At 40.2% G+C, this 72,089-nt stretch overlaps 3 protein-coding genes across 3 annotated transcripts in view; 2 read left to right on the top strand and 1 right to left on the bottom strand.

Annotated features, from left to right (window-relative positions):
- The first annotated feature begins 4,832 nt into the window (after positions 1–4,832).
- Positions 4,833–7,910, top strand: LOC112166836 (wall-associated receptor kinase 2). The gene is made up of 3 exons (XM_024303761.2): positions 4,833–5,806; positions 5,928–6,095; positions 6,519–7,910. The coding sequence occupies exons 1-3, from the start codon at positions 4,915–4,917 to the stop codon at positions 7,712–7,714; spliced, it is 2,256 nt and encodes a 751-aa protein (XP_024159529.1). The 5' UTR covers positions 4,833–4,914; the 3' UTR covers positions 7,715–7,910.
- A 16,571-nt stretch (positions 7,911–24,481) lies between these two features.
- Positions 24,482–34,561, top strand: LOC112202318. Its single transcript, XM_024343266.2, has 4 exons — positions 24,482–24,876; positions 25,017–25,057; positions 26,814–26,949; positions 34,017–34,561. Exons 1-3 carry the CDS (start codon positions 24,548–24,550, stop codon positions 26,924–26,926), a joined length of 483 nt encoding a protein of 160 aa, XP_024199034.1. The 5' UTR covers positions 24,482–24,547; the 3' UTR covers positions 26,927–26,949; positions 34,017–34,561.
- Positions 34,562–69,572: 35,011 nt separating this feature from the next.
- Positions 69,573–72,089, bottom strand: part of LOC112201661 (TMV resistance protein N-like) — a 7,453-nt gene continuing 4,936 nt past the window's right edge. Inside the window, exons 6-7 of the mRNA XM_040505380.1 lie at positions 70,879–72,074; positions 69,573–70,527 (exon numbers count right to left, since the gene is read on the bottom strand). The gene's annotated coding sequence lies outside the window, so the exon portion shown is untranslated. The remainder of the gene's footprint in view (positions 70,528–70,878; positions 72,075–72,089) is intronic.

The raw sequence follows: 72,089 nt of genomic DNA, 5'->3' as shown, positions 1-72,089 counted from the left end.
CACCTTGATTTATAGCTCCAATTGGAGATTAATTTATTCGCTGGGCCAGTGAGTGGCCCTAGTTGATAATTAATGAGTCATTATTCCATCTTGAGAATCGCATCTAAGGCGACAGTGAAGATACTTCTCCATTACACCTTGATTTATAGCTCAGATATTTTTGGAGATTAATTTATTATCTGGGCCAGTGAGTGGCCCTAGTTGATAATTAATGAGTCATTATTCCATCTTGAGAATCGCATCTAAGGCGACAGTGAAGATATTCCACCTTTTCCTACCACCGCAGGGCCAGCATAGTGGCCTGATGTTTTTTTTTAAATAAAACATGATTAAAACCGATGTAGTTTTAGATGCTAAAGTTGCAGCAAATATGGTTGTTTCACTTGGTCGCACGTCATGATGTCGATAGCCATGATCCAATCATCCTCTTCGGCATAAGACTAGCGAAGGATTAAATGACAGTAAACAGTTTGCTATTTTGCATCTTATTTCGCCAAGTACTATAGGCCTTGATCTAGCCAGGAAAGTGGCTCCAACACCTATATTTGAGAAAATCAACAGAGAGCCAGCGAACAAGGCAGATACTTGTTGCTATACACATGGCGAAGATACCACCAAGGAAGAGAAGGATCCTCATTCATGATCAAAAGCAGTCTCATTCACATGGGGGGGGGGGGGGGAGGGCATGCTAAAGTTTTGATCTCCTACAACCTGCCCAAGTTTCACCAATTCACTGCATACCAGACATCAGATCCATGGGGGGGGGGGGGGGGGGCGGGGGGGCAATAAAGTTAGCAAAGAAAGCATCAGTTCATAACAAAGGCAATTCAGATTATGGCATTCAAGCTTTATGGCCTATTTAGAGGCCTATATAGAAACAGTCAAGCCAATACAAGTGGCTTTGGAGCAACAACATTATAAGAGTAGTGCTGATTCAAGACCTCTTCAGTCAAGACGAAGACCTTTGACTTCGAGGTCTGGGGGGCAATGTTTGGACCCAAAATGAGCATTTTGGCCTGACAAGGCACGTCTTGGAGAAATTGAGCCAATGTCAGTAGCTCAAGCTATATATTGTCGACAAGTTCGAAATATATATTTAGAGGCTAAATAAAGCCTACTATGGAGCATGGAAGCATGAAAGAATGAAAAGTCAACTTTAGCACATTTTCTTACTTCAGCTAGGAGAAACCGAGCTAAACAAGGAAGGAGGGGCGGCAGACTAACCAAATGAAATCCAAATGAGTTAAAACTGTCCAGATTAAATCTAGAAAGCCCAAGGATCATTTCTTATGAAGAGTTCCAGAGCTATTTTTGAGTGGAAGGCCTTCAAACAATCAGTCCAATTTTCTGCAGAAGCAAAACTGGAAAACTAGACCTGTAAGAGGTCCAGCAGCGTTTTCGGCCCAACCACTATACCAAAAGCTCTGAAAAGTTATCAGGATGATCTACACTCATAGTGGAACATTTGTTATGAAGAAGTCACGGTCAAAATAGGAATTCTTGATGGAGATATAATTGAAGGAATAAAGAGCCGAAAGTGCTTCCTTATCTCCAAAATTCATCATTCCTTATCTCCAATTATGCTTCCTTATCTCCTTAATTATCTCCGAAATTCATCATTCTTTATCTCCAATTATGCTTCGTTATCTCCAAAACTCATCATTCCTTATCTCTACTATCATTTGTTTAAGAATAAACACTTTGGCATGGTAGCCTATAAATAGAGGTTACAATGAAACACTTAGACACACAATTCACTCATCAATACATCTCTAAGATGATCTAAGTCTCTCTAGAGCAAACCTCTCTAAGAGCAACTCCTCTCCTTCTCTTTCTCTTACCGGTGACCACACTCCTAGTACTAATCTTCTCAGAAGCCGACTTTCAGTGCCACCAAACCCTCTGTCAACATACTTCGGTCCTAGTCTCCTCGGGAGCCGATTGTAGTACCACGACCACAATAGTGACGGAACCAGCCAAGTAAGGGTAACGCCCTCACAAACCAGCCAAGCTAAAGTAACACTTTAGCAAGTTCTCTCTACTTCCCAGTGGTTCTCGCTCTGCTCGATCTACAACATCGAGTATCGATTGTGATTTTCAAGAAGATTAGCAAAAGTCCTCATCACGAGGCATAAAGAATCCCATGATGAGGTTGGTGCTCTCCTTGTCTACAATCGCTTGAAAGAAGTCAGGTCAAGGGACACCCCCAACGACCGCACCCGAACGGTGCTGGCACGCCCACGCAGAAAAGAGACTATTGACCAGCTGCAACAAAACTGGAGCCAAACAGAATGTATGAGTTGTAATTTAATTAGTTATGTGAAATCTTTTCTTTTATGAAATGAAGCTAGCCGGCTAGGTTACTTGTAAGTTATTTTGCCTATCTTTCAAGGCAGAACTCAATTTACTTAACTTGTTTACATATATATGTCTTTTTTTCTTTAATAATGGTTTTTGTTGGTCTTCGTTTTCTCAAGTCAATAGCATGAAAAAGAAAGGAAAAAAAAAAAAAAATCTTGCTTGGCTTGCTGACTAATCTGTTGTCGATACAATTGGTTATATCACCATCTGCTTGACTTCACACAGCAAATAAATTATTAAAGACGTAGTCGTCCTTTCGTTTAATTTTCAGCATTACCACTTGGTATTCCAATTGCAGAAAACAAATATGTTTCACATTTGCCACACTTCGCACGGCATTGACTAGTAATGCTTCATGACTGTATCATAGCTATCTTTATTAAGACATTTGAAAGAAAGGTTGTGTATTATACACTGGGCTAGGTGTTCATGTCCATGAGTAAACACGTATCAATGGCACGTTTGATATGATGTCGGATACAAAATAGTTTTCAATTGTAGTTTATAATCTATGTGATTTAATTAATTTGTATATGATCATGACAACTAACCGAGTTAATGTCGATCGATCTAGTCGAAAAAAAAAACAACTGAGTTAATGTCGAGCTGATGAGAATATATTAGATATATACAAGAGAGAAGAATTACGATTTACCAAGTATTCGGCACTAAAAAAACAAATTTATCTAGGCCAAAATACATTAAGACATATATGGCATGTTGTTAGCTTTCAAGTTAAAGAGACGATTATGTATCATAGTTAAAGACTAACCTTAGCAATTGGTATCATAATCTCTAAGATCAGAATTCTTCACTTCTTTTCAGTTTATCTAACATAATTTATTGTTAACAAAAAAAGAAAAAGAAAATATTATTTTTGCAATTTAGATGCAGTAAAAAGTTATTAATTTGACTGATCTATAAATGAGACGATTATTCCACGAATTTATATAACGCGCATATATATATATATATTTATATATATAAACTAGTAATAGTGTAACGCTAACTAGTAATATGGTTTATATTCTTCACACTTGTGGCCAGAAGTCATGCGTGGCTAATGGTCCGTCGTAAGGTACTTCCAACATGGTGATAGTTGATAGTCAATGCATGACAATCACCATCCCGCATGACTATACATTTCCATGTCTGTTTGTGTTTTATTAATTTTCAGGAAATAACCTGGGACGACCCAGTCTGGAATAGCATAGAATGAAGTTAATCCAGAAACTTCCCATGCCATCACTACAAAGGGCCGACTCGAGAATACTGCTTTACTCAACATCAACAATTCAACTATTTGATGCCAATACTCCTTAATTACATTCCACAAACAAGCTAGTGCTGCATGCCATGTCGATCTAAGAGTATATGATTGAACTATGAATGTTGTAGCTTGTTTAGTCAATCTTAATCTTGTAGCTTGTTTAGTCTTTCTGCATTATGTATTCCTCTGTTTTATTATATTATTCTTAAAAATAAATAAAAGGAAGAGACAATAAATTAAGAAATTAGAAATAAAAAATAATATAAATTGGCAAAATTGGCAATTTGGAGCGGAGAATTCACCGATCTGCATGCCACACATATATATATCCTGGTCCTGGCTAGCATGGTGAAGAATAAGATATGTCAGGGTTGGATGTCATAACGTATTTCATAAACTAGCACATAAAATAAATATGAAATGGTTTTTCTAACAAAGTGCTTCACGCGTACGCAGGGGCGGATCCACATAGAGCCTAGGTTGGGCACTTGCCTAGACTGGATTTTTGATTTTACATTGATTTGGTGTAGGCTGGGGATGTGAAAATGGCAAAAATAGGGCAAAACAAGGTGAATTAGGGAAGAAAATGGTAGAAATTAGGCAAAATCTTCACAATTGCCTCCAAAATCTGCAGCTTCTCTCTAATTTTCCTCCCTTCCCCTCCTGCCATTGACTTGCCTTACCTGAAAAAAGTTTCTGGATCCGCCCCTGCGCGTACGTGGTGGCCGGTACCTATTTACAGGACAACCAAGTAGGGACACAGGAACATGCATGTTCGTCTGGTGGAGATGCTTGCTATTAATTCATGGAAATAATTAAAGGAACGACCTCAACGAGGACTTCAACCAGTTCCAGACTTCCAGTTTAGCACGTACACCTGAATTTCTAAGCGGGAACGGAACACCGTATTTGCGGCAACCAAAATTAATGCAGCACAATTTAGCTAACTAACTTTCACTCAAGAATGACTGAAAGGACATATTGCACTGTCCTACTATAGATAGTCATAGCAGAAATTAAATCCATGACTAATTGATTGAAGGTACATCACGCGGCGTAATTATTGAATCGACGACCAAAGAGACACTATGACAGAGGAAGATGCATGGTAATTGCACTCACTCATTGATATAAAAAGGGACAACGACCTCAATCAACCTGCATGGAGTACTTGAACCAGTTACACTCAATTTAAGTTACAATCACTTTAGTACACCTGAATTTCTAAATTCCAACCCGAGCTCCGGCCCTAGCCTGCTTGATTTGGGGTCGTCGATCAGAACATGGCGTTGCGACTCTCATTGGTGGCAGTCCTACTGCTGTTATCGGCGGCTAGTACTACTACGACAACAGCAGCTCCTGCTCTAGCCAAGTCTGGCTGCCCAGACAAGTGCGGCAATCTCACAATTCCATACCCATTTGGCATGGAGGAGGGTTGTTACCTGCGAAAAGAATTCTCTATCAATTGTAGCAATACCACCCAACCACCAACAGCATATTTTGCGAAAGACAGCAATATCGTTGTTACTAACATTTCCCTTGATGAAGGTGAGGTGCGAATATTAAACTTCATAGCTTCAGATTGCTATGAAGCCCCCGGCAATACGACATCCGGGTTTTTCTCTGAGATCACCCTGAATCTTCCTTATACGATATCTGATACCAAAAACAGATTCATTGTCGTTGGTTGTGACACTTACGCATTTCTTCGAGGCTACCGAGTGGAAGAAGGTGATCAGTTCTCAACTGGATGCATGTCCATATGCAACAGCCTCGACAGCGTTGATAAGAACTCTTGCTCCGGTGTTGGGTGTTGCCAGACTAACACCCCCAGCGGGCTGTACAATACGAGGGTGACTGTGAATAGCTTCTACAACTATTCGGATGTATGGAAGTTTAACCCCTGCAGCTACGCCTTCATTGCGGAACAAGGCCAGTTCAATTTCTCCCCTGCGAGTTTTGAACAACTGAATGGCACTGACCAGGTTCCAATAGTTCTTAATTGGGCTATTGGGAATGACAATGACCCTTGTGATGAAGCTCAAAAGAGGGAGGATTTCGCTTGCAAGGCTCATAGCAAGTGCGTCAACAGGCCTATCAATGGGTCTATAGGTTACTTGTGCCAGTGCTTGCCTGGTTACGAAGGAAATCCCTACCATCCAGATGGTTGCCAAGGTGATCTTTAATTGTTAGTACACATACTCAGGCGTTCAGATAATATATATGCAACATTGGAATTTTACCAAATTAATTGATTTGTGATATATGGCTTTTCCTTTCCTATCTTCCATTTCAGATATTGATGAGTGCGAGGTTCCAAACCTCTGCCAGCATGGAAAGTGCTTAAATTCACAAGGAAATTACTCTTGTTCATGTCACAAAGGATACAAACATGACGGCATGAATGACAAGATCTGCATCAAAAAAGTCTCGAAGATGGAAGTCCTGCTTATAGTTTCATTGGGTATGTATACTTCCATATTATCTGCCCTAATATTCTAACTCAAAATTGTATTAAACAGTAATCTCGGACACAAATTTACCTTTAGCTACTTTTGGTTCTAAATTTAAACTAACCCGACTTTCTCAAGCTTTTTCTTCAAAAAAATTAAAAGAGAGAGAATAGATAAGAGGCTCTGGCTCAGTTTAATTAAGAAGCCTTTCTGCTCAAATAGAAGCACTTTTATTTTTGAGAAGATATAGCATAAGAAAAGGAGAAACAACAAATTAAGGGGGAGAAGCATCAAAACCTAAAAAACATGCTCCATAAACAATGGGATTTCCCAACAAGAAAACGAAACAACCATCCTGTACCTCTAAATTAACAATATAAGATAAAACATACAAAAGCAATTTATTGAATATATAAATTTTCAAATATTTGCAGGTGTAAGTGTAGGCTTCTTGGTTTCATTCATTGGAATTGCATGGTTATGGTGGGCAAATAAGAAAAGACAATTCATCAAACTGAAAAAAAAGTACTTCAAAGAAAATGGAGGCTTATTGTTACAACAACAACTTGCCAGTCATGGAGGTACTATAGACACAACAAAAATTTTTAGTGCAGAAGAACTTCAGAAGGCTACAAACAATTACCATGAAAGTAGGGTTCTTGGCAAAGGAGGCTATGGAATAGTATACAAAGGTATACTACCAGATAACCAAGTGATTGCCATAAAGAAGTCAAAAGTTTGTGCCGGCAGTCAGAGTGAGCAATTTGTCAATGAGGTAATCATTCTTTCTCAAATCAACCACAGAAATGTTGTGAAGCTTTTGGGTTGTTGTTTAGAAACAGAAGTGCCTATACTTGTATACGAGTTCATCAGCCATGGCACTCTTCATGAGCACATTCATAAGAAAAGATCATCACTCGCATTTGAATTACGAATGAAGATAGCAGCTGAAGCAGCAGGAGCACTAGCCCATTTACACTCCTCAATTTCCACGCCAATCATACATCGAGATGTCAAAGCAGCGAATATTCTGTTAGATAATAAGTATACGGCAAAAGTGTCAGACTTTGGAGCTTCACGATTGGTTTCTTCAGGTGAAGCTGGAATACAAACTGTAGTGCTCGGGACAATAGGATACCTGGACCCTGAATATCTGCATTCAAACCAACTAACAGAAAAGAGTGACGTTTACAGCTTTGGGGTTCTCTTGGCTGAGCTTTTAACAAGCAAAGTGGCAGTTTCTAAAGATAAATTCTTAGCAAGCATCTTTGTTGCTTCCATGGAAACAGATTGCTTAAATCAAGTGCTTGATGATGAGATAGTGAATGAAGGAAATATTGAGATGGTGAAATATGTGGCCAAACTTGCAAGAAGATGTTTGAGGGTAAAAGGGGAGGAAAGGCCTACCATGAGAGAAGTAGCCATGGAGCTAGGAGGAATGATCATGACAAAGCATCCATGGGGTTCTGCAGATCATTACTTTCCAGAAGAGACAGAGCACTTGCTCGGATCACCTAATACTTCCAAGGATTACTTTGTGAATATTGATGGTGGTGGTGGTCCTGGTACTGCCACTGGGTCTAGCATGCAAATAGACATGTCAATGTCTTCATATGCTGATGGGCGATAGTCATTTGACTCGTTAACATTGATGCAGTGTTTTAATGAAATTCTAGCTAGATACCAGTATGCTGAAACAATATTTATCGGTCTTCAAAGGCATGGCCAATAGGCCTTTTAGGCCATGCTGAGATCATTTCTGCAGTAGAAGTGTGTTTAGGGGTTTGGTATTGATATTTTGTTGGGACAGTGAAAAATTTGGTCAATTGTTAGGCCTTCGGTTGCTTTATGTTTTTCAGTCACATTCTAGGCTTCTACCAAAATACGCAGAGCTTTGGATGCAATAGTTTGACTTCTCATAGTGAACTACAGATTTTCAAATTGCAAATGCAAAATTAATCACTATAGTAGCATACCTCCAGGTGGAAATTAAAATACAGAGGGATGAATAGAGTTCAAAGTTTAATAAAATTGATATTGTAAAACGATAGTAAAAGAATTTGAGAGAGGGAGAGTTTAGACACCAAGAATGAAGTATGAGAAATGGAGTCATTCTATTCATCTCACAATGAGGTTTATATAGGAGTACCTCAGGTTTACAAAAGGTAACTATTTAACGATTACATCAATCACTCGTCTGATTACAATCAATCAATCGCTAATTATATTCTGTTAATCACCAATCAATCTTAATTGGAGTATATCACGCAACACTAATTGCTATTACATGAATAGCCACATTAATATTTACAACACTCCCCCTTGGATATTCCATGTCAATAGTGTTGCCCCTGCTATGCGCTTCTAAGTTGCCTCGTCAAAAACCTTGCCAAGTAATAAAAATCCTGTGGGAAAAAACAACCTTAGTCGAAGGAGAAAAAGAGCACAATGCGCTTGAGTGTGGAGTAGCAATATCACAGCTTCAGAGATAGGTGGAGTCTTCTTATCAGCACCATAAGTAGGTAGTATATATGTCTACGAGAGGGATGCATTAGAGTTGCTACACCAAAACCTTGCCCGGTAAACCCAGTAGGAGAAACCCGTGGTCGAAGGGAAAAGATGAGCAAATGCATATATATGTCGAATCAAAGCATCTTCAGGATGTACTATAATTGGGGTGACCATGCTAAAGATGTGCCTCGTTAAAACCTTGCCAGATAACAAAACCCAGTGGGACAAAATAACCCTGGACGAAGGACAAAAAGAGTACACGTGGTCAAACGAGTATGCTTTAGGATACTCCCCCTGATTTTGACTCCCCCTGAAAATTACATGTTAGGTAATTCAGATAGTTTACGTAGACCAATACCTTGGACATGCTTCTGGAATGTAGACTTTGGTAGTGACTTGGTGAAGAGGTCTACACGATTGTCTTCAAATCAAATCTGCTTAACTTCAATCTTCTGATGCTCCTGTTGTTGCTAATTGAAGGAGAACTTCTGTACAATATATTTGGTGTTGTCTCCTTTGATGAAACTTGTCTTTATCTGCTCTATGTAAGCAGCATTATCCTCGTAGATAATGGTTGGTTCATCAGTGGTGGAATGCAGTCCACATGTGCTTCGAACATGCTTTGTAACTGCTTTTAGCCATGTACATTCACATACTGTTTCGTGAAGAGTTAGTATCTCAGCATGATTCGAAGAGGTAGCAACAAGTGTCTATTTCGTAGACCTCCAAGAAATTGCAGTATTCCCAATGATAAAGACATAACCAGTTTGGGAACGTGCCTTGTGAGGGTCTGATAGATAGTCTATATCAGCATATCCAACAAGGCGAGCATCATTCTGAGGATCAAGGGGGTTTGATCCATTCCTTGATGCATAGGGATAGAATAAGCCCATATCAGCCGTACCTCTAAGGTAGCGAAAAATGTCTTTTATGTCATTCCAGTGGCAGCGTGTTGGCGCAGAGCTATATCTAGCTAACAAGTTCACATCGAATGAGATGTCCTGTCTAGGGCATTAAGCCAAGTGCAATAATGCGTCTATTGCACTTAGATATGGAACTTCTGGCACCAATATCTCTTCGTTATCATCTGCAAGACGATACGATTCTCTCTGGACTTCAGATGACTATGGGTGTGCTTGCTTTTATCCTCATTAAAGCATCTTAACATCTTCTGGATGTAATTTGGTTGATGGACCAAAATTTCATCTGCACTGTGCTCGGGCTCCAGGTCGAGACAATAATTTATTCTCCCAAGGCCTTTCATCTCAAATTCCAACTTCAGGTGCTTTGCGGTTTCCTTGATCTCTTTAGGAGTATCAATCAAATTCATGTCATTGACATAGACCGCCACAATTCCAAACTAGGAACTTGTTTCCTTAATAAACACTCATGGGCATAGTTTATTATTCACATATCCCATCCCGATCAAATATTCACTTAGATGGTTATACCACATCCGTCTAGATTGTTTCAATCCATAAAGTGAACGCCTCAAAACTAATGGAGAGTGTGTTCCGTGGTCTAGAACTATTTGCATCGGGTATATTAAGTCCTTCAAGAACTTTTATGTATATCTCTGTATCGTGATCCCCATAGAGATAAGTTACGACCACATTCATAAGCTGCATATTCAGTTTTTCGGAAACTACCAAACTGATAAGGTAGCGGAACGTTATGACGTCCATTACGGGAGAATAGGCCTCCTCGTAATCAATCACAGGGCGTTGAGAAAATTCTTGCGCCACTAGATGAGCCTTGTGTATCACAATCTCGTTTTTTCTCATTACGCTTCCTTACAAATACCCATTTAAATTCTACGGGTTTAACATGGGGAGGTGTAGGAACAACAGGTCCAAACACCTTTCTCTTTATCAAGGAATCTAATTCGACCTGGATTGCTTATTTCCCTTTTTAGCCAGTCGTCTCTTCATTGATATTGATCAACAAAGCAAGGTTCGAGGTCATCGCATATTATAGTTTCGGTGGCCACCGCAAATACTAATATATCATCGATGATAATCTCAATCCGATTCCAAATCTCACTAAATTTACCGAGATTTCTCTATTCTCGGGAGTGGGTTCAAATGTTGGAGCGTCCCCCAACATCGTCTCTTCTAGGACAGACCCATAATCCGGATTAATCTCATGAGATGGATCGGTTTTGAGATTGCGATGTCAAGAGGATTCGTTTGTGCCAAGTTTACTCTCTTCTAGGAAAAGAATCCTTCGAACCTAATAGTTCACCTCACTTCAGGGCAGGGACATATGACTGGTTAGCCGCCATGGTCGTACCTCGTCCATCTGGGACGACACATCCTACAGGGACGTCTATCCTTGCAGGCACATTTGCAGCAGGTATATATGATCTCGTCACTTTAGCTAGATCAGAGAAAGTGTCTGGCATATTTTGGGCTACAATCTGTAGATCTAGAATTCTCCGCACTTCATTATCACATTGTGCGGTTCAGGGATCAAGATGAGACATAGTGGGGACATTCCACGTCAATTCACCTCGTTCATCAGGAACGGTAACGTTCTTATCTCCCCCTAACAGCGGGAAGACTATCTCATCAAAGTGACAATCCGCAAATCTAGCGGTAAAGAGATCGCCTGTCAAGGGCTCGAAAGAGCACATAATGGATGGGATTCATAATCGACATGTATGCCCATCCTTTGTTGAGGACCCAAGTTTGTACGTTGTGACGGCACAATTGGCACGAGGACTACATACCCAAATGCGTGTAAGTGCGAAACATCAGGTTCGTACCTAGTCACCAGCTGTAACGCGGAGTAAGGTTGGTAGCAGTGGGCCTCAACGGGACCAACATAGCTGCATGCAAGATTGCATAGCCCCACGCAAAAACTAGGAGCTTGGTGCGCATTACCAAGATTCTATTTGCAAGACCATCTTGGGTGTGAACATAGGGAACTATATGTTCAGCATCAATACTAAGGGATATGCAATAATCATTGAAAGGTTTCGATGTAAACTCTCTGGTATTATCAAGTCTTATGGACTTTATGGGATAATCCTAGTGGTGAGCCCTCAATTTCATGATCTGGGCGAGAGTTTAGCAAAAAGCAGCGTTTTCTTGTGGATAATAGTGTAACATGTGATCACTTTGTCGATACATCAACCAAAACTATTAATATTTAACTAGTCCACATGGTGGTTGGATATGTCCACAAATTTCCCTTGCATTCTGTGCAGAAAAATGGTGGTGTATGTACTAGTCTTTGCATATGATGGTCTAGTATGGCATAGCGTGTCATTATATACAAGACCCTTATTCAGAAGGGGTGCACCTGCGATGAATTGAGGATATGATGCATCATACTTTGACCTAGGTGTCTCAAAAGGTCATGCCATAGCAAGTAGTTGCTTGAATTAGTTAGCTTCTAGCTAACAGATTTCAATTTCTCCAATGTACGCTTCTGGCCGCACACTCAGAGGTTATGCAAAGATATTCCACTCATTTTTCTCAGTGGTTTCAACGTGGTAACTGTTAGTTCGAATATCCTTAACACTCAATAACATTCTTCTGGAACGTGGAGATTATAAGGCCTCATTAATGGTAGGTTCAGTACCATTGGACAACGTATTGTGGGTTTTGCCATAACCCTCTATCAGGTTGGTTTGGCCTGATACGGTTGTCACAGAGATATGAATAGACAATAAGTTTGAAAAACATCTCCGATCTGGGAGTATGGTGTGTGTAATAGCATTTTTAACCAGACAACAAACTTCCCCACAGAATATTCTATTCATTTATTTAATTCAATGGATCACATGTATAAACAAGTTTATTGAATTAAATACATTCGAACATAACCACATTTTCATAATCCAAAATGATTGAAAACATAAATCACCAAAAATAATCCGAAGATGTTTCATTCATTAAGATGAAATAGATATGACACTAGGGACCAATTATACCCATGTCTTCGAGTTCTAATCCACGGTATGTTCAGTAACTGCTTGAAAATCCATAATCTCTAGTGTGGAATCGATAGAAAATTACCCTTCAATAAAGTTGGTATTTCGAGTTCCGCGACTGGCGTAATACTCATCTACTGCTTCAGCTATCGCACAGCAGGTGCGGGACCAGCAGTTAATTCGTCCACATCGATAACAAAGATCATGCTGATTTTGGTGGCGGCGGGCTGAACGAGTGTTCCTTTCCACTTTGGCTTGTTAGGCAGGGGCACTATAACATGGGGCCATGTTTTGGGCCGGTTATATGGGCCATTTATGGGCCCACCTCTCTTTACAGATCAGACTCTTTGTCCTTTCCACGGTCACAATCTCTCCTTTCGAGATTAGGTTTGCGATGAGCAATATCAATTTCTTCAAGCAAAAGTGCTGCTCAGGTACCGATGGGCTTGGCTTGATCATTCCTCAACAGGAGGTTGTTGTTCATTTCAGTGAGCAACAAGATAGTGATCAATTATGAGAATTAATAAAGTGACTCTCCTTGTATTCTTTTGGACAGATGGGCTTGTTCAATATCTTGCTAATCATGTCTTGCTTCAGGCAAGAAAATGGTCATTTGGTGGTTAAAGTACTCTTCCAGAGCGACCCAAAGAGTTTGTGGATCCTCTTCATCGGATACTCAACTTGGAGTGCTTTCTTCATATGTTTCTTTATGAACATTATGGCACTCGCCTTAAAAGCCTTAGTGACGACATTGTGATCATGTGTATCGATTGTTGATCTCATCTTCTTTGTAGTCAGATGAATTTTCACATCTTGAGTCCACTTTAGATAGTTTCTTCCGGAAACCTCCAAAGCAACAAAGTCAAACATGTTGAGATTTGACATTTCTTATAGGAAAGGAACAAATAATATTAGTGCTTTGGGTAATATCGTCCATAAGCAAGTAATGAGAACTTCAGGTTCTATAACATGGTATGAAAAATCGGATTAGACATGTAAAATCTACTGGTTTTATCATGTGTTGTGAATTTATGAAAGGAAACTTCAAGTTTCTTAAATGGCATTATCGAAACTACAAGTTCGATTTATATATGAACTACGGGTTCATTTAGAACTTCTAGTTCATTAGGTACCTGCATTTTCTACACATATATTCTAGTGCGAAAATTTAGACAAGTAACACAATAATATTGAATTGAGCAAATTGAAATAATCTCACAAATTTGGATAAATAAAAATCACAAATCAATTGAGATATTAATTGCATGCTACTAATTTAACAGATTAATTATCGCACAATTATGTGAATAAATGCTTCTGGCAATTAATTACACATATTAAATATGGTGAATCTATTTACAATATGAAATCATTTTTCCTTTTATTTTGATTCTGCTGGACCAAAGAAGGAGTGTGTTTGATAGTGAAGCCTATCGGGCTTAGTCTACGGGCTTGTGACCCGGGCTTTCATGCGTAAGTCAAATGGTGTGTGAGACCTGCTGGGCTGCTAGGTCTTGTTGAGGGAGAGTGGGCCTGCTGGGCTCAGGCTAGTCTGCCAAGGAATGAAAAGTTATTACTTAACCTTTTCGGTAACTCCAATTGAATACGACCAGGTAAGGAAAGATGAGGTTTAGGTGGAGCGAGGCTCGCTTAAGTACACGGCCTCATCTGAACCTTTCCTAGACATCGCATCCAACTGGATGAGCCTAGGGTTGGGCACGGGCCGGGTCCAACAATAATTTCACTGGGCCCGAGACCGGCCCGGGCCCGGCCCGTTTCATTTCGGGCCGGGCTTGCGGGCTTTCGGGCCCAAAAACCTGTATTTTACCAATTCTATATCTATATCATTCAGATCAACCTAGTGAAAATTTGAATTAAAACACTATCAAAATCCAAAGTTCAAGCTGCAAATTCGAATATCCAGAATACATAATATCCAAATTCAAGTACTCTTCAAGAACAATTAAAGCTACAATTGAAATACAAAGTGTCCAAATTTAAATATGAAGTCCAAATTCAAGTACAAATATGCAATGAAATAGAAATTAGAAAGTCCTAATTCAAATACAGCAACTTAGTAGTTAGTAGCCATTCTTCCAGTCTTCAATCCAGCAGTTCACCAACAATGTAGTTCACCAACTTAGTAGTTGTCCCCATCTTCACAGCACATATGATTAACCTATGAAATCAAATAATTACGTAGGGTGTACCACAATAAACAGAAACTCTTTCCTCAAATCAGAAGGATTAACCTTCAAGATACTAAAAACAGAAACTCAAATCAAATAATTACGTAGGGTGTACCACAATAAACAAAACTCTTTCCTCAAATCAAACGAGATACTAGACAAATGGAAACATCAATAACAAATGGCTTCCCTATTGGTACTCAGATTTGTCTATTGTAGTGTTGTTGTTGTTGTTTTGGTCAAAGATACTTCAATTAAAGACACCCAAAAGGTGGAAAATACAACTGGAAACAGAAAGTAAAAACAAAGAACAATACAAAACAAGAGAAGCCACTAGGACGAACCCATTGTCATGACTCATGCCTAAAACCCAGGAATAAGCATTAGTCTACTGTAGTGCTTTAGTGCATGATTTCCCCTTGAAATTTCTGTTTACTTTCTCACTTGTCTTTTTACCATGTTTCTTCATAAGAAGCATCTGATGAATTTTTTTTACCATCAATATGTTCTATTCATCATTAAAAATCATTCTTCAAAAATCATCAATAGTATACTGCAGTTTTGGCGAAAAGCTCGAGGAGTACCTAAATCGCAGACTACAGCAGCAGGAGGATGCGAGACTGGAGAGCACTCTGTGCTTAATCCAAGTGTACTGCAGTTTTGGAAATTCAAAAATCACATTTAGTAATGAAGAGGAAATCAAATCACATATGGTGAGAGAGAGAAAGAGAGAGAAACCTTGCGGATCGGTTTGTTCGTGCAGGTGAAGTGAAGAGAGAGAGAGAGAGAGAGGAACAGAGCTGGGCTAGACGGCGTCGGAGATCACTCAGTGGCTCGGTGCGTCGATCTATGAAGGAGAAAGATGGAGGCTCTGTGCGTCGATCTAGTCAGGTAAAGTGAAGAGAAAGAGAAGGATCGGTGTCGATCCTGGGCGGCGTCTCGATCGGAGCCAGTTTGGTGTCTCGGCGGCTCGGCCTCACAGCTAGGGCGGAGGAGAAAGCTCAGTTTCGACTTTGGAGGAGGAGAGGCGCCTCTTGTGCATTTCAGATCGGGTAGATTAGAATGGACTCAATGGAGGCTGAAGATTAGGTTTAGGTTTTGGAGAAGAATCTTGTGTGTTCAATCCTATGATAAGGATTTTACTCTCTATATTAGGACCAATAAAACATGGCCATCTGTCTTTTGATGTCTAATACGGGCCTGACGGGCTTTTTCTGTTTTCAAACACAAGGCCCGGCCCGAACCGTTTAGCTGAAAGTCAAGGCCCGGCCCAACCCATTTCGATGAAAAAAATAATTGGGCCCGGCCCATACGGGTCGGGCTTTGACAGGCCGGTCCGGGTTTGCGGGTTTTCGGGTTTAAATGCCCAGCCCTAGATGAGCCTAGTTTGAGAAGATTCATAACTTTTGTCATGGCAACATGTGATGAGCTTCTGTTCTGGTCTTGCAACTTGGACTTGAGTTTTTGGCTCGGATTTGTTGTTGTGACTTTGGGCTTGATTTGAGCTTCTGACTCAGCCTCATTTAATATTCACCATTAACTTGTCTTCTTCTTTTTTCTTAAATGCTTCTGGCATTAACGCTTCATTAACCCCATAAATATTACATAATCATTATGGCAATAAACTTAATGTACAGCATTAAGAAATTGTAATGAAGTAAATAAATATCATAAAGTCAATAATGAAATCATTATGGTGATGAGCATAATATATGGCATTAATAGGAAATGATGCACATTATTATGGCAATGATTTGAATAAACGCTTCTAGCATTATAGTAATATTAAATAGGAATCCTACATGTCACTGTGTCATGGTATATGTCAATCAAATCCAAAAACATGAACAAATATATATGACAGATATATATGTATCAACCAAATTAATTAATAAAGTAAATTTAGGGGTTCATGCATCATGGTGATTGTTCATATAATCAAGTTTGAAAACATGAATTAAAATTAGAATTTGGAAAACATTACTTGATGAAGAGCGGATGAATCTTCAGTTTATATGTGCAGAACTGAGAAGGTTGTCTTCTCAGCCAATCCAAGAGCTATTCGTCTCTTCTGGACAGCTCCCACTTCGAATGGTGTACAGGTCTCAAAACTACTCCAATAAGGCTGAAATTTGGAGGGCAGATAGAAGAGGAAGAGATGAACAACTTTGATGAAGGAAAGATTTTGATCTGAGGTCCCGATCAAGAGGTTTCGGGGCGTGCAAACAGGTTGCAGCAGGGAGGGTTTTTTTTTTTCTCTGGCTAGCGCTTGGGTTGGAGCTTCGTGCTGATAACGTGTTGTAAAACGATAGTAAAAGAATTTGAGAGAGGGAGAGTTTAGACACCAAGAATGAAGTATGAGAAATGGAGTCATTCTATTCATCTCACAATGAGGTTTATATAGGAGTACCTCAGGTTTACAAAAGGTAACTATTTAACGATTACATCAATCACTCGTCTGATTACAATCAATCAATCGCTAATTATATTCTGTTAATCACCAATCAATCTTAATTGGCGTATATCACGCAACACTAATTGCTATTACATGAATAGCCACTTTAATATTTACAACAATTGAGACGTATATGCCTTAATTATTCTAGCTTGGCTTGTCTAGACCTCTGGTGGTGATGGACAAGAAGAAGAAGAAGAAGAAGTAGAAAAACATGACTATATGAATTATTTTTTCAAATTAAGCTTGGAATGGACTAAATCTTAGTTAAATAACTATATATCTAACAACTCGGGACACTAATGACTAGTACTCTGGTATAGAAAGGACGACCCAGCACAGCATACAGATCGATTAGAAATTCAGTAGTCTAGACTCTAGAGAGCTCTCTGTGTATGTGTATATACACAAGGTTAACCTGGTCTTCTCCATAATTTATGGATTTTTAAGCATGCACTCTCCAAAAGAATATACCCAACACTCGATCCCCATTCCACACAAGTGCAGACATTGAACAGTTTAGCATCCCATTATAATGAAGTTGAATAAGTAGACATCAACACAAGCAAAGAATTGATGGAACTATTTGTACAGGTTACTTTGTTCTGCCTCAGTAAGTTATATGACTATTTGTCTTTATGCAAAAGCAAGAAGGCAGAACTGTTTTGATTCTGGGAAGGAAATTATAATTAAATTTTAAATATGTCCAAACATAAAGATATAGACTTTCATAACAAGGAGGAATTCTCATGAAATAATGAACTCTATCGTAGTTCATAATTCTAGTGATAGTGAAGGACTTACAGATATCAAGTAGTTGCCAGTCGAATTGGGAACACCTATTTGAGGCAAAAGACACAAGTAAAGTTGTGGCCTTTGTAAATTTCAAACAACATGACTGGCAGCTCTTCGAGCCTGCAAATTTCAAAAGGTAATCCTTGTTTAGAGAATCAACAATAGTTGAAAAACTCCAAAACATAAAGGGAGCACATTTAGAATGGATGAAATGATATATAACCAAAGAAGCTACTCAAATAATGCTACTCAAAGTTTTTAACACCTACTCAAAAGTAAATAAGAATTCAACTTCATGAGATTGAATTGAACAAACATGTCCACCTTCGAATTCAACTGAAGTTGAACTGTAAGCATTGAATCAATGTTCACCAACTTGATAGTACAAACGATTGTCTTCAGGAAAATTTTCAATTGTAAGCAGAGAAATGAAGTAGAATGATATACAGAGAAGGGAAACCAAAGTGGTAATACAGAGCGAAAGTAGACAAATCGAACCTGTTTCTGAAGAGATTGGCGGCTACCGAAGACGGGGGACTGGAGAAGAATGTGGAGGGTTTAATCGGGTTGGTGGACCGTTGATGGTCTCCCGCTTTTTTTTGGGGGGAAAAGATATTTTCCTTTTCCAAGCACAACTCTTGCCTGCGCGGCCCAAAATATCTTGAAGGATCGATCCATTTCTTAGAGCAGCTCGTAAAAATTATTTTTTCTCAATGATAAGATTATGGTTGAGGAGAATTTCAAGAAAAAATGGTGTTGACAAGATTTGACACATTTTAACATGTCTCGAATACCCCCGGACATGTCACCTCCAAAGTGCTAATCTTGAAATTTTCTCAAGTCATAATCTCACAATTTGTAGATAATAGTATTTAACTGTTTCAAGTGACAGCACAAAAAATCTCGAAAAAGTCCCGATTTGTACTAGGAAAGATGTCCAAGTTTAAAAAGGGGACCAAAGGCCTACAAGGAAAGATGTAGCGATGTATGGAGCTAGAATATGGAGGCATGCACTCTCCAAAAAAAAAAAAAAATTGAACCAACACTTCTTAGTTATTCGGTTATTCCACATTAGTGCAGATATTGGCCGGCCATATGCGTTACTATATTATCATAGAGCGGAAGAAGTAGACATTAATACTAGCCATGTTCACATTCTCCGCGAACACAAGTTTTGATTCACTGAATAAAACAAGCCAACTTCCAGCCGTTGTTAATTGGGCAACTGGGGATGAGCCATGTGAATATTATTCTATATATAAAGGGTGAATAATACTGTTACACTATTGCTAAGAAGCGGAAAACCCGTGTTTGTCCTCACTGTTCGAGGAGAATATCAAGTGGTGGAAAAGCCGTTTTTGTCCTTGGTTTTCTCAGTGTTGGATAGGTATAAGTGTATAACGATCGGGTTTGGAATTAGATTCATACATCAAGATCAGAATAAGCGAAAGAAGAGAGAAGAAAGAAAAGAGGGATAAAAGAGAGGGAAGGAGATCTCGGCGACAATAGACCGGTTGCAAGGTATTGGATTTCTGGTCTGAATCGTTTTGTGTTTTTTGTTAATGTTCCGTTCTTCTTTTATGTTCGGTTACCCGTTCTCAAAATCGGTGATCAAAATTAACTACAATGACTAGTGTGATGTAAAGAGCCAAAAATATTCGTGCAAGGCCACAAATGCCAAGTGTATCAACCGGACTATCAGTAATGACGTGTCAGGTTACATTTGCCAATGTTTACCAGGCTACGAAGGGAACCCATACCTCCCAGATGGTTGCCAAGGTGAATGTTCTATATATACAGAGATCGCTTCTGTAGATACGTATTTTATATGTTTACATTTTTGTTGCAGCAGGAGATAGAACCTAGAACTTGTGTTTAACCTGATTTATGTGATATATATGCATGGCTTTCCCTTCCTTCATTTACAGATAGTGATGAATGCAAGGCTTCAAACCCCTGCAGTATTGGAGTGTGTGTAAATTCACCTCCAGGAAACTACTCTTGTCTATGTCCTGAAGGGTACCAAAATGATGGCACGAATGAGCACAACTGCATCAAAGAAAATCCTAGCATTCAATCAAGAATCACTCTCCTGCTAACATAGTTGAATATAAACATGGAGCATACATATATGATGGCACGAATGAGCACAACTGCATCAAAGAAAATCCTAGCATTCAATCAAGAATCACTCTCCTGCTAACATAGTTGAATATAAACATGGCCCATACATATATGATCATAGCCTAAAAGCATACCTATAACATTTTTTGAAAAGTTGTGCACCAAAATATATATTCGTTGAGCTACTTTTGGTTCCAAGCTCACACCTAAACATTTTGCAATTATGTGCAGGTATAAGTGTAGGCTTCTCGTTTCTTTTTACTGGAATTTCATGGGCGTATTGGGGAGTAAAGAAAAGGCACTTCATTAAACTCAAAGAAAGGTATTTTAAATAAAACGGTGGCTTCTTGTTACAAAAACAACTTGCTAGTCATGGAGTCTGTATGGAGAGACATTAAAAATCTTTACTGCAAAAGAAGTTGAGAAGGCCACAAAAAATCCAGTCAAACAAAACCTCCTCAAGTAATGTTTGGAAATCCTTTGACGCACAACGGCGAGTCACAAAGATCACACTCATTTCCTTCCCACCGGAACCCTTTGTCATCAACATGACAACAAATGTGAAAACAATGAATCACCTTCCAATCCTCACACAGAGCACAATCGTCACCACTATAGCTTTTAAGATCAATTAACGAAATCAAGAAGAAAACAAGGCAATCATAATTCAAACCAAGCAAAACAATTCATAGTACCCCTGCGTACAGTTTTAGTTCAGGAGGTCACATTAAGACAAGCAATTCAAGTCATAGCAATCATCATAACCCCACACTCTGACATCCGTAGGTAGCTCCTACCATCACAGCAGTTCTCTCGATCTTTGTTAACTTAATAACAATTCAACTTCGCTACCCAGCAGTCATCACACTGATCATCACACAGATTTCACCGGTCATCACACAGATAACAATCATCCAACTGATCATCACACAAATATCACCGGTCATCACATAGATAGCAATAGTCCAACTCATCACACAGATTTCACCAGTCATCACACATATAGCAATCATCCAACAGAGCATCACACAGATATCACCGGTCGTCACACAGATAGCAATTGTCCAACTCATCACACAGATTTCACCTGTCATCACACATATAGAAATCATCCAACAGAGCATCACACAGATAGCAATCATCACAAAGATTCATCATACTGATGTCATCGATTCATTACACAGATATTCCTACACAAGCTTTACATGACAATAATCACAAAGATTCATCATACTGATGTCATCAATTCATCACACAGATATTTTCTACACAAGCTTTACATGACAATCATCACAAAGATTCATCATATTGATATCATCGATTCATCACACAGATATTCCTACACAAGCTACCATATCTTAAATCTCTCTTAAGAAGGTCATACTAGACTCATGGTATCTCAACACATGAAATTCTACAATCACAACTCAATACACAATTTCACAATTCTCGAGCAATAATGAACTCATTTCAATTATTGTTCACATCACAACGAAGCCACCAATACATATATATTTCACGTAAATATATATATATATATATAATATAAATACACACGTAGTCATCCACTTAGGAATGCCACTATTACCAACTATAGTCATAGTTAATCTAATAACTCCGAGACAATATGGTAATTATGCTCATAACAAATATCGTGAGATTTACTCATCTCAGAATCCCGCTGCGTCTTCACAGGCTAACCAAGACAAGCACAAATCGCCGCAATCCGCTCAACACAAGCCTGTCAAGTACCTAAACACATAAGGTCTCGACTTAGTAACAATTCACAAACGATTTAAGTCCGAAACCTTTGTTTTGAACTAAAATCCCTAAAGTGACACCAATCGAGGCGAGACCACATCTGAGACCACCCAATGTCTCCGAAATACTTCTACGATCGATATGTCAAAATCACAAGTCGATCGGACGCTCAAATCCTCACAGATCGAATCATCGAACTGTCCGAAACCGTAAAAATCACAACATATTCATACGATCTCCAAAAATTACGTATTATATATCGAAATGCTCGTATCGGTGAGTACATGATATATAAAACCAAAAACTATCCATTATATGGCCGGAAGGCTGCCACAACGCCTCCACAGTTGGTGGTGCAACCACCACTGCCCAAAACTCAAAACTAGATTAATCCAACCATCCAAAATGTCAAGAACACCAAATAGATTAACTTTAATATCTGGGGTTCAAGCCAACACAGCCTAGATTGCCGCCTATTGCCGCCACAAGCCGCCGTGAACTGTTTACCTTGAGTTGATCATATTCTGACGTGAATCGATCCAAACAAACACCACAGATCGATCAAGGAGGCTCCTATGAACTCAACCAAGAAAACTTGAAGCCATGACGTCGCCGAAGCTAGGATTTCAGGTCGAGTCCGAATACCTCAATCTGTGTCTCCTTGCAGCACCGCCGTGGAGGAGAATCGCCATTAGAGGCCACCACAGGGAGGAGCGGAACAAGAAGGCGAACAAGCAGGCCAAGTTTCACGGCCAAAGCTCGCCGGAAAAGCCGGGTCGGGTCAGTCAAAAAACAAGAGAGAGAACGGAGGATTTCAGAGTTTCCGGAAATGGAAATGTGAAAATGAAAATAGTAAGTTTCCGAAAATGGAAACTTATATTTATAGAACTTTTCCAAAACTTCAAATGCTCATAACGTTCTCATACGAACTCTGATTTTCGCGTTCCACATGTTCACGAACTCGTATCGACGCGCTCTACAACTTTCTTGAATGAAGTTTTCGGAGAATCTCAACGTATCAAAAGTCAACCTTGACCCCCCCCCCCCCCCCCCCTCCCCTAAAACCATGCTTTTCAAATAAAAATTCGTCCGAAACACTTCCACTCCTTCCACGAACCACGAAACCGTCAAATAATCATAAATTAGATTCTGGAAAATCCTCGAAAAATAATAACTAATTTCTGGGGCACTACATCATATCAATCAAAATCTGAAACAAAAACATTCCCAAATCTTATGAATTCAAGAGGGAAAAGAAGAGCAGTCACTGCTCACTTCAACTAATGTCATCATTATTATGATTATACTTTATGAATAATATATTTTTACATGAATTGCTTCCAAACAAACATCTAGCAAATAACTGCATTATTCCTATCATATACACGTATATATTCAAGCCGAAGTGTAGATACCACTATTGCCCATGATCGATTAAGTTCAAAATCAACACCAAACATAATATCTAGAAAGAATAATTAAGTGAATAGAAGAGTGGCAGTATCTAGTCAGATTCTTTGATTATCTGGATAATAGGAAAGGTACGAAATATACCATATCAACATATCCAAAGCCAGATGACCTATCACCATCCGATGAAATCCCGATAACACTACAGAAAGTACTTTGACTACAATTTTTATCTACCTGACCAGCTTTAGCCACACCTTTTTCCATGCTTTTGGTGCAATCTCTGGCCTGTTCAGAGATAGAGAGAGAGAGAGAGATCTATATTACACATAGATGTGCCTATGATAGCCATACCGCATGAGGACCATATCAATTTTTAAGAGAAAGATTTCATTAGTAAACTTCTAACATCATGAATTGATAAATTATTAAAGAAAATCTGTTTTAGCCAAGGAGGACAAGCTACTTTCCAAAATGAAGGTTGCCTATTGTAACAACGTCTTGAACCAAAAAATTAGCTGCATTGGCTTTACTTGGACTTTCACACTAGCTCAAAGTTGTTGGTTAACAACTTGATTTCACGACTCAAATTAATCTTGGAGAGTTTCTCTTTCATGATCACATAAGCTGCATCACCTTGTAACTTCAAAAGTAACAAAACATTCTGATGCCTTCAATGCCTGCAATTGCAAGCTTCTCATACCAGACATGGGAAATAAAAAAAAAACTAATAATTGCCAAGTGTGCAAGGCTCTCACTATTGGAGAGTTAATGACAAAGGCTATTTCCTCAGTGTCCACAAATATGCAACCCACCACTACAAGCAATGTAGTGTACCACAACATCACAATAACAACATGCTTTTAGTGGAAGACTGCAAGGTAGTACTGGTTTAGTTAACATCAGTTGGATGTGATCCTACCTAGTGTGTTTTTGTGCGTTGTTGAAAACAAACCATTTATCACCATATGCGTCATTTACATATTGTTAATTTGATTATCAACAACTTACCTAGCGTGTTGTTATCTACAAGTTGTCAATTAAGTTATCAACAAGCGGATATATACGTTGAACATTTCTCAAAAACACAACGTGTGACGAACGCTGACGAAAAAAAAAAAAAAAAAAATAGCGGACAATTGGCGGGAGTGCTACCGCTTTAATATATTTTCCAATTGTGCGGACCTTGAGAAAAAATTCTCTAAACTCTCAACTGCTCTCTGGATCTTAAGGTAAGTGAAGATTTGAACTCCGAAGCTCTCAACTCTCAAACAGCAAATGGAAGCCCTCACTAGCCTAAATCCTAAACCGCCTGAAACGATGAGCAGCGCGGGCATCGGATCCCCCTCCACAATATCGCCGCCGTCGAGCACGTCCCGCTCAACCGCTTGGCCGACGGCAGGATCGAGTCTGCCTCGGCTGTGCTCCTCCAATCCGTCGCGTACCTCCCACCGAACTCCGACGATCCGCGACAACTACCGCGTCGCGGAGATGTCCGCCGTAATCAATAGCGTGACCAAAGCCGCCGACCGCGACGACATGATCTGCAACGACGCCATTAGTCACCTCAATTCCTCGTCTCCAGGTTGCAGGGGCTCAAAAGAAAGGTAACGAATCAGTATTCAATGAATTAGAGCGATCTGGAGTATTAAATTTGTTGAAATTTGAGATAATTTTGGATATTGTTGATTGAATTGGGAAATTTGATTGTGGTTTGTGTGCTGATTGATGTAATTGCTTGGTGAAGCTGGAATAGGGGAGCAAGACTGAACACTTACAGGCGCACAGGTGAGTGCTCTGTTCTGTTTCTCATGAAATCTTTCCTGCATTTGAAAATTGGGTGAGGTTTCTGGTGTTAGGAGTACAATTACAGCTTCTACTGTTCTATTGTGTATGCTACTGTTAGGACTACACTATATCAGCAGAACCTTAGATCACCACATTGAAGCTGAGATGGGGGCTTATGGGAACAGTAGTGTTAGTGTGCAAACTAGCTTCACCTAATTTAGGATGAGTAGTTATTTAGTTTCTATATTAGCTTGTAAATGGAAAGCTTCATTGAGTATAGGGTTTATGGGTTGGTTTTTAATGTTTAGAGTTGAAGATGATATTTTAGGAAAGGCTGGATTAAACAAGTCCTGGAAATGAGGCTAATGGAAAGTTGGAAAGGTTGTTATTTAGAAACTGTGTAATGCTTCGTTCAATGTTTCTTTGTGATCAATGCTTTAGAGTTGCTTATGGATTGAGATAATTTACTGGCATTGTTGAAGATAGTAGCATATTGTTTCGAAGATTGAGAGTTGCTGATGAACTTGTTAACTTTCGACTGGTTGCTATTCCAAATCTGTTTCTAGCCTTCTAGGTGTGTACACGTGGTACGCCCACGTTGTTTTAAGCCATACTCGAGTATTAATGAGCAAGGAAAAATTTCCATTTTCTGTTATGTCGTTTTTTTTTTCGCTTTTAAAAGACGTCCAGAAGTCATAAAAGGTTATAAACAGTAGTATAATCCTACTTTGGGTTTCATTGCCTTGATTTAAAGAAATCTTCTCAGGCATTTTCTATCGTTGGGAGGTTTGGTTTCCTGAAAAGCACCTGTTTTGGGGAAATGTTCTGCTTATGAGTTAAACCTGTTACCAAAATGTCATTATGATGTAGTGGTGGTGGTCTCTTTGTGGGGGGCGTGGAACTTTCCTCTGCTAACACTGTTTTAGGGGCACAATAAATTATTATTGAGCTATCTACTACTTGTAGCACAATTTGAGATTTCATGACATAATTGTTGTTCACTGTTAAAGATCAAAGACTGAATTTACAAGGTAGTTTTCTGATCAGGCCTGGTGGCTTTGTTTGCTAGTGTAATCGATGAACAAAATTGATACAATGTTGATAGCATTACCTGCCCTACATAGTATCGAACACATTCTTCTACTGTTTAATTACTATTCTAATGATTGAATCTTTTGGCTATGCTTAGGATCACATCCAACTGATGTTAACTAAACCAGTACTACCAGGGATCCCCCTAATACGCACTGTTTTAGTTAAACTATGATTACAAAGAAAAAAAATCCAATTTTGTTGTTCTCATAATTGAACTTTTGCTTATCAGTATCTTGCACACAACATCAACTCTCTTGCTGTTTACATGGTTTGTCTATAAACCATCAATATATTGGTGAGCTTCATGTTATTCTTAGGAAACACAAAAGAGGGGTAACCAGGAAAAAAGGGTGAAGTATACTTGTAGCCTATGGTTTAGTTCGTCTCTGTGCAATTATATTCTTACAACTAAGTGGGAAAGACTTCATTGGTTGACTTTATACTATGAGATTGTACTTGCTTTTCTTTTGAAAAATTTGTCCCAAGTGGCATAAGCGCCTGTAATTCTTATTGCTAGGTGATCTTTTTATTTCTTTAGCAACCTCCATTATTTGCAATAGTTCCATTTCCAGAATTTAAATGCTACTTTTAAACTATATCAAAGATTGCATTTTACCATGATCAAAGTATGAAGAAGGCTTAAATCATTTGTCTTGGGCAGTATTACCACGATCAGTCTCAGGTCGTCAATTTCGGTCAAAGAAAGAAGTCCTTCACTGTCTGGAAACAGGAATGCTCAAGAAGAACGTTGGTTCTGACAAAATGGTGACTTAGAATCAAAAGCTTAATGGTCGAAGGTGAATATGTTTTGCTTTATAGTCTTCTTAACCCTGTATTGTCGTCTATATTATTTCTGTTGTCTATCTTTTTCTTTGGTTGTTCCATCATTTGTGCATAAAAAAGAGCATGACATGACCTGTGGAGAGGATTTAGTGGTGCTATTTTGTGCTTTTTTTATCTACCAAAATGAAAGGATTGTTTGGAGTAGCTTGGTATTAGTGTCTTGGGTGTGGAACCAGTGAGTAGTATATATGATTTCTTCTAAAGTTCTAACTAGAGAGTAACTGGAACTTAAAAGCCATCAATTCATTTATAGATAAACAAGGAGATTCTGCTTATAGTGTATCTTACTGGTGTGGTTCTGTAAGTCTGCTAATAATGAATTCCAGGTAGAGATGGCTACAAATCGTAGCTTCAGAATCAGTTGTCACTTGTGATATATTCCTTCAAACCAGCTGCATGTCACAAATTCATATTGAGTATATTATGTTATTTTCCCCATATTATCATAAGCTTTTCACCACACACATTAGGCTGCTGTTGCAGAACATTACTTTTCATGGTCTTCATCATATAGATGAGTGGTATCTTTTCTTATGTAATAGCTTTGGAAGAAAAATCTATGCATGACTTCTACAAAATCAGTAAATTCTGTCCTGCATCTAAGAGAAAAGTTCTGGAGTGTTGTAGGAGAATAGAATTGTGTGTTATCATTGATAATAGGAGCCCTTTAAATAGGGAGTTACAAGGTACCCAAAAAGGTAATAGAATCTGATTACAATTGAATACCTAGAACACATTTCTATTACAACTCTAAACCCTAGTTTGTAGTGGCACACATTATGTCGATATCCTTCAACGCTCCCCCTTGTGCTGCTCAAACTTGGTGATGACGCTTTGATTGTTGCCTCGTTAAAAACCTTGCCAGGTAACAAAAACCCTGTGGGACAAAAATAACCCTGGTCGAAGGACAAAAAGAGCACAACACGTCCTTCACTCTTCGAGATCGAACATGTAGACATCATGCCTCCCCCTGATGTCAATATCTCCCCCTGATTACTACAATCATGGGAGTTCGGATAACTTTCTCAATCCGATGCTCTTCACATGTTTCTCGAAGGTGGATTTTGGTAACGACTTAGTAAATAAGTCCGCTACATTATCCTCTTATCGGATTTGGTTCACTTCAGTATTTAGAAGTGCTTGTTGTCATTTTGATGGAGGGGAGGAGGAGCACGGAAGGTGGCATTTTGCCTTATGGGGTCCGATCCCACACTTCCGTCATCTCTTTTCTCTGTAGGGATAGAACAAGCCTATATCAATCGTACCTCTCAAATATTGAAAAATTGTCTTTATACCAATCTAATGGTGTTGCGTTGGCGCGGGGCTATGTCTAGCCAACAAGTTCATAATAATTGAGGTGTCCGGTCTTGTATTGTGCTAAGTACAATAATGCGCCTATTGTACATAAGTAAGCACTTCTGCTATTAACACGTCTTCGTCATCGTCCCTGGGACGAAACGGATCCCTTTTAGGGCCAAGACTACGGACGACCATGGTGCATCTTTGACTTTATCAAAAATGTCTCTTGACACGGTATACAAGTTCTGAATTTAGACAAAACCGTGTTCTCCCAAGGTCATTCCTCTCAAACTCGGATTTCAGGTGTTCAGCGGTTTCCCTTAACTCTCAAGGGTTCCAATTATGTTTATCAACATAAACCGCGACAATTGCAAATCCGGAACTTGTCATGGAAACGCGTGGGCATAGTTCATCATATCCCTTCCCAATCAAGTAGTCATTTTAGTGAGCATTTCAACCTCGTTGCAAATACGCTCCGTGGCCTAGAGCCACTTGACTTGGGTAAATGAAGTCCACAAGAACCTTCATTATATTCCGTATCTAGATCCCCATAGAGATACGTAGTGACCACATTTGTAAGCTGCATGTTCAGTTATTTGGAAACTACCAAACTGACAAGGTAGTGGAGTGCAATGACATCCATTACGAGAGAATATGTCTTCTCGTAGTCGATTCCAAGGCGTTGTGAGGAACCTTGCGCCATAAGGCGAGATTACCATCTCTTTTTCTCATCACGCTATCTAACGAAGACCTATTAATGTCAATAGGTTTTATGTTAAGAGGTGTTGGCATCTCAGGCCCGAAATCCTTCCTCTTCGTTAGTGAATCCAATTCAACCTGGATCGCATCTTTCCATTTAGGCCAATTTTCTCTACGTTGGCATTCTTCAACGGAGTAAGGTTCGATGTCATTGGTCTCAATAATTCCACGTCCTCATGTACACTAGTGTAGTTTGTAGAGATCTTTGTATTCTCAGGAATTGGTTCTAACATTGAGGCGTCCCCCAACGATGTCTCTTGGACATAACCACAATCCAAAATATTCTCATGAGACGGATTTTGAGTATCAATGATCAATGGATCAAGTTGTGCCAAACTCGCTCTCTTCTTAGGGCGAGAATCCATCGAACCTATGGGTCTCCTACTCTCTCTAGCGGAACCCATGGCCTATGACGCCATTATGCCACCTTTGTGGCGTCACCATACTACCATCCATGGTAGTGGTGCAGTACCCATCTTCTCTAGGTGGCACCATGTCCTCTTGTGGGAACATCAATCCTTGCAGGCATGTTTGCAGTAGGTATATGTGATCTCGTCACTTTTAGGGGATCAAGATGAGACATAGTGGGGACAGACCACGACAATTCCTGTCGTTCCTGTTAAACATTGACGTTCTAATCTCCTCCTAACGACAGGAAGACTGTCTCATCAAAGTGACAATTCGCAAATCCAGCGAAAATAGAGATCGCCTGTCAAGGGTTCTACATAGCGGACTTATAGTTGGAGACTCATGTCCAACAAATATATATATGCATTCATTGCAATGACTCATGTTGATACACTGTGGCGGCGCAATTGGCACATGAACCGCACACTCAAATATGCATAAATATGAGATATCAGACTCGAACCCAGTCACTAGCTGTAATGCAAATAAAAGTTGAGTGACTGCTATGAGTCGTAGACGAATTAGCATAGCTGCATGCGATATTGCATAACCCAAGCGAAAATATTGGTGCACATTACCAATGTTCGGGCTACCATTGTAGTCATTTAATGGTGGCTTTTCCGCGAGACCAATTGGGTGTGTACATGGGAATATGATACTTGATATCAATACCCAATGATATGCAATAGTCATCGAAAACTGTCGATGTAAACTCTCTAGCATTATCGAGTCAAATTGACTGAATGGGATGATCTGGGTAGTGAGCCCGTAGCCATATGTTATGTGCTAGGAGTGTAGTATAAGCAGCATTACGAGTGGATAATGGCACAACACGTGACCAGCGTGTTTGCGTATCAACCAACACCATAAAACATCTATATGGTCTGCAAGTTGGTTGATCAAATCCATGGAATTCCCTTAGATTCTTTGTGAGAATGGAATTATTTCCTCAATCTCCTTTGCATAGGATGGTCTCAATCCTAAATAACAGGCTTTACAGAACAAAACATGGGCTTTATAATCAACCAATAAAGGTTTTGGTGAAGCCATAGTGTCACAATAGACTTGAGAAGTAGAGAGAGGAGTTTATGGCGTCAATGCCATGTATTTGCCGCAGGGGGTAGGCGGCACCGGCCATGTATGGTCTGTCTTTGCACAATCATGGCGCCATGAGGCGCATGTGCAGCTCCTCGAACCAATTCTTGGTTCTTACTTTTCTTCGTTTTGAAAATGGATGTCCGTGTAAAGTCTTTAATACACGGATCATCATGTCAAAGCCTATATGTGTCAAAATCCCATAAGTCGTCTCTCAGGACATAGTTGGATTCAATAACTCAAATAGTGGTTGCATACAACCCACTAGAGCGGCACATAAGTTTCTCTAATACTCGTTTATTGCCGTAGTCATTAGAGGTGATGCAAAGGAACTCTGTCCATTCTCATAATGTGTTTCCACATGAAAACCATTGGCTCTTATATAATAAAGTTCGAATTAAAGTATGTCCAAGACATTAAGTAAAAGAATTGACACTTTATTAATAGCCAATGATTACATCAAAGTTTCCAAAGTCTAATCCAAAATAAGATCAAAGTAAGACACATTGTAGTCACTCTATCCGTTTGGTAACTCCAATCAAATATGACCAGGAAAGTAGAGAGAGATGTTGGTGGAGTGAGGCTCTCTTAAGTACCAATAATCTCAATGACTTTCCTAGACATCACATTTTATTGGGTCTGCCACATAAGAAAGAGTTAATACAATTGTCATTTATTGACTAAGGCAAATTGCCATTACAAAAGTTCTTGGAAAAATAAAAAGGACTAATCTAATCAAAGTCTGTTGCATCCATGTGCACTTCATCTTCAGCTTTGAAGTCCTCTATGGTGAGATTGACATCTCCACCATCTTCTTCTTCTTCTGCAAGGTACACTTCTTGCTCTCTCAGGTCCCTATATGCCCAGTATCTTGCAGCTAGTTCCTCACTTGCCTTGCATTGCTTGAACCAATGCTCAATTGATCCACATCGATGGCACTCATCATTGCGGTTGCCTCCCTTTAATTGAGGTGCACGTTGCGGGCGTTCCCTAGGAGGGTTGGTGCCACCACCACGACCCATTAAGCCACCATTACGGCTAGGGATACCACGACCCCCTCTCCCACGTGTGGCATTACCACCACGTGTATCCACACCAAACTTGCGGTTTCCTTCCTGGTTAGGGCGGTTATATGGGCTCATACGTCCCTCATGTCCCCCATTCTTAGGGTACCGCTCCTTGCGCCCTCCTTTGGGTGCATTATAATTCACCTCATGAACGCTCTTAGTTCCAATGGGCCTTGAATTATAATTCCTCACGAGTATGTTATCATGTTTCTCAGCTACAGATATGAAATTAATAAGCTGATGGAACCTCGTGATCCGTCCAGCATTGACTTCAGTACGGTATTGCTTTGATACCACAATGGCTGAAACAGGGAAGGTGGAGAGAGTTTTCTCAATTAGCTCTTGCTCTGTGACAGGTTGTCCACAAAACCTCAACATGGACTGTATGCGAAGAGCTTCTGAATTATATTCAGCAACAGACTTGAAGTCAGCAAAGCGCAGATTGTTCCATTGAACCTTCAAGTCAGGGAAGAGGGAATCTTGGACATTGCCAAAACGCTCTTCTAGCTCTACCCATAGCTCTCTTGCATCCTTGAGCGACATATACTCCAATTTGAGTGTCTTGTCCATATGGCGTCGCATCAAGATAATTGCTTGAGCATGCTTTGTAGATGTTCGGTTGAACACAAGATCCAGGTTAGGTGCCTGGATTATGGGTAATATTCCCTTGGAAGTGAGATGGTTCTCAACATCAGTTACCCAACTGTGGTAATTCGAGCCTGTTGAGTCAAGCATGGGAAAGTCGAGTCTAGGTTCATTCGACATCCTGAAAATAAGAAGAGAAAATATATTAGTTTCGGAGTTAAACTTCCACGAAAACTAAAATAATAAGATTTCCGAGCTATGCTACCAAGAAATCAATTTCCAAGAATCTCTTTTGGATTAGACCAAACAATAATGTTTTAATATGGTCACAATTTGATGCTTACGGACGCTCTTAGTCCAAGCATTGTGAACGCTCTTAGTTCACACGAACACTCTTAGTTCGTTTAATTATGAACACTCTTAGTTCATACGAACACTCTTAGTTCGTTTAATTATGAAAACTTTTAGTTCATACGAACATTCTTAGTTCGTTAAGCGTGAATCCCCACAATTCTGCTTTGTTAAATACTCAAAATCATTTGGCAACAAATATTTCAATATTTTGCATAAGATAAAAGAATTTAAAATACATGAAAGCAGCAACTTTAATTACAAAAACTTACATGATGATTTTGGGCTTGAGAACACGCGCGTGTTGATGTAGGCGTGTAGCTAAATTTGCCGGAATCTGGTCGGAAATTGACAGTTGGTGGGTTGCCCTTCTCCCTTCCTTTTTTTTCTTCTCCCTTTTTTTTTTTCTTCTTTCCGGGCCCAAGCCCGCTCCTCCCCTCTTCTTCTTTCTTTTTCTTTATATTTTTTTTTCTTCTTGTGGCAGTGGGCCACGTCTTCTTCTTCCTTTTTTTTTTTCTGTTTTTTTTCTTTAGCCGGGTCCCTTCTCTTATCTTTCGGTCTTCTTCTTCTTCGTTTCTTCCCTCATTCTTCTTCGTTCGGTGCTGCGCGGGTGTGCAGGTAAGGGGGGTTGCAGGCTGCAGGAGGCGCGCGGCAGGAAGGATGCAGCAGCTGGGGCCGAGTGGACAGGCAGACTGGGTAGGGCCGAGTGGGCAGGCGGACTGGGCGACTGGAAATCGGAGGGGTGCCGGCCGGGCTGGGCTGGGCTGCTGGGTTTGCAGGTTCGGCCGGTCACTTGGTGGTCTGCCGGTCACTGAGTTATCAAGCCTGGTATGGTCGTCACTTTTGGTCAAACTGGTGGTATTGGAACTGTGCCAGTGGGTCGTGTTGAGACTGGAGAGGTTCGGCCGGTGAAGTGAGATGAGGTGAGGCTGAGGCCGGCCGGAATGGAGATTTTTTTTTTTTGTTTTGTTTTGGGTTGGCGGCAGAGAAGAAAAATGTTTTCTTCTAGGGTTTTTTTTTTTTTTTTTTTTTTTTTCTGAAGCTAGGGTTAGAACTCGTGCTGATAACGTGTTGTAGGAGAATAGAATTGTGTGTTATCATTGATAATAGGAGCCCTTTAAATAGGGAGTTACAAGGTACCCAAAAAGGTAATAGAATCTGATTACAATTGAATACCTAGAACACATTTCTATTACAACTCTAAACCCTAGTTTGTAGTGGCACACATTATATCGATATCCTTCAACATGGAGATTATTCTCTTTTCTAATGCTGATTATTTTGTGGCACTGTGGACCAAATGGTGATGCTCTATGCTTTCATTTGTAAATTCTCAGAGTCGTCTCAATTCTGACTTTGTAGTCCCATAAAAGAACATCCAGTAGTGAAAAATTTTCCGGTAATTGTTTGCCTTTTGTTTCTTATACTTGGTCATTACGAAAATTGGATGAGGACAGGAAGCGCCGAGAGCTTTTGGTATGCTACATATCCCGATCAAGAACTTCATGGCTTAGTACCTGATCAATGGAAAGAGATGGGATGGCAGGGAAGAGATCCATCTACTGATTTCAAGTTCCATTTCCCTCCATTCCTCTGTTGTTCTGCAGCTAATTTCTTCCTAGTTTCTTCTTTCAGTTTCTGGCATTTTCTTATTTGGTTACTTTGGATGATTTGCTGACGAAGGTGCTAGATTTATTTCTTTGGAGCTCTTGTTCTTCGCAAAGACATTTTCACTAAAATCCCAAACTTGATCTGCAACAGAAAGATAGAAACCTGAAGAAATATGTTTCTCTTAATATTACATTTATGATATGCTTTTGCTTTACTAGAGTACTGTAGAGCTCTGCCGTATTGATATGTAGGTCAAGAAGTTGAAATACTATGCATGTATTGTCAATTACCAATGATGCACAAAGAATTCAGAACTTTGTCATGTATGTTTTGTAACGAAATTATATATCAAACAATGTCGTACTGTTAATGAAATGTATATTTTTCTTTATATGGTTATAGTGTACTGATATAGGCATGTGAATGTGCTTAAGTAATGGTAAATGTGTATAAAGGTACAAGGAAGAAGAAACCAGCAATCTGGTGCAATAATATATATTGAAACATTATAACAACGCATTTAGTAATATGACAACATACCATATATCTTGTCGAAAACTATAGGAAACTTACTGAGAGTGTTGTTAAAAATTACAACACGCACTTGAAACGTTGTCGAAAATTTACGATAATGTGCAAAGCGCATTGTTGAATAATTACAACAATTGGCTTCGCCTCTTTTCGACAACGTGCAAAGCGTGATGTTAAGGATTATTTTTTCAGATTTTTAATGACTCTAGCATTTACAGCATGTGCTAAAGTGATTCACAACATGAATTGCATGTTGTCAAACATGTTTTTTTTTTCTTGTAGTGCACGCAGCATATGTGTGGCAAAACAATATTGTTGTGTCAATTCACTTCCTCATAAACACATAATTTATACGAACTATAATTCTCCAAGTAACACATAATTATCAAATTAAGCTTCCATACTAAGCTCCTGGCTTCTAAAGCTTCCATACTATTGTATCTGGCCTACTAGAACCAGGGGCAGCAAGTAGTCATAGACATGTAATTTTTTTGCAACCACCACTGAGTAACAACACAACAGGAAAAAAAAAATGTCAATGGTAGTACAGTAGCCAAATCAATTTTATCAAAATAGAAAAAAAAAGCTTCCTGGTTGGAACACGAGCACAGATCCTTCCAGAAGTTAAAAAACTGCCTGTTATCATCAGTAACACCTTCATTATTGCAGATTTGTGCCAAATTTTGCAAGCCACAATGCATATTTCAAAGCCTCCACCTACTTCCCAAAACAGAACCAATTTATGTTGCCTAAAAATTGACCTGTTATCAATATCAGCATTTCCTCCACTTCCTTAACCTTCACCTATTCAGTATTTGAAAAAGAAAAAAAGAAACATCTCTACCATTGAAAGAACAACACAGATTAATATCAATCCAACACGAATAGAACCAACACATCCCTACCCTAGTTTTTCCTTTTGATTTGTATCACGCGTTTATAAATGAGGTCATTTGCACCAATTCTGGAATAAAAGCCAAAACTTTCAGTATCTTTTTTATACATGCTTGATCCTAGCATCTGAACAACTTCTCTGTATCCATGTAGTGCAGTATTGGATTGCCCAAGAGACATAAATCTTGGTCATTAACAATAATATGCCTTCAGAACAAATTAATTCAATGATGAATGCTTTCGATCCTAATCGAGTATTATTATGTTCCAAACAAATCGAGCAGGCAAAGCAGTAGAATTAGCGGCGGAGAGTGGAGACACGTGAATCATGGTCCAGTAATAGCAAGTCGCCGAGGCCAATTAATGTACGTGTCAACACAGGGAAATTAAGAAGAAGGAGAGGGACCAGCTGGGTCTTCACAAAGTCTTCCTTGTCCTCGTTAGCTTTCTTGTTGGGTTGTGCAGGGAGATGTCCTGTCTTCCTATCTCTGCTGTATCTGTTGGGTTTTGCTTCTTTAATCCATACCCCTTTCGCCAACCAAAAAAAAAAGAAACAGCCTGTACAGAAAATCTCAACCCTAGCCTGCCCAAATCCAAAGTGACAAACGGTTCAGAATTAACCAAAAAGAGAAGCAAAATTAGGTTATATTGGAGTCAACGATTACAACTGAAGTATATCCCTCATCCTTTTTGTTAGAGCAAGTCCATCGGTCTCTACTTAACCGGGCACCAGCTTAGAATTGATGATGTGTTGCCCAGCTGAAGGAATTTTCATCTTCCACCGGCCCAATTCTGACCAGCCAAAGTTCGGCTTTGCTTGACCAAGGCCAAAAAAAAGGGCAAGGGCCTGACTAATTTTTTGACATTTCTTGCTCAGCTGCCAGCAAGGCCCAGCAGGCCACATGGGTGACGTCAGCGGCGAATTAAAAAGAGAGACGCGGAGAAGGGCTTGTGTGTAGGCGACGCACGAATGAGGGAGCGCCACAAAAATGGGTACCGCGTGGACTGACTCGTTTGTCGCGTAGCGCCAGCAGTGGGACAGAAGACAGGACGCGTGGAAGGTAGCCATTGGGAGAGCATAAAATTTGAAAGCAACAGTCCTTTAATTTGGGCCGTTGTTTTCAATTAATGTTCAGATCCAACGGTGGTGCAATTATATGTATATATAGGGTTGTAACGGTAAGAGAAAATATTGTTAAAAATTCTAAACATTTCTCTATAAATACCTACCATTTATTTTACATCTCACACAAATAAAAATTATATTTCATAGATACACAATGAACAGTGAAATAAAATTGTAAAAAAATCAATTGAACAGTGAAAAAATAAAATAATGAACAGTCTTGGCTGGTCAAGAAAAAAAAAGGGTGGAAACTCATGTCCAGTGACAGTGAACAGTAACTTGACTGATCGAATTCTTGACATTTCTTGACTACGGGTGAACTTGCTCTTAGCGTACTACCTCAGCCATTCTAATTGTCTTGTTTGTTTGTTGGTGGTGTATATACTAGTTCAAACAGTATTAACCTATATATATGAACATGCAGCTTTATAATCATGAACTTGGATTTCAGTTCGACAGACAAGAATTAGGGGTGTGGAAAGTGGAGACTCGTGAATCATGGTCCAGTAATAGCAAGTCGTTTAGTCCAATGTCAATGTGAATCATGTTCATATGGAGATGGCTAAGTTTCAAACTTCCGATTGCCCTTGATTCTAATATCGCAGATGTGAATGGACAAAACCGAAATCTCGAGGCAGTGAATAATTTGCACTGTGCATGCCTCAGTCAGAGGGAACATTTGTTTCTGTGTTTTGCTGGGACAAAAGTCGTGTTTCACAAAGTCGTGTATCATTGGCTACTTATAAAAGCTCCAGCTTATGAATGAGTAGTGTGCTTCCCAGTTTTGCCTCTCTTCTGTTTTGGGTTTGTTCCACCGTTTCATCTGAGCGGACAGCCAAGGGACCAGAGGAACAAGGGGGAGAAAAAGAAAAGGTGGACGGGAAGCTCTCAGGCAAAACCATCAGTCCGACGGTTTGTTGCCGCCGTGTCCCACCGTGTCAGGAGTTTTGTTCTTGGACTGCCTGTCTTCAACACCGGGAAAGAAGAAGGAGAGGGATCTGGGTCTTCATTCAGGTTTGTTTTAATTTGAACCTTGATTCTCATCCCTGTGTGGGGGGTTTTTTGCTGTTTCAATTTTGAATTTTTCTCTCATTCTGGTATTTTGGATTTGAATTTGCAGGTTTTGATTTGGAGGTTTAAAGAAGAGGACCTTTGAAGGAGGTTGTAGATTTTGGGTGTGGATTTGGAAACAACATTGGCAAAATTCTTCAGAAGGAGGGCACCGTCATTCTTCCAGCTCTGCCTCTCTTAAACTCAAGGCATTGCTCTTCTCCTTCAACCTTTTCCCTTTTTCCCTTTGTCCGTTTTATTTGTTGCATGTGTTCATCTTTATGATTGGTATTGATTGCACGTCCTTCACATTTATAAATGTCTTACAAATCTCCATGATCAAGACTGTGTGGTTTAGATTTATGGAATTGAATTCACGAGGAGGTGCAAATTTTGTTTCTGATTCCATTGCAAGCAAATGTCGATGTTGCATAATTGAAGACTTGAAAGGATTACTAAATATTTGTTTATAGATAAAAAAAAAACCGCGGCATCAAGCTGCACAAACTTTCTAGAAATGTATAATATTCTCAAAAGAAAAATAAAATAGTAAATTACTAATCATACTAATACTATGCATATTTCAGCAGTATTGTTCACATGGAGTTCTGAAAGCAGTCAATGGTTTTGGCTCTTCAATTAATTTTAATCATCAAATTTTGATGTAGAATTAAATTTATATATGGTATTGAACCCAGCTGAACTTGGTTATATATGTCTAAGATTTGGTTTTGAAGGGAATATACTGTGATTTTTGCCCTTGAGTCCTAAGCTTGCCCTAAGCTCGTCCGATCTGTAGGGCCGAAGCCGGTCCGACCCTTGCATTAGGGCTGACGGGCCCGACCCTTCCCCAAATAGGATAGGATATGGGCCATGTAAATGAAGCTAGATCTATTTGAGCTCGTTAGGGCCAAGCCCGACTTGGCCCTTTAAGTTCGATCAATCAAGTCTTAATGATTTTTTATTTTTAAATATTTTTTTTAGTCTTGCTCTAATGAGCAGGTAAGGATTAACATATTTAACCTTAAGCCCAACCCTAAATTTTGTTGACTTTGACTAGACCCGGTCTGATAGGACCCTAAGCCCTAAAATTTAGGGTAGGGTTGGCCCATGATGACCCCTATGTGATATCTTATCACTCTTGCTTTTCCCAAATTTGACCTCGATCCATACTCAATAGGAAGCTTACTAAGTTGAGCCATCGGTCAAGTACGTATAAAGAAGTTTCCAAGGCATGGCCAGCTATGCTGAATGGGATGATGACATTGAAAGGTTAGTTTCTTCAGTGGCTCGATCCTTTACTAATTAAACTATCAAAGTTCCTTCTTTCTGCTTTCTCACAAACTATGTATATAATACCCTTTTCCTAGATTGTGAGGTTAAGGCACCATGTCCCTCCTATATATTCTACGTTTCATTAATTAAGACATAAAAACAACCACACCAGCCCTTCTTCAAAGAAAAAATAATAATACCCTTTTCCTAGATTTTAGATGCTTCAATGTTTGTACTTTGTAATGAGTTTTACTTGCTTTTGCTTGTTGAAAGTGAGTTCCTAGTCTGAAGGACTAGAACTAGCTGTTTAAATTTGGTGCATATATCTCTCAGGCTAGCTTTTGGCCTCCTATTAATGCAATTATTTTTGTCTTAAAAAATAATAATTTAATTTTCAATTTTTATGCCATAATGTCTTTTAGTATTTAAGTCCTTCCTGACTCTTTATATATGTGACTTGCAACTTTAGTGAGGTACTTATTATGTCCTCTGGTTTTTGTTGACTCTACATGTTTTCCTTCTTGCATCCTGGTGCGGTATGCTAAAAAAGGTCTGATAGGTATGGTGCTTTTACTTGTTGATTTATTTTATTTTATTTTATTAATTTTTTGGTATAGTGCGTTCGTTTATGGTACTTTTGATTGTTTCTGTATTGCGATTACTATTTTCTTTTCAGTTTATTATCTAATAAGATTAATCAATTTACCTAATTATGTAGATGAATTAGATGCTAATACGTATTTGTATATAGGTATATATGTTAAAATTCTTCTCTCATACGGTCATACCAGCTATGCTAGACATAATTTACCTATCATAGTATAAGTAAATCAGAAATTCATTCACAATAATATCCTAATTACCTACACTATTCTATTTAGCTTTGTAGGCAATTTACCTAATGTGTATATAATTTACTTACTGTACAATATTGTGTAAAAATAAAAAAAGTATAATTCTCCGTGTATAAAATAGGCAAAATCATTTTATTAAAGGGTATGTCTATTGTCATCCAACTATCTACTTAGTTACCCCTACAATAGAAATTTTAATCAAATATTCCAGTACAAAACCTATAATTAAGAAATTTTGTAAAACATATATGTAAAAATTAAATCACAACCGCAGCCCACTACGTTTGTCATCTTCTTTTTCAGCAGTCTCTCTTTTCTAACCTCTTGGCACTGATCCAATTTTCCGCAAGTTCTCTATATAATTTGATGGAACTTATTTGCGGACTTCTTGACTGTTTCTTTTTTTTTTAATTTTTTTTATTATTATTATTGCTTCTTAATTAAAGTGATCATCAGTTCATCACTACAACTTTCCCGGTTATATAATCTATAAATCATCATAATTGTACTTTTGCCTACTATACTAGAAAGCCATACGGAAGAGGTATGGGTGCTTTAAGAAGAATGGGAAGGAAAGCATATGAGAAGAATGGAGGTTTGGGTGGATTGGTGGTTTTTTTTTTCTAATTCTTTATTTAATTGTTCTTAGGTTAATTTTTTTTTTCCATTTTTTTAAATGTTTGAGGGAAAAATTGAAACTTTATGGGTCAAAAAGAAAATATAAGGCGAACTTTATTTATTTTTCAGTTTTTTTCTCCTGACTGTGATCGGGTATGCAATCTACCCAATCTAATTACTTTGGTGATAACTCGATGGAGGGGCGAATGTTTTTTGAGAGGTACAGTGCTGCTGCGTTAGGATCAAATGGAGGCGTTGCTGGAGACGGTGGAGTTGCAGGGGGCGGCATTGTGGTGTTTAAGGCTGCTAATGGCGGATCCAGTATGGGCCCTCTTTCTTTGGACTTGGGCCTATTACTTATCCTGTGCCCCAATGTTGTTCCAGGCTTTTTGGTGTTCGACCTTACTACCTTAGGGTTAGGGTTTGAGCCATTGTGTGCTTAAGCCCTTTCTTTTGTTGTCTTTTTCTTAATTAAGCCCGAGGTGTCCCTCTCTACAATTCATTAATTAATAATTTTCACGAGAACAATGTCTGCTCGACGTAAATTAGGCCGCCGCTCCCTCTGCGTAGGGAGGTCCTAGGGAGCATAATAATAAGTTTAGATCTTGAATTGTGAAATTCTAGCTGTTATTTGCTACTTAGCGCTTCTCTCTAGGTTAGCATTACATAGGCAGTTTTAAGGATCCCTTAGCAGTAATACAAGTCATTCTTGTCCTCCGTGGGTGATCACTACTGTTAACAACATTTGTGTTCATGGATTCGCACCCAATATCATTAAAAAAAAAAAAGGGTCCAAGGGAAACCTCTTATTTTTATCAATCAAGACCATATATAGCTACAAATACTTCAATGATGGAGGAGTCTAATGATCAAGAATTTCTTCGTCAACTAGTAGAGATAGCTGGCTATCCAACTTTGTTTTTAGTCTAAGATACTATTCTATAATTTTGTTCTTGCTTTTTATTTTATTTTTTATTATTTAACTTCGATCTCATTATATATTGTACCAGCTGCATGCAATATCTTCATTACGTAGTTATTTTACGATGTACTAGTGTAGCTTCCGTAGCGAAGTGGCTATCACACATGTAAGTTTTTTTTCTTGATTCTGATCATATTTTCCCATGAGATTAAATAATATTTGCTGTTTCTTGGTCAGAGAATTATCAAAGCACCCTGGTGTACCAATAGTCTGCGCAATAATAATGGTCATTTTTCCACCATTACAACTACTGGATCATTCCGCTCATGATGGAATATTAGGCGTATCATGTATGTTGTATCTGTTCCTGGATCCTCTGTTTCTGTACGCTCCTCTTATCAACGAGCAAACCAAGTGTGTCGTGTTTGACAACAGAGTGAAGATAGCAGCTCTTGTTCTTCGATCATTAGGAGATGTTTGTCACCTAATCAGAATATATCTTCACATTAAGGATGGATGGTGGAAGTCCCCTTCTCTTGGGAAAAAGCTGAGGCTAGCAAATGACACGGTGTCTATTCTTCCTATTCCACAAGTAAGATTGAGAAGCCTTCCAGGAAGCTGGAATAAATTCAATAATCGTCACAGTACATATTGAATACTAATAACTAGCTCAATTCAACGTATTGTTAACTTAAGCTTCTGGAAATTCTATTGCTTATGCAGGTTGCAATTTTAATTTTTTTTCCAAACATGAGGGGCTCCAACTCTTTGAAGACAATGACATTTCTCAACTCCCTTATTGTATTGCAATATCTTCCACGAGTTTACCCCATCTATGTACTATTTAATGAAATAATTAATACGCAGACCATTGGCTATAGGAGAGACAGGAATCCAAAATGGTCGTCAATCGTCGTCGATTCAAAATGGTCATCAATTGTCGTCAATATGATTGGGTACATTATTGCCAGCCATGTACGTTCATATCTTATCACACTACTTATTTCAACTGCTCCATCAAGATATTCTAACATGTTGTTGAGTTACAGTTCGTATAAATACATAGACTGCAAAAGAATAATGTTATGTAAACAATCTTTTTGGGTACCACATGTATCATTCTCTTTTTAAGTGGCAGCTGATGTGGCACAACCATGTTATTTAATTAGATTCTCTTATAGATTGGTTGTGCACAACCATGTTACTTAAATGAACTATCTTTTCTGCTATATGAGCTGCCACATAAAATATTATGCATATGGTACCCTAAAAGATAGTTCATTTAACATTACTTTTAAATGATGTTTAATCACAAAGAAAAATTTCAACATTTCCTTAATTATTTCCAACATTTTTTATTTAAACTTCATATTGTTGTAAGATTGAGTAGCGAAAACATTTAATCTTACAACATCATTTAGAGATGAATCTCTTCACAAGAGTAATTAATCGTACATCATTTAGTGATTCAATTATATCAAATAAATAAAAGTTTATCTTGTACAATTTAACTACCATGGAAAATTATTCATTTATTTCACATTGTTCATTTGGCTAAATGATATTTCCGAGAGTGCTTACCTAATGGACTTTGGGAAAAAAATAAATCTCAGTCCCATGTACTAAACTTGTATATTTAAATTATAATAATTTAAAACTGTGCATTTATTCTTAGGCTTCCAATTTATTTATCTTTTACAATCCCTAAAAAACGGTACATTTGATTGATAATTGCACATATGAGTATAATAAACTTATTCAATTTTTTTGTTCTTAAATTATAACAATAGGTCAATAGCCTTCAAATTTACTTGTCTTCTACAATCCCTCCAAAACTGTGCATTTGATTGATATTTTGCACATTTGAGTATAACAAACTTATTCATTTTTGTTGTTGTTTTAATTAGATATTCGGAGCATTTTGGTATTTTTTCTCCATCCAAAGAGAGATACAGTGTTGGGAACATGCTTGTAGAATGGAAAATGGATGTGAATTTAGTACTTCATGCGTTCGAAATACACACAGAAATCTCCAATTTTTAAATGAGAAGTGCCCTATGGATCCACCAAATAAACAAGTATTCGATTTTGGCGTTTTTCAAGATGCTTTACAATCCGACATGCCAAGATCAACCAATTTTTCACAAAAATTCTTGCAGTGTTTATCATGGGGCATACGAAATATGAGGTTTGTACATATTACTCCTTGCGTTGACTTGTTTTTACTTATCATTCGTTCTATAAATTCCAACATTTTTCTCTACTTGTCATTTGAACAATCATGCAAAAATGATCGAACTGTAGTTTATTTATTTATTTATTTTTATAGTTTTTTTCTCGTTTATGGGTGTAGAGATCTTTGCTTCAACTATGTTTTAATTTCCTTAGCTTTTTTATTAGTGGTTTTATTCAGATTATTTGGACATCCGATCCCTCTTCGCTCATAACCTTTCCAATATTATCATCATTCTTTCTTCTTCTTTTCACCTTCGCATAGACCTCGCATCACCCAGCTCAGGTGAGAGAGAGAGAGAGAGAGAGAGAGTTTATTGCATCTACATGCAGTGGGGGCTACCTGATCTTCAATTTTCGCATTAAATTAATTGATCTCTACAATAGTTCTTTTAAACCTGGCATGTTGGAGTACATTTTGAATGTTGTTTTGGTAAATAGTTTCGCTAATTATGGTGAAGCAAATGTTTTATGACACTCGGGATCTGCCCTGTCCGTTGTGGTTTTGCTGGGTGTTAGGAGCATAGTGTTGTACACTGGCTGGCCTTTGGCGGCTCGTTGTGTGTTTGATAAGTGCGGTCTTGTTTTGCTACCCTAGGTGTCTTTGGAGATTGATCTGGATCCGTTAGGCGGTAGTGAGCTCAATCTCTTAGTGTTTTGATTAGTGCTTATTTCCCTCTTCCTTCTCTGCTGGTGCCCGATCAGCTTCTTGTTGGTGCCAGGATTAATGCTGTTGGAGCTCAATCTTGTCGGGCTGTCCGCTGTAGCTGTCATAACTAACAATTGTCTAGCTTGCTGAAACTGTGATCGGCAGCAAGTGAACGTTGCCATACATGTCAAAGCTATTGTTTATCATTTATATTTCTTTGAAATCCTTTTCTTTTTTATTTACTTAAGAACAACAATGGAATTGATATAGATAAATTAGTAAGACCTTCGGGTGGACTACTAATCACTAAAGTAATTGGTAAGGTCTTAATAGCTCACCATTTAAAATGCATCAAATTCTAATTATTTTTTACCCATTATATCTTTTATATGTATTTTATGTTTATTTTTTCTCTTCAGTTCTTTTGGTTCAAACCTGAATGCTACCAGTGCAAATGGAGGGGAAAACCTGCTTGTGGTTATCTTTTCGATATGTGGCTTGGGACTATTTATGTCTCTCTTGGGGCATGTGCAGGTCAGTGATGAATAAGAATTAAATTTATATCGGTTAGTTCAAATAATTAATAGGTCACAGCTCACTAGCTATTAAGTAGATAGTTAAAAGTGATCTTATATTTATATGTAGATAGTGAATATTATTTTATATTTATTTCTTTTAATTTTTTTGCTATTTATCATAGTACCCGTTAGAATTAATTGAAAACTAGTATATAGTCTTATGTATCTTCATGTCTTTTTACCATACTCTGGCAGACATTAGACATATTGAGTCCTCTTAATATATACTAAACGGAAGCCCATAGTATGTGTGCATGCAGTTAAATTGAAAGTAGAAAATACATACACACTATTATTGTGAGAAGAGGATTTGTCATCCCAAACTAAAAATTTTACAAAAAATAATCTTGAAATATTAAATTTTTTAGCAAGGCTCATTGGTTGAATGGTGGGTTAATGTACTTTTTCTAGAGTGGGAAGAATATGAGGTTCAAAGGAAAAAAAAAAAAAAAAAAACTCAGGAGAACGTTTAAGGAAATTATAAAAGGATAGGAGAACATTGTCATTTTTTAGCAAGGCTCATTGGTTGAATGGTGGGTTACTGATCGAGATTCTGTATGCGTCATTTTTCATTCTATAATCATCAAAAGGCTTGGAGAACATTGTCTAAAAAAAAAAAATCAAAAGGAGAACGTTTAAGGAAATTATAAATAATACAACTTCCACATTTAATTTGCTTGTTTAAACATGACTGCATATAAGCTGCTCATTCGGTTAATTATTTTTGACCAACAATAAGAAACATTAACATCATCAATATTAAGACTTTTTGAAGACAAAATTGACTGATTTGACTCTCACGCTTTGAGGAAATAATAAGTGGTAACAATTGAGGTTAGGCCTAAGTAAGTGTAGCCTGTTTTGAAGAACCTCTCATTTTACAACAACACTTACAGTCTTACACACACATGAATTTTAGTCTGTTTGATTTTTCTTGTCCGTTAATTATGGTGTGCACCTATATATGTTTCAATTTACTGAATTGAACCTACTTGTTTTGGAATAGACATTTATGCAGAAAGTTAGCAAATCATGTACTATCCGACTGAAGATGAAAATGACTAATATACGATCCATACTAAACAAATATGGCCTGTCTGATGAGAATCATGAGATGGAGAGGAAAATCAAGCTTGCGGTAAAAGATAAACTTGAAGAAGATGACAGTCATATTGTCGAGGATATGTTTTCGATTCTTTCCTTAGGAGAAGCTGAAAATTTAGCTATGGAGATCAAATGCAATCTCTTCATGGATAAGCTCAAGAAAGTAAGTTCATTCTTACATAAAAGAAGTATCCCAACAAGATTTATCACGCCCCCTTTTCTCTCTTTCCCTCCCTAAATTTTCCAATGAAATCTTTTATTCCAAGATTTACCAAATTTCCTTATAAGATTTTATCTTTTGTTTTCTTTCTACATGTAAACTTACCCGTAGGTCGATGGGCTTAAAGATAAAAGGAAAGAAGTTTTGAAAAAAATCTGTGAGCATTTTGAGCCAATGATCTACAGTAGGGGATGCTACATTATTCGAGAGGGGGAGCCACTTGATATGATGTTCTTCGTCACACGGGGCAGTGTACTCACCTATGCGACTAATAATGGTGGATCAAATGGTTCTTCAGGTACTATCCAACTTGAGAAAGAGAAAGATGGTTTGTATGGTAAAGAGCTTCTAACTTGGGCAGAAGGATGTTCTAGCAAATTGTCCAACTTACCGATCTCTACCATAACTGTCAAGTCCCACAACAAAGTTGAAGTCTTTGCTCTCCTCGCCACCGATTTACAGCGTGTTGTCTCTAATTTTCCGAGTCAATTCAACATGGGCAATATCCTCAACATAGCTGTCGATAATGAAATGGTGAACTAATTTACATATTTCATTCCTGTAATGGTTGGTGTTTTATTAAATTTAGGATCTACGTGTAACTTTTGCTAGATGGTAGGACGTTTCAAGAGCTCAAGGCCATGTATCCCGTTCAAATAACACATATGAAGGTGTGAATCTCTTTTAGTTAACTTTGGCGGTAGATACAATGCTCTTATTCACAGGTTTTTCTTTATGAATTTTAGTTAGTGAAATAAATTTGATTACGCTTATAGAATTTGTTTTGAGCCACTTTTAAGCATGGAACTAATTAAAAATTTAAATGACACAATAATTTTTTCCTAATTGTCACATGAAAATGATTAAAAAAAAAAAATACTAGCTGAAGATGATAACAATCATCAAATATTCCCCAAGAACGACCGCATCAAATATTCTCCGTTAGAAGATGATGTTAACAATCATAGAACCAAAATTACAATCCATGTTACTTAAATATGGGCTCCCTATCCTATGGAAATGCAGTCGAAAGTAAAGCGTGTGGTAAAAGAAATCATGAAAAAGATAAAGATCTTATCGTGGAGAATATGTTTTCGATTTTTTCCTCAGATCTTGTTGAAGTTTATGAAGTTGAAGATGTGGCTATGGAGATCAAATATAGTCTCTTCATGGAGCTTAAGTAAGTTCATATTTCCATAAAACAAGTACTCCCGGGCAGCCGCGCTCTCTCTATTTCTCCCTAGATTATCCTAGAATTTATCATAAAACGATGTTCTTGATAAGATCTTATCCTCTGTCTTTTTTCTATATGAAAGATTAACCTTAGGTCGATGGACTCAAAGATAAGGTGGAAGAAGTTTTAAAAACACTTTATTAGCATCTTGAGCCAAGAGCTACAGTAAGGGATGCTATATTATTTGAGAGGGGGAGCCACTTGATATGATGACCTTCATCACAAGGGGCAGTGGACTCACCTATGGAACTGATAATGGTAGATCAAATGGTTCTTCAGGTACTATCCAACTTGAGGAGGAGAAAGATGGTTTGTATGGTAAAGAGCTTCTAAACTAGGGCAGAAGGGCCTTCTAGCGAATTGTCTAACTTACCGATCTCTCCCATAACGATCAAGTCTCAGAACAAAGTTGAAGTCTTTGCTTTCCAGGCCACCGATTTACAACTTGTTGTCACTAAATTCCCGAGTAAATTCAACATGAATATTACTCTCACCATAGCTGTCGATAAGGAAATCATCCTGTAAATGTCTTTTTATGTTATTATATTTAGGATTTAAGCCAAGTTTTGCTACATGGCAGGATGTTTCAAGACCTCAATGCTATTTAAGTCGTCCAACTAAAACTTTAAGGTGTGAATCTCTTTTAACTTTGGTAGTAGATACATTAATGCTCTTACTCACAGAATAACACTAGCTATATGAATAGAAAAAAACAAGACAGCTCTCGTCATCGACTAAACCCTAAAAGAAGCGTCGACTTCTCCAAGCTCCCTCTCGTCCCGGGGGTGATGCAATGGCTCCAAAGCAGCTTCTCTTGGGACGGCGGTACTCGAGGTCTTGGTGGAAGGTTCGGCGGTTTCTAGTGCAACAGAGGTGCTGTATGGAGATCGATTTTGATCGATCTTTGGGGTGTCTTTGACTGCTTGGAAGAGGTTGGATCTCGGCCCTTTTTCATCCAAGACGTGGTGCTGGCTTCTGATTGATGTTTCGGTCGGGTATTCGGGTGACCCCAAGGCGGTGTGCTTCAGGTTTGCTTGGTTTTTCTGTTTTGGGGCTCATTGGTGGTTGGAATTGCTCCGTTGAAGGCACCGGAGATCTGTATTGGCACTGGATCGGCGGTGATGCTGGGTCAAGGTGGGATTGCTGGTTAGGTCGAGGCTTGGCTTGGGCCTATCTGATGGATTTGGAGTGGGCCTCTTCTCTTGGGGCTGCTTTTGGACCTTAGAAGTGGGCTAGGGTTTTTGCCCTTGGCTCATCCCTATGTTTTTAGTTTTGTCTGATTACAATAAATTCCTTGTATTTAGGAAGCTAAGCATCGATGTGCACTCTATGTATCTCTAGCTAGCCTCTAGAGTATTACCAAAGGAGGGTTTCCGCTACCTCTACGTATTTGAATGTATAATGAGTATGTCTATTTCTATGTACCACTTGTGGGTACTATCACTATCTTCTTATTTGTCTATGTCCTTAAATGACAGCGGAATGGTATGTAACAATCTATTCTGGTTGAATATACTATTTCCCCCCGGGCTTGCTTCAAAAAAAAAAAAAAAAAGCTCTTACTCACAGGTTTTTCTTTGTGAATCTATACTATATTTAAGAGAAGAGACTTTGTCAGCCAAAATAGTTTTTTTTTTTTATGTAAATACCCTTTATAGATTAAAATGCTATGAAAACCAGATAAATTAAAATGGGTAAACAAGTAAAACCACAAAAAACAGAAGAAAAAAAAATACATGCATAACCACCTACCTTCTCTAATAACTACCCACTCTCAAACCCATCTGGTGTGTAGAAATTTCTCGTTTTAATTAGTGAAATAAGATTTGATTACATCAAATTTTAGTAGATTCTAGTCTTCCTCCACATATGCTCTGCAAGTGGAAGCTTTATTTTATTTATTTATTTATTTATTTTCAGAAAATGAAAAAAAAAAAAAAAACTGTTATTGCAGAGATAAGTTAGTGGGGCTTGTGGGATTTTTTTGTTTGTTTTTCTTAATGAAAATATAATCTGTAATTGTCATAATTGCCCTTGTAATTTAATTAATTCTTTAATTTTTTATAATCATTTAGGGTCATTTTTGTCAAAATTTTTGATTTTGACTAACAAAACATCTTCTCTTAATAATAGTATAGATAATTTGGTTCTAACTAACAAACGGCTTTTCGGTCCGATATTTGTGGTTTCGCTCTAGGGTTGGGCTTTATAGGCTTTAGGTTGAGGCTTGTCCGGTGGCGTTCCTGCATCATTGGCAATGTCTTGCCTCGTTTGCATGGTTTTATAGGACTAGCTTCTTTTGGTTTTGTTGGGGTCGAACTTGTCACAAAAGGTTGACTTTCTCCACGGAGGGGCTGTTCATTTCCTCCATCTGATGACAACTATTAATACTCAGGATTCCGGAGGTTGTCTGATTCTGTTAACTCAGATTAGGATTTCGGTGTCTCAGATGATTTAGTGAGGTAAGTGCTGCCGCAACATGTCAAATGAAATACACCAGCGTCAAGAAGGGGACCATGGTTGACTGTCTTTCCTCCTTCGATGCTAAAGTTAGTCAATGTATTTATGTTAACAGAATAGAGGTAGGTAAGTATTAAATGAGTATTGAAGGAAGAGAGAGGAATGTACCTTTTATAGGTGAGGTGAGGGTTGGCCTCAATCTTTTCTATGTGGGACTGATATGCTTCAGTTTGATGTTTTCAGACCACTCTAAGAGGCTAACTTTGAGCAGTCCTTGATAGCTCGTCAGAGCATGTTTTAGCCTGAGGTTTGGCTCAGGCGAAAGCTTATCCTTCGGTGTTTCCATAGGTCACACCTGCTAGACCAATCCGACAGTGAGAGGCGGACCTCGATCAGATCTGATTATGCCTAATAGTGTTATGTATGTACAAATTCCCTAAGTCCCCAGTCAAGAATGGATTTCTTGGTTAGGGAGTTGATGCTGTTGGAGCGTGACTTCAAGGTACATGTCCGACATAATCAGTGCGAGTGTTTCGTCAACCATGAACTTTGTTTGAGCAAGCGCTTTTGTCCTTTTTGGTATGCTCCTCAAGGAGTCCCCCACTCCTCAGCTAAGAAATCCTCCTACGGTCGGAAGATTGTTTGATGAGGGGGCTGTGTTAAAGCAATGGGCGTTAGGTAGCGAGCCTAATCTTTACGAGCTAAGCATCGAGGGTTAACTGCCTGATCAGTGGATGACGTGGGCTGCGTTAACCTGTCCGTTACTCTTTTCCGGAGGAGAATTTTGACTGCAATGTCTTGTGGAGATCATTGTCACTTTGGGGCATTGTCACCTTGCATTAACGAAGGCTGTATTAACTGATTGTTTTGGTTGTGGGGGCAAGTGAAATGGAATACATTAATGAATGGCGCATTAACGGATCCTTTCATTTGCAGCAGCAAGTGAAATGGAATTTGTTAACGAAGAGTGCGTTAACATATCCTATGTTTGCAGTGGCAAGTGGAATGGACTACTTTAGTGAAGGGTACATTAATAGATCTTTTCAAATTTCAAAAATATAAGAAGATTCGACCTTATCTTTTGAAACCATGTGGTGACACATAGAATTCATTTACTGGTTTGGCATGCATTGGAACATCCTTTCAGTTTGTTTGTCATTGATCATAAATAACGCGTAATTGAGATATCAGAAATATCGGAGATATCAAAAATATTGAAGATATCGAGGTATTTCTCACTCAGAATCACCTTGAGGGGATTTCTCCTCACCCAGATTCGCCCTGAGACGAATTTGCTTTACCTAAATATGCCTTCAGAGGTTTCACTTTGAGATATTTTTTATAAACAGGTTAATTTGCCTCTTTATTATGTCATATTCTTACTAGAAACCATTGTTAAAATTTTACATCCTGATATAACCTCCATATTCCATAATGTATATTACTCTGTGAATAACTGAGTTTTTTTTTTCCTTTTTTTTTTTCCATCATATTTTATAGATGTTTCTTCATTTTATCAGGGATTTATCTCAAATATCTAATATATCGGAGAAATTTCGCAGAAATTGTGGAAGATAAGATATTTTTTCCTATAATATATCGGTTCCTCCAAAAAGTGAGATATCAGAAACATTGAAGATATTTCAATCCTTGCACAAATAGTCAACACTATGGCGGATTTGAAGTTTACACTGTAATCCCTGCACATAAAACTAGTTCAGGAGATTACCCCAACTCACTCAAATCACTATTTCGTTATCTTACAAGAAAACATGAGTCACCTCAGTGACATTTCAAATAAATGTTCTCTTAACAAATCAATCCGAAAGAAAGAATACACTCGAGACTTCTTTTGTAATACCCTGAAAATCAGTTATTAATTTCTTGGAATTTCCTGGAATTAATAAAGTGTTCGTTAGTACGATTTCGTGGTTCGAGGGTGAAGCGAAAGTGGTTCGGACGAATAATTACTCTAAAAGTTTTATTTTTGAGGGGTCAAAAGGATGACTTCTTATTCGTTGAGTTTATCCAAAAACTTCCTTCACGAAAGTTGTAGAGTGCTTCGATACGAGTTCATGGACATTCAGAACTCAAAAATCTTAGTTCGTATGAAGAAGTTATGGCTAACGGAAGAAGTTTCCAATTTTGGATAAATAGAAAAATCTGAAAATAAAATAAAAAATCTGAGGTTCTCTCTCTCTCTCCGCAGCCAACCCGAGTTTTCCGGCGATATCTTCGCTGTCCGGCCATGGAAGCAGTGTGGTCCACTGTGAATATTTCTGATACCGTTTTAGAAGGGCTAGGCTTCTCTAGTACCTCGACCTTGGTAGATCCATAAGCGGTGCTGGGGGAGGTTGCCGCAATCTTAGCAAGGGCGTCTGCTTTGTCATTTTTTGCTCTGGGTATTTGTGTGATGATGTAAGAGGTGAATCACTGAACCAGTGCCCGGACCAGGGCCTGATAAGATGACATGTGGGGCTCCATTGCTTCGAAGCTACCGCTGACCTAGCTCACAACCAGCTGGGAATCGCTGAAGATATGAAGGTGTTGGACGCCCAATTCCCGGGCGATCTGTAATCCTGCAATAAGTGCCTCGTACTCTGCTGCATTGTTGGATGCCTTGAAGGCAAACTTGAGGGCGTACTCATAGACTTGATCCTCCGGGCTGATTAACAAAATACCGGCTCCACTTGTCTTTTTATTAGAAGCGCGGTCTACATAAAATCACCAAGTGGTTGGTGGTTGTAGGTCTGGGGCCGGTGGTTCAGGTGTTCCTGGAGGTGCATCATGAGGGGTTCCCGGAGGTGCATCCTGAGGGGGGATGAGTTCAAAAATGAAATCTGCCGCTGCCTGACCCTTGATAGCTGTCCGAGGCTGGTACTTGATATCGAACTCTCCTAACTCAATGGCCCACTTAATCAATCTTTCCGACATCTTTGGCCTCTGCAAAACCTGTCTCAATGGATGATTAGTGAAAACAGTAATCGAGTGTGCCTGGAAATAGTGTCTGAGCTTCCTGGCCGATACGAAGAGGGCCAAGGCTACCTTCTCAATGTCCGGGTATCTAGATTCTGCTCCAGTGTAACCTTTCCCTGCGTAGTACACCGGGTACTCACAATCAGAATCCCGCCTGATCAAGGCGGAGCTTACGGCAGTTGATGATGCCGCGAGATATATGTAAAGCATTTATCCTGGAACAGGTTTATAAAGTAGAGGTACCTCTGCCAAGTATGTCTTTAGGCCGAAAAAAGCAGCTTCGTGCTCAGTGGTATAAGTTATTACCTCAATGTGCTGGGTTTTCAGCAGCTTGAAGAAAGGAGTGTATTTGTCCGTTAGCCTATAGATGAATCTTGATAGAGCGGCTACTTTACCTATAAGGGATTGGACCTCATTCCGGTAGGTTGGGGATATCATGTCTAATATAGCCTGTACCTTCTCTCGGTTCGCCTCAATTCCCCTGTGGCTAATGATGTACTCAAGGAACTTCCCTACTTCCACCCCGAAAATGCATTTCTGTGGGTTAAGCCGCATACCGTTGCGTAATATGATGGTGAAGACGATTGATAAGTTGGCTACGTGGTCCTTGGAGGTTAAGCTTTTTACCTGCATATCATCCACATATACATCCATGATAGTGCCGATGACTTCAACAAACATGGAGTTGACAAGTCGTTGATAAGTGGCACCGGCGTTCTTCAATCCGAAGGGCATGACCTGGTAGCAATAAAGACCTTTGTCTGTGGTGAAGGCAGTGTTCTCCTCATCTACAGGGTTCATTCGAATTTGGTTATACCTGCTAAATGCATCCATGAAACTGAGCAACCGGTACCTGTCAATCAGTTGGTCGATTCGTGGGACGGGAAGCTATCCTTAGGGCATGCTAGGTTGAGATTTGTGTAGTTTACGCACATGCGCCATGAGCCCGGAGATTTCTTTGGTACCATGACCACGTTGGCTAACCACCGGGGATACGTCACTTCCCTGACAAAATTGATGGCCATCAGCTTCTTTACTTCAACCTGGATAGCCCGATACTTATCATGTGTGAAGGCACTTTGCTTCTGCCTTACCGGTGCCGAGTGAGGAACAATGCTAAGGTTGTGCATGGTTATGTCATTTGGTATACCGGGCATGTCCTCGTATGACTAGGCGAAAGCGGATGCCTTAGAGAGGAGGAATGAGATTAGGTTTTCCCTAATAGCCGGAGCCAACTTGGTACCTATCTTGACAATCCTGTCCGGGAACTGCTCGGATAGCACAACTTCTTCAACGTCTTCCACGGCGCCGGGCCATTCCTCATCAGAGTCAGTATGATCTCTGGAGTCCTCATACCTGTCTGTGAGAGGATTGGTGGCCACGGGCAACATTTCTGACTTACCCTTGCCCCGAGATACCGTCAAAGAATAGCACTGCCTTATCGCAGCTTGATCACCCCGAATGGTTACTATTCCCACTGGGGTTGGCACTTTCATCATGAGCATATGGCCTGCAATGAAAGTCTTCAGGCCCCAAAGTGCAGGTCGACCTAGGATTGCATTATAGGATGAGGCACAGTCGACCACGATGAACTCTGTTTTGATGGTTGAACAATTTGGACTCTCCCCCACCGTGATCTATAAATAATCTGATCCCAGTGGTTGGACTATATCTCCTGAAAAGCTGATGAGGGGATCATTATCTTGTGACAGTTTGGCCCTTCCTCTGTTCAAAGCTTTGTACGCATCTCGGAACAAAACACTAACGGAGGCTCCGGTATCCACGAGTACCCGGGAGACTATATAATGGTCCATTTGAAGCGTGATCAGAAAGGGATCATCATGAGGCATTCTGAGGTCACCCTCTTCTTCCTGCAAGAAAGTGACCGACTTCCACCCAGCGTCACTGTCTTACTCTGCAGGGCTTTGTGGAAATTGAAAACTTCCGGGTGCCCGAAACTAGAATTCCTCTTCCGCCTCTGGGGAGGTATTTCCTTCGGGCCCCCACCATGGATCGTGAAGATCTGGCTGTACACATCTACAACCCCTATTTCTTTAGCAGGCAGGTACCGCTGAAGCTTACCCTTCTGAATAAGCGACTCGATCGTATTTTTTAAAGCCACGTAGAGGTTGGTATTGTGCCCGGCATCTTCATGATATGTACAAAACCTTCTGGTATCCTGCTGGGTATGTTTACTCTTCGGGAACTTCCTCGACTGTGGTCCAGGTATCTCACTTTTGTTTTCGTTCCATATAGTTTCATACGAAGCGTTGAGGATAGTAAATACCTCATACCGGGGCGGTGGCGTTGTCCGCGGGGCTCGCTGTGCTCTTTCTTCCAGGTGAGGTTGAGGAGTCGTAACCATTAGACCTGGACGATGACTCTCTGCCTCGCTTGTTTGAGTTATGGGGTGATCGATCCTAATTATGGACCCACTCCCTTTTCGTGGCTCATCCTTGACCACCGAGGCCGGGGTGGAGACCCTTAGCTCTGGTCTGACGTTATCTCCATATGTTTGTAATTCGGCTTGAGCATGTCTGATGGCCGTAGCCATCAACTCGTCATAGCTAGCCGGGGGGTGATGGTTGATCCCGTAGAGAAACTCTCCAAGCCTTAGTCCCCTCCTGAAAGCCAGCTCGGCTAGTTCCTTGTTAAGGTCCCTGCACTTAGCGGTAGCCGCCTGCCATCAGTTAACGAAAGACTTCAAAGTTTCGTTCTCTCCCTGTTGAATCTTTAGTAGCCCCTTTGGGGTGTGTATCCCATCAGTACGTAAGATGAATCAAGCTACGAACTTGTCCGCAAGCTCCTTGAAATTCCCCAAAGAATTGGCCGGCAGTTCGTAGAACCAACTTAAAGCTTCCCCTAACAAAGTCTCCTGGAACATATTACAACACACATCATCCGTTTACCGTTTGGCGCTAGTTTGTGAGCGGAAGGCCTGTAGGTGCTGGTACGGGTCCCCAACTCCCGTATGGTCAATCTTCAGTGGCTTTGATATGTTTGCTAGAATGGCTCCTCTAACCTGTTGGGTGAAATGACCCAGACGGTCCTCGTAAGTGGTCAAGGGTCGCCAGGTGTCCCGATTCTCTGCAGCCTCTACCCTTGCCTGCAGGGCATGCAAAGAGTTGCTCATTTGTAAGAGTAACGCCGTGTTTAGATCAGTTACCGGTGGGTCATTTTGAACAGGCTGTGGTAATGGGGGCGGTGGCAAATGCCTCAGGCTTTCCGGGAATAAGTCTACCGGTATTTGGATCATCCGGTGACCGCTTCCCTTAGACGGTGTTGGTACGAGGCTGGTGCCTCCCGTTACCGGGGTAGCACTTACATCTATTGCTACCTGGGATGCTCTAGCTAGGGCTTAGGTGAGTGCTTCATTATGCTAGTGCCTTCTGTCCAGTGCTCGGGCCAGCGCGGTGTTTTCATCTTCCAGCTCCTGCAGTCTCTGTTGCGAAAGGAGGTTTGTTTCCCTATCGATTCTTTATTGTTCCCGATCGAGCCTGGCCTGTTCCCGGAAGGCTGCGATCTCTTCTCGCATAGACTCTAACTCTGATACTAGGGCTACTTGGTCCTGGATGCCTGGTGGGTCATCTGCGTTCTGCTGGTTCAAGAATTCGAGACCATGCGCCTCTCCCCTGACACATGGTGTCCCTGCTGATGAAGTACCCGGAGAGAATATCAATGCCCGGGTAACACTTCTACCCTCACCTGCCATTTCTTCCTTCTCGGTCATGATTTCACCCCTATCTGGCGCGCCAATGTTTCTGGTGGCTTTCTCTAGATACCTCACACAAAATGCTATACCGTGAGGGGTACCGATCCAACTCCTAAATCCTGAACCAAGAACACAGCGTTAAAGGGATAAACAGTACCTGACAGTTTATACCTCTCTGATGCCTAAGTGAGAAACTAATATATATATAAGTGAATTAAGTAAATAGTGGATCCAGAAGTAATTACCCGTAAAAGGTGGTTGTACTAATGCTTTAATACTCTAGCATGGGAAATGAGTTTCCTCTATCTTCGATGTGGGACGCAGGCTGTTCTCCTGATGCCTTATCAACCCTCTTATGTGTAATTAGACGGGCTATGCTAGCCATGCCCAGGGCCGTGGGTGCCCGAGATGACATCTCATATGAGCCCCGCCATGGTGAGTCGTGAACCCGGCCCATGGCGTAGTATCTGGGAGTCCCAATGGGCCCCAGCGGATAGTGCCAAACCTAATGAAGATGTCCATAGTATGTACACTTACCTTCAACGATTCCAGATTCAGAAGGCCAAACTGAACATGGTTCTACCAGAGAGAAAATTAGTTAAGCTAGCAATCAAGGGCTTAGAAGCCGGCCAGCGAAAGAAACAACATGGCAGCATGATCCAGTCAATGGGAGAGCTCATCACAGAGCTGAGTAGCTTTGAACACCTCCTCAGGGAGACAGATGCTAGGAAAAACGCATCCAAGGGGACATATATTCCTGGAAAACACCAGATAGTGGCTGCCCTAAATTACCAGCCAGTCATATACGACCCCTACTATCAAGGTGAAGAGGTCTTCCTAGATAAAAATGAAGAGGAGGAGACTAATGTGTCTGCCTTCTAGCTAACTGGAAGAAAAAACTCAACATTGAAACAGTTGAAGTTAACCAAGAACCAGTGAAGCTCAAGTCTGTGGCTTTTACCAAACCTAAGTTCGCGACGTATACATATGATGCCAACAAGGCGCACGAGATTTTGGATGAGATGATCGCTGCGAAGATAGTGAAGACAGACTTCAGACCATTCCCTAGACCAGAACAACTGAAAGGAAAGAAGTATTGCAAGTTCCACAATTTGTGCAACTTCCTTTTCCTAGAAGGGTGACCTCGTCTGGAAGGCTGTGCTTCCGTTCGGTGAGAAATTAACCGGCTGCGGCAAATGGATGCCACGCTGGGAGAGAACCTTTGTCATTCACAAAATTTTGGACAGAGGAGCTTTTCACCTTAAAGATTTGGATGAGGATATTCACCGCCACCCAATTAATGGGCGATTCCTGAAGAAGTATGACCCCAGTGTGTGGGAGTTTGAAGACCCGCCAGTTCCAATAGTCTCCACGATTGGGGGGGGGGGGGCAGACATAGTCTTACTTTGCTCGCATCCTCATCTACATCTGGGCCTACTCAATGGCCCCACTCTACTGTACTCGCTTCACCTAGTAAAACTAGGGGGGCAACCTCTATGCATTTGGGCCTTGTTTTCGTGACCTTTAACTAATTTGATTTGATCATTTTGTTGATTTTTAATGTTAGTTTCTTGACAATAAGTGTCAAAAAATGTGAAAATGTGTGTAACAAGGCCTATACCATAGGCTTTATTATATAATAAGAGGTTGAAAATAGTAAAATGCTATTATATTCATAAAGTGGCTTTGCGGCCAAAGCAATACATTCGCGACAATTACATTTGCAAGATTACAAAGCCAAAAGTGGCTGAAAATCACGAGATTTCAAATCTTCTAAAGAGCTTCTGGATCTTCTGGGTTTTCTTTCAGGAGGGAGTCAGTGAGATGATTGCTCTTACTCTTCCTCTCTTTGCCCTTCTCGAACCTTGGCTATAGCTGCTATCGTTTGTACTGCAAGGAGAGGGAAGGAAATAATCATTCCAACCCTTCTAGTTGTCCATCCTCCAGGCTGAAAGCGGTCATCAGAGGAGAGCGCAGCCAAGTTGCCCCATTTATCTCAGGAACAAAATGTAAGTTCGGTCCGTTAAGTCCAGGAGATAAGGCGCTGAAGAAAAGCGTAAGGCCTTGGGTGGCCTCCCACCCTTCCTCGGTTTACTCCATGCAAGGGAACCTAAGGAGGGAGACTCCTCAGAATGTGGTATCCCGTGCTAGGAGCTCCAAGTGTTCTTCAACCTCTCAGAAGCTTGGAAATTCCATCCAGACTTTTTGAAACCAAAGACATGCGGTCGGCCTGAGGTTAAGCCAGAAGGCTTACCTCGGACCTAAGATTTCGTCATAAAGCTTGAGACCTAGAGGCTAGAGGCGACGTCGTGAGGAGAATATTTTAAGAAAAGAAGAAAGAGAAGCAAGGCTTGCAGAGTTATTTTTGGGTGAGCCATGGTTGTGTTTATCTTCACACCCTTAAGTACAGGTATTTATAGGACCAATTCCAGTGGCCTCAGTCCTTTGATGGACAGTTGGGATCGATTCAACGCCATCAATAAGATTAAATGCTGTGATCTTGGAAATGAAGAAAAATTGAAGACGAGTGGGTAATGGGGCGGTCTTCAAGGAGGTAACCGCTCAGTTTCGAGATTATATTTTTGAAACCATTTTAATTTGCAATTAAGGCAAAGTTGAACGCTCAGTTGCCTACAAAGATAATGGGCATGGTACTAGAGGCCTAAAGACCTCGGCCCGCATAAGTTAAGCCGAGGAAATGTTCATCCAGACAAAAACCGGCGTCAACAGCGGCTTGTTCGGCTTGGTGGGCTGCTCGGCGATCCTGGGCTAGGTTTTAAGATAGCGTCTCGGAAGTTGCCAAGGGCTGTTCTTGTTGGACCTCCGTCTGGACAATCCCGACCCTCACAAAAGTTAGTTGGGCCTGAAGGGCTTGGATTTGGGACTAAAGGTGGTTCTTCGCGAGCGTCAGCTCCGTGAGATGAGAGGCCCGCTCACCCAGGAAATCTCGCAAGGCATCCATCTGTTAGGAGAGGGCCTAATGATGGGCTTGGGCCTGTCTTGCCTGCGTCATCGCGGCTGTCTTCTCAATAAGCCACCTAGGGAGATCCTCTAGCAGTTTGTCAATATCGAGGAACTGGGCTTCGGTGATGGCGGCCTCGCGGAGAAGCACTCTGATATATTTCAAAGCTCTTGCGGGTGCGCCGGGTGTAAGGATGTTAGGACCCAGAAGCCGGTGAAGACCTTCCCTAGCATAATCCACCACTCCAGGAGGAGTTACTTCAAGCACTCGGGCCAGGCGTTCTAGCCTGGAAAGTTCAGCGGGAGGTGCTTGCGGTGGAATAGGAACAACATCTATTGGAGCTTCCAGAGGCTCTACAATAAGAGCCGCCTCAGGCGTAGGTTCAGGGTTTACCTCCTCCTCTGCTTCGAGCACTTGGAGGACATGGGGGGTAGCTTCGTGGGCAGCTTCATCCACAACCTCTGGTTCAACAGGATTCTCGCCGACATCTCCTCGACAGCAGCCACCTTTTCGGTGCAGGCAAAGCTCTGACCCTGAAAAGGGAGGTCAGAATGTCAAGAATAGTCAAGGTAGAACAAATTAGATCAAGAGTTGTTTTGAGGAAAAGTACCTCTTCAGCATGTTGTTCGCGGGGGGTGTCTGAAGCATTATGGGTTGCTACTAGGGGAACTGTTGTTTCCGATGCCGTTTGCTCTTCGTCAACCCCAACTACATCTGGAACAGAATCAGGCACCGCTTGCTCCAGAATGTTAGTCGCGGTTGCTCCCTCACGGGGAGAGTCAGGGGGGGCGTTCTCCTCTCGACCTCAGGTGAGCTGTCGTCTATTATCTGCACTGGCACCAGGGCCAAGTGTGAACTGCCTACGGCGTTGACCAAAGGCAAAGGGGTGGTCGAGTCTATAAGCATCTGAGCTTGCGACGATGATGCTTCACCGCCAGTGGTGGATGGGCCTTCCCCACTCTGCCTAAGAGGATCAGTAGTCCTACGACGAACTTGCAAAAAGAGGGACGTTGTAAGGAAAACTAAATTAAAATAAAGCGGTAACCTCATTGTTTGTTTGATACGTGGAGTACCAGGCGGTCCGCGATTGGTTCATCATTTGCCCAAGGGTCGATCTGGGATTCAGAACGGTTGCGCTTGTGGGCTAGAGTGGCAGCGGCCTATTGAAAGTCAGAGATTCAGGTTGGTGTTCAAGAGAAGGTATCAAGATTTTGAAATTTAGCAATAATGAAAGACTTAATTCCTGTGGGTCTTCATCATCAGAAGAATCTGTGGCCTCATGTTCGGTTACTATAGCCTTTTGCTTTGCGCCATGGCCTGTGGCCTGAGGAGCAATGGTCGGTTGGACCCCGAGATTTCCCCACTGAAATAATATATGAGTTAGGAAAGTGAGAGCAAAAGGATTGAACTGGTGAATACATAAAGAAAATTACCTCCTGCATTGGTTCGCGAATTATGATTCCGGCTTGAGCAGGATGAGGGGGTCGTATGGGTCATGATGCCTGCACAAGTCATGGGGATTGTGCTCCTTCCTCAGGGAAGCGGGCAAGCAATTCAGAATCGGTGTCATAAGAGTACCTCAAATCTTGGAAGGGGGTCGCGAAGAGCTCGTCATCCCATTGCTTCCAGCAGTTAACAGAGACTTAGGACCACCAGTGGTCATAGTCCTCGGCGACTCCGTCAATAGGGATAATTTCGTCGGCCTAGCTCAGAAGATTGACCAAAGAAAGCATGCTTTGGGTTGGTGGAGGTCCAGTCCAGGGGCCAATTCTGCGCCAGGATGTGTTGTAATTCCAAGCATCATAAAGGGGGAATGGCACTAACTGGACCAGCCCGAGTTGGCGAGCAAAATGATTAGGGGCATAAATCTCGTAACTGATGTCGTCAGCAGCGAGCCTGATATCTGAGCAGATCGCGCTGCAGAAAGCCAAGCGCGATCGCTATATTCTGGATCCCAAGGAAGGAACCCATGTTCAAGTGGGGGCGGGAATCTTCTACTCAGTACCAAGTCTGAATATGGCATCTCGTCCAGGAGGTATAAATATAAGAAACATTCAGAGTATGGTAGGGAAGTGTACGTTGCCTCGTGGCAGAGCCATTGACCTAGGAGCTCGTCAACTGGGGGAAGCAACAGAATGTCTTGCCGGCGAAAGTGTGGAAAATAGACATGCATCCAAAAGTCGAGGATCTAGAAGGGGCCAGAAATGCCAGTCTCAAAGGGATGCATCGTGGCCTGATATAGAGTGCGACATAATGCACCTAATACAGGTTGTCCAAGTCCTACGCGGCGGCCGTTGTTGAAGGCTGTGGCCAAAGAAGTCCAAGGACCAGTGGGCTTGTTTGAAGAGGTGCAGAAAATGAATTTACAGAGCCAGTATTCTAAGAAAGCAATGCCACCAATTGCATCATACTCCCTGCGATAATGGGTCAGCCATCGCGGGTAAGAGCTGATGTGGGTGCCGCGGCCGGTTTGAACCATATGCGAAGAGAATTGGACGGAGTCAAATTGGCCATGCACGTAAGGCTCTTCGTCAATAGGTAGAACCGTGATGGTAGAGAATATCTAGCAATGTTATGCTCAACGGGCAAAACCGGAACTCAAAGGTGTTGTTGGCGACATTCCAGAAGCAAAGAATGGCGTCCAGAGGCGAACGATTTCCACTGCGCAGAAGATAGAAGCACAGATAGATGGTATGGGTAATGCTTGTCACGTCCCAGCGAGCCAAATCCCTTGCTCGAAGTTCTCGATACCAGGCGAGTTCCGTCGCAATGATCGTAGGCCAAAACCCTATCTTGGCTCTATACTGATTCGCGCCCCACATACTGAAATCTCCAGGGGTATTTCGGAGGACTAGAATGGGTTAACTAATGAGTAGACCATTAAGGGCGATGGCGTCATCTGGGATAGAATCTGGCTGGGTGGGGCCCAGTCCGGCCTAAGAATTGGGGAGACTGAGTAGCAGAGGTCTCTGGATGGAGGTGTGAGCGAAGCAACGGGCACAGATGTAGGTTCCCCAAGTATGAGCAGTCTTCTAGTTGATTTCTTCCTCTTGATCGATGATGATTTTCTTAGGTGGAGCCATTTCTGGGTTTCTATGAAGAAGATGGTGTGGAGCGAAAAGTGTTTTTTCTGGGTTTAAGAGACTGGAGGAGGTTCTAATGTGATAGGTCTGAAATGGCGACGAGATTTAAATAAGGGGTTTTGTGAGGGAAACGATGCGACGAAAAGACGTTTAACAATTGAATGTACGTAAACCTTCATTAATGGCCTTGTTTCCGTCATAAGTCATGTCACTTAAGTCCTCTTTAATCAGTTACAATGTCGCGGGCCTGATCTCGAGGCTGGGGGGGGGGGGGGGGGGGAGGGGGGCAATTTTTTAGCCCAAAAGTATTTTTGGCAATATCCCTCGAGGGGTTTAGCATAGCAGGCCGATACCCGCTACCCAAAATTAAGTCTACTTGGGTTTGGGATGTAGCTTCGCCCATTCCGAGGTCCATAAGGAAAACCAGCCCTTATTAGAATCAAGTAGTGGAGATTGAATAGGAAACTTCAATCAATAATCCTTCTATGTCAAGGAATAGTCGAAACCCTAGGGTATAAATACCAGGTTTCAAGGACAAAAAAGACACCAACAACTCTTCAATCAATCTCAACGATTATCAAAGTCTCTCCAGAGCAAACCTACCTTCAACCTAGTTGAAAACCAGTGAAGCAAGGGTAACGCCCTCGCACCTCAGCGAAGCTAAAGTCACGCTTTAGCAAAACCCGTGCTTTCTCCTACTTCCCGGTGTTTGCTCTGCTTAACCTACAACGTTAAGTATCGACTCAGTCACGCAAGAGATCACAACATAAGTCTTTAGCAGTAAGGCAAGAAGTCCTTTTCCAAAAAGCAGAGAAAAGAACCTTGTGATGAGGTTGGTGCTCTCCTCGTCCATAGCGTTTGAGAAGAAATCAGGTCAAGGGACTCCCCGACGACTGAACCCCACGGTGCTGGTGCGCCTGCGCATTGAAAAACAGACTGTTTTCTAGCCGGACCAGTTTTGGAGCTGAACACACCTATCTTTAAATGATTGAACATCACCATATAAGAGGGAAGTATTGATTAGAGTTTCAAATTATCTTCAATAACTCATGCTGCACTTTTGAATAGCTTGTTTATGTATGAAAGTACTAATTATGCAAATGTATGCCAAAATTTTGAGATCTAAGGTTGGAATTCTTATTACAGGAAACTAGTATCCCCATGGCTCCAATAGAGCCCCAGGGTGAGCTCGAGGCACCTGCGTTTTCTTGTGTAATCTGCGTTTTCTTGAAGAAACATCAATGAAGTGCGGCCACATCTTCTGCAAGATGTGTATTGAAAAAGCAATAGCTACTCAACACAAATGCCCCAACTGCAGGCATAAACTTAGGGAGGGAGACATCTTCAGGGTTCACCTTCCACACACCAGTTAAATTGAACTATTTACCTCCTAATTACAAAGATTTGTAGCTACTGTATCTGTGTTGTGTTGTTGTTTATGGTGCATCTCAAAACTTCAGAAGCAGTTCTTTACATGCCTAGCTAGAAAGGATCTGGGATATTTTTCAGACATTGCTGTTGTATCTGAGTCTCTGGTTCCGCTGGCCTTTGGTAGGACAGGCTTCCAGTTGAAAACATCATCATTTGGTTTTTAGTCTATACAGTCACAGTTATTGAGCCTTTGTTTAAAAAGTTGTATGGATCAATTTCGTTGTTCTTCATGTCTTGGATGTTTTTGTTTTATGAACTACGTTTCAATATAGCCAAGCTAGAACCATCTTTTCCTTTGCACTTCTTGAGTCTTGACAACCAAAGCATGTATTTTGATTTTTAAGCCTATGTCTAGGGAATATGGGAAATTGCATCCATCTTCAGCCATGATGGAAACTTAATGTTCGAAGCAATGTACTTGATCACAGTGGATTGCAAGCCACGCTGAAAAATGAGTGATGAAAAAATTACAAGAATGCAGTCACTCGATATAAGAGTGAACGTAAGCAGTCATATGTTGTAACTCCTCAAAAACCATTTATAATTTTATATACTTTTATGTTACTTGATGTTTAAGCTATCTGTCGTTTTCAAACGATATTGCATGAAACTTTCTTGTCATATAGTCCCTCAAAATTCGAAGTCAAATTGGGGTCTTCTCTGCCTCTTCCTATGGGGAGGGTGAAGGTGAAGATCAACGAAGACTTCTTCATTTTCACCATTATTTTCTGCAGACTTTGAAATTCTTTGCTGCTATACTTTCAACTCATGGCGAAGACCCAATTTCTTCTTCAGGACCACACGACCTCAACACCATTCAGTGGTCTCTCTGCCTCCAGCACTCTATTTTTGCTTCCTATTCTTGTTTAATATTCTCAATTAATTAATGCTTTCTTTCTTGCTAAATTTGAAGACAAGTGCTAGAACTGGAAGAGATTCGGAAGCAATGTCACCGAGACGATGGTTCAGAATCACCCCCTCAGATTCTTAGGATTTACGCAGAAACTCCAGGTGCTTTTGAAATTACCCCCACTTTTTTCGTTCAAATTCTAAAATTCGTTACATTGTTCTCGCTGTACGTATAAATGTGTGGAGCAGAGTTGAAAAGATATAATCTGAATGCTCTGATGTGGGCTATCTCAAATAGTTGGAACTTACAACTAATATCTGTTTAGTTAGTTCAACAAGCGATTGATAGTATTTCCATATTAGCATTAGCGATCTTATAGATGGGGTGGTTTTATCTCCATATTGTTAAGGACTATAAATAAAATATTGTTGTAGGAAAATATGATTCGAGAGAATTGTGAGAGAAATTGTGTGTTCTATTATTGATAATAGGAGTCCTTTATATAGGGATTTACAGAGTACATACAAGATAATAGAATCTAAATACAATTAGAAAATTTAGAACCTTCTCCTATTATAACTCTAGAACTAAACCCTAATTTGAAGAGGCACACTAAAATACAACATCATTCAACACTCCCCCTTGTGCCGTTCAAACTTAGTGATGACGCTTTGATCGTTGCCTCACTAAAAACCTTGCCAGGTAACAAAAACCTAGTGGAACAAAAATAACCCTGGTCGAAGGACAAAAAGAGCACAACATGTCCTTCACTCTTCAAGATCGAACATGTAGACATCATCCTCCCTCTGATGTCCACATCTCCCCCTGATTGCTACAATCATGGGAGTTCGGATAACTTTCTCAATCCGATACTCTTCACATGCTTCTTGAATGTGGATTTAGGTAACGACTTAGTAAATAAGTCCGCTACATTATTCTCTGATCAGATTTGATTTACTTCAATCTTTAGAAGTGATTAATTTTGTTGCTGATTGTAAAAGAACTTAGGCGATATATGCTTGGTGTTGTCGCCCTTAATGAAACCTAATTGCATTTACTCAATACAAGCGGCATTATCTTCATAAATGCATGTAGGTTCATCAGTGGTAGACTTCAAACCACAAGTTCCTCGAATGTGTCTAATTACACACTTTAGACATATGCATTCACGCACGGCTTCATGTAGAACAATAATCTTCGCATGATTTGAGGATGTAGCAACAAGGGTCTACTTTGTAGACCTCCAAGATATCGCAGTGCTTCCCATGGTAAAGACATAACCCGTTTGGGAGCGACCTTTGTGAGGGTCAGAGAGATACCCTGTATCAGTAAATCCCATCAAAACATCACTATCGTTTTGATGGAAGGGAGGAGGATGACGCTGGCCACCCTTGGCCTTGGCGGCATTGCCAGTCACAGCGTTTTGGACGGCGCCTAGGGCTAATGAGATCCATTCTCATCCTTCAATCATTCTTTTCTCTCTGCAGGGATAGAACAAACCCATATCTATCGTACATTTTAAGTCACAAAAGATTGTCTTTATACCAGTCCAATGATGTTGATGTTGCGTTAGCGCGGGGCTATATCTAGCCAACAAGTTCGTAACAATTAAGGTGTCTGGTCTTGTATTGTAATAAGTATAATAATGCGCCTATTGTACTCAGGTAAGCACTTTTGCCATTAACACTTTTTCGTCATCATCCTTGGGATAAAACATATCCCTCTTAGGGCCAAGACTACGGACAACCATGGGAGTGCATGTTTGACTTTATAAAAATGCCTAAGCATCTATTGACAAGGTATACAAATTCTGAATCTAGACAAAACCGTGTTCTCCCAAGGTCCTTCCTCTCAAACTCAGATTTCTGGTGTTCAACGGTTTCCCTTAACTCTCATGGGTTCCAATTATGTTTATCAACATAAACCGCGACAATTGCAAATCCGGAACTTGTCATAGAAATGCGTGGGCATAGTTCATCATATCCCTTCCCAATCAAGTAGTCACTTTAGTGAGCGTTTCAACCTCGTTGCAAATGCGCTCCGTGGTCTAGAACTACTTGACTTGGGTAAATAAAGTTTACAAGAACCTTCATTATATTCCGTATCTAGATCCCCATAAAGATACGTAGTGACCATATTCGTAAGCTGCATGTTCAGTTATTCGGAAACTACCAAACTGACAAGGTAGTGGAGTGCAATGACATCCATTACGAGAGAATATGTCTTCTCATAGTCGATTCAAGGGTGTTTTGTGAGAAACCTTGCGCCATAAGGCGAGATTACCATCTCTTTTTCTCATCACGCTAACTAACGAAGACCTATTAATGTCAACAGGTTTTATGTTAGGAGCTGTTGACATCTCAGGCCCGAAATCCTTCCTCTTCATTAGTGAATCCAATTCAACCTGGATCACATCTTTCCATTTAGGCCAATTTTCTCTACGTTGGCATTCTTCAATGGAGCAAGGTTCGATGTCATGGGTCTCAATAATTTCATGTCCTCATGTACACTAGTGTAGTTTGTAGAGATCTCTATATTGTCAGGAAATGGTTCTAACATTGAGGCGTCCCCCAACGATATCTCTTGGACATAACCGCAATCCAGAATATTCTCATGAGACAGATTTTGAGTATCAATGATCAATGGATCAAGTTGTGCCAAACTCGCTCTCTTCCTAGGGCGAGAATCCATCTAACCTATGGGTCTCCTATGCTCTCTAGCGGAACCCATGGCCTATGACGCCATTATGCCACCTTGTGGCATCACCATACCACCATCCATGGTAGTGGTGTCGTACCCATCTCCTCTGGGTGGCACCATGTCCTCTTGTAGGGACATCAATCCTTGCAGACATTTTTGCAGCAGATATATGTGATCTCGTCACTTTTAGGGGATCAAGATGAGACATAGTGGGGACAGACCACGACAATTCCTGTCGTTCCTGTTGAACGTTGACGTTCTAATCTCCCCCTAACGAAGGGAAGACTGTCTCATCAAAGTGACAATCTGCAAATCCAGCGAAAAAGAGATCGCCTGTCAAGGGTTCTACATAGCGAACTTATAGTTGGATACTTATGTCCAACACAAATATATATATATATATATATGCATTCGTTGCAATGACTCATGTTGATACGTTGTGGCGGCGCAATTGGCACATAAACCGCACACTCAAATATGCATAAGTACGAGATATTAGACTCGAACCCAGTCACTAGCTGTAACGCAAATAAAAGTTGAGTGGCTGCTATGAGTCGTAGACGAATTGGCATAGCTGCATGCGATCTTTCATAACCCAAGCGGAAATATTAGTGCTCAATACCAAAGTCCGGGCTACCATCGTAGTCTTTTAATGGTGGTTTTTCCGCGAGACCAATTAGGTGTGTACATGGGAATATGATACTTGATATCAACACCCAATGATATGCAATAGTCATCGAAAATTTTCGATGTAAACTCTCTAGCATTATCAAGTCAAATTGATTGAATGGGATGATCTGGGTAGTGAGCCCGTAGCCATATGTTCTGGGCCAAGAGTTTTATCATAAGCAGCATTACGAGTGGACGATAGTGCAACACGTGACCAGCGTGTTCGCATATCAACCAACAGCATAAAACATCTAAGCAGTCCGTAAGTTGGTTGAGTCGATCCACAGAATCCCCTTGGATTCTTTGTAAGAATGAAATTATTTCCTTAGTGTCCATTGCATAGGATGGTCTCGATCCTAATTTTTCTAAAAAGCAGGCTTTACAAAATGAAAGATGGGCTTTAGAAGCAACCAAAGAAGAATTTGGTTGAGTCACGAAGTCACAATTAACTTTAGAGGTAGAAAAAGGAGTCAAAGAGGAGTTCATGGCGTTAAAGCCATGTTGTTGCTGTAGGGGGTAAACGGCACCTGCCCTAAGTGGCCGGTCATGCACAGTCTTGGTGCCGTGAGGCTTATGTGCTTCTCCTCGAACTGATTTTTGGTTCTTACTTCTCTTCGTTTTGAAGAATGGATGTCCGTGTGAAGTCTTTAATATACGGATCATCATATCATGACCTGGGTGTCCCAAACGGTCATGTCAAAGCCTATATGTGTCAGAATCCCATAAATCATCTCTCATGACAGGTTTGATTCAATGATTTGAATAGTGGTTGCATACAACCCACTAGAGCGACACATAAGTTTCTCTAATGTCTGTAGTCATTAGAGGTGATGCAAAAAAACTCTTGTCCATTCTCACAATGTGTTTCCACATGAAAACCATTGGCCCTTATATCTTTAAAATAATAAAGTTCGAATTAAGGTATGTCCAAGACATTAAAGAATCGACACTTTATTAATAGCCAATGATTACATCAAAGTTTCTTTAACCAAAGTCTAATCCAAAATAAAAATCAAACTTAGACAAATCGTAGTCACTCAATCCGTTTGGTAACTCCAATCAAATATGACGAGGGAAGTAGAGAGAGATGTCGGTGGAGCGAGGCTCTCTTAAGTACCACTAATCTCAATTACTTTCCTAGACATCATACTTCATTGGATGCACCACTTGAGAAAGAGTTAATACAAAATTGTCATTTATTGATTAAGGCATAATTGCCATTACATAATTATTGGAAAAATAAAAGACTATTCGAAATAAAAATCTGCGGCATTTTGTCTTCATCGCCATATTTAAAGTCTTTTTGAACTTGATGTCTTGATCACCATGATGCGGCTACCTTCTTAGGTACATTGCAAATTCGGGTCCATTGATCAGACGTTCCACATAAGAAATAGACACATAAAGAGGATTCTGCCTTGATTGAGGTTCATTGGCGCAATTTGCATGGCCCCTAGGACCGGTGGCGTTGGAAAGTGATGACCATGGCCAACGTTGGCTCCATGGGGTCCAACCCTTCTTCCCTCAAAATCATGGCTCCTACGGTCGCGTGATTGTCGCCTTGGGCGATTACCTTCTCAAGAATTTTGATCGTATGTATCATGACGTCGATGGCGACTTTCTCTAGCCATGGGATGATGCTCTTGATGACCATCTTGAGGCCTATCAATTTCTCTGTTCATAGCTTCAATAAGCTGTTGAAAACTTGTGATCCGTCTTGCATTTACATAAGTCCGGAATAATTCTGAGGACCTCATAGCATAGACAGGGAAGGTATTGGGGGTTTTCTCAATCAATTGGTCTTCTGTGATTGTCTTTCCACAGAGATGCATCATTGATCTAATGTGAAGAGCTTCCAAATAAAATTGCATGACCGTGTCAAATTCAGAGAAGCAAAGATCATTCCATTCTGCTTCCATAATCGGAAGGATGGAATTACGAACATTGCCATAATGTTCACGAAGCGCTTGCCAAAGCTTTATGGCGCTATCCTCATTTTTGAACTCAAACTGGAGGCCACTATCCATGTGACGTTTCATGAAGGCAAGTGCCCAAGAATTATCTTTCTCAGTTTGAGGATCTGGAGCTGCTTCTAGGAAAAAGCTCTTGGATTGTATGCAATAAATCTCGGGCAATAAGATGGATCTCAATGTCAATGGCCCAGTTTAAATACCCTTTGCCTGCATTATCCAATGGAACAAAATCGAGTTTGTTTGTGTTTGATATCCTGAAAGATGAAACAAAAACAAGTTAGTTTCGGAGTCAATGCTTCCACAAAAACTAATATAAATAAGATTTCTGAGCTATGCTACCAAGAAATCAATTTCCAAGAATATTTGGATTAGACCAAAACAATTATGTTTAATATGGTCAAAAATTGATACTTGCGGACGCTCTTAGTCCGAAGATTATGAACATTCTTAGTTCATTGATTACGAAAGCTCTTAGTCCGTTTAGCATGAATCCCCACAATTCCGCTTATTGAATAATCGAACTCAAGTTCGTATATTGCAAATCCTGCAGAAAATAATGAAATTTAGAAGACAAAAAAGCAGAAACTTTAATCATAAAGACTTACTTGTTGAAATTCGAAGTAGATTTTCTTCTGAATAGCTTCCACTTGGATTGGTGTACAGGTCTCAAAACAACTCCAATAGGGCTGAAATTTGGAGATCAAATAGAAGAGACAGAGGCGAACAACTTTGATGAAGAAAGAATTTTGATCAGAGATCCCAAACTAGACGTTTCGGGGCATGCAAGAAGACTGATATGTACAGGAATGAGAGGAAAGGTGCGAGGAGGAGGATGCAACGGGCATGTGGAGGTGCTGCAGGGGCAGCAGGCTGCACACAGGTGCGCAGGGACTGCAGGGGCAGCGCACGGTATGGCTAGCTAGGGCTAGGAGCTTGCGGCAGTTGGTGTGATGGCCGGTTCAGGGGCTTCTGGACCCGTTCTTGGAGTATCGCTTCCGGTTCCTGAATCCTAAGACAGAGACGGTGCTGCTGAAAAAATTGGGTGGCAATTGGGTGTCTGGAAGGTGGTGAACCGGTGGAGAGATTGCAGCGGATGGTTTGGGGCTTCCGGCGGCCGGTTCGGTAAGTTTCCGGCAGGTTTTGGTTGTGTTGCTGCCTGTTCCGAACTCCTTGGGTCGGGGGTTACTAGTTGGGAGGCGGAGGCAATTAGGGTTTGAGGGTTTCAATTTGTTTTAGGGTTTTGGTTATTTGTTTCAAGGTTAGGACTCGTACTGATAACGTGTTGTAGGAAAATATGATTCGAGAGAATTGTGAGAGAAATTGTGTATTCTATTATTGATAATAGGAGCCCTTTATATAGGGATTTACAGAGTTCATACAAGGTAATAGAATCTGAATACAATTAGTAAATCTAGAACCTTCTCCTATTATAACTCTAAAACTAAACCCTAGTTTGAACTTTGAAGAGGCACACTAGAATACAACATCCTTCAACAAATATGAGCCAAGTTTTGTTTTCTTTTCATAAAATGGTGTTTCATGAAGCCAAATTAATCTCCACATTCGAATAATAGAATCCACATTGCAGTGGTTCATAACAAAAGTGCAGGAAAGAATTGTTAAGCACACCAAACAAATAGCAGAACAACAAACGTACCCAGAACATCTATCTTCTAGTTCTAGGAAAGAACAAGCAAGCAAGAATTAGCTGATGGAGAGAATAATTGACCATCACATGACAGCACGACTAGTGCCTGATCGTATCAAGGGCCTCCTTCAAGACTTCGGCAATGAAAGGCTTCTTTGAGAATGCAAA

This window comes from Rosa chinensis, chromosome 5 (genome assembly GCF_002994745.2).
Source record: "Rosa chinensis cultivar Old Blush chromosome 5, RchiOBHm-V2, whole genome shotgun sequence".
Classification (NCBI taxonomy): domain Eukaryota; kingdom Viridiplantae; phylum Streptophyta; class Magnoliopsida; order Rosales; family Rosaceae; genus Rosa; species Rosa chinensis.
Note: the sequence above shows the minus strand (reverse complement) of the source record. Positions and strands in the feature narration are given on the sequence as shown.

Coding starts and splice junctions, on each gene's coding strand:
- LOC112166836 (XM_024303761.2), top strand. CDS start 4,915: ATGGCGTTGCGACTCTCATTGGTGGCAGTCCTACTGCTGTTATCGGCG. Junction 5,807..5,927: donor CCATCCAGATGGTTGCCAAG/GTGATCTTTAAT, acceptor CTTCCATTTCAG/ATATTGATGAGTGCGAGGTT. Junction 6,096..6,518: donor CCTGCTTATAGTTTCATTGG/GTATGTATACTT, acceptor AAATATTTGCAG/GTGTAAGTGTAGGCTTCTTG.
- LOC112202318 (XM_024343266.2), top strand. CDS start 24,548: ATGGAAGCCCTCACTAGCCTAAATCCTAAACCGCCTGAAACGATGAGC. Junction 24,877..25,016: donor TGCAGGGGCTCAAAAGAAAG/GTAACGAATCAG, acceptor TGCTTGGTGAAG/CTGGAATAGGGGAGCAAGAC. Junction 25,058..26,813: donor GAACACTTACAGGCGCACAG/GTGAGTGCTCTG, acceptor TGTCTTGGGCAG/TATTACCACGATCAGTCTCA.